This window comes from Monodon monoceros, unplaced genomic scaffold (genome assembly GCF_005190385.1).
Source record: "Monodon monoceros isolate NGI ecotype Baffin Bay Population unplaced genomic scaffold, NGI_Narwhal_1 Super_Scaffold_13, whole genome shotgun sequence".
Classification (NCBI taxonomy): Eukaryota; Metazoa; Chordata; class Mammalia; order Artiodactyla; family Monodontidae; genus Monodon; species Monodon monoceros.
Genome location: NW_021703769.1, coordinates 71236076 through 71306583, shown reverse-complemented (window position 1 = coordinate 71306583; position 70508 = coordinate 71236076). Strand labels below are relative to the sequence as shown.

General features: G+C 47.5%; 3 protein-coding genes and 1 pseudogene across 3 annotated transcripts in view; 2 read left to right on the top strand and 2 right to left on the bottom strand.

Moving 5' to 3' along the window:
* The window catches only part of ITGAM (integrin subunit alpha M), a 54993-nt gene extending 36298 nt beyond the window's left edge, over positions 1-18695 (bottom strand). The window contains exons 1-12 of the mRNA XM_029220860.1: positions 18630-18695; positions 17536-17641; positions 14650-14753; positions 14274-14344; positions 14010-14127; positions 8506-8636; positions 7917-8062; positions 7011-7164; positions 5626-5776; positions 4568-4641; positions 1818-1947; positions 1405-1547 (exon numbers count right to left, since the gene is read on the bottom strand). Of these exons, the coding sequence (XP_029076693.1) occupies positions 1405-1547; positions 1818-1947; positions 4568-4641; positions 5626-5776; positions 7011-7164; positions 7917-8062; positions 8506-8636; positions 14010-14127; positions 14274-14344; positions 14650-14753; positions 17536-17641; positions 18630-18657 (1356 nt within the window). The 5' untranslated portion in view covers positions 18658-18695. The remainder of the gene's footprint in view (positions 1-1404; positions 1548-1817; positions 1948-4567; positions 4642-5625; positions 5777-7010; positions 7165-7916; positions 8063-8505; positions 8637-14009; positions 14128-14273; positions 14345-14649; positions 14754-17535; positions 17642-18629) is intronic.
* Positions 18696-22606: 3911 nt separating this feature from the next.
* On the top strand, positions 22607-23252 carry LOC114894329 (annotated as a pseudogene).
* A 28159-nt stretch (positions 23253-51411) lies between these two features.
* TRIM72 (tripartite motif containing 72) lies at positions 51412-58280 on the bottom strand. The gene is made up of 6 exons (XM_029221971.1): positions 57884-58280; positions 55109-55204; positions 54790-55020; positions 53957-53979; positions 52939-53057; positions 51412-52025 (listed from the first exon to the last, which is right to left on the bottom strand). The coding sequence occupies exons 1-6, from the start codon at positions 58271-58273 to the stop codon at positions 51448-51450; spliced, it is 1437 nt and encodes a 478-aa protein (XP_029077804.1). The 5' UTR covers positions 58274-58280; the 3' UTR covers positions 51412-51447.
* A 7229-nt stretch (positions 58281-65509) lies between these two features.
* Positions 65510-67541, top strand: LOC114894870 (apoptosis-associated speck-like protein containing a CARD). The gene is made up of 3 exons (XM_029221972.1): positions 65510-66534; positions 66762-66818; positions 67181-67541. The coding sequence occupies exons 1-3, from the start codon at positions 66261-66263 to the stop codon at positions 67435-67437; spliced, it is 588 nt and encodes a 195-aa protein (XP_029077805.1). The 5' UTR covers positions 65510-66260; the 3' UTR covers positions 67438-67541.
* Positions 67542-70508: the final 2967 nt, after the last annotated feature.

Sequence of the window (70508 nt, the reverse complement as noted above, 5' to 3'; positions counted from 1 at the left end):
TATTGGTCATTTTTATATCTTATCTGGAGAAATATCTATTCAAATCCTTTGTCCATTTTTACATGAGGTTGGCTTTTTATTGTTGAATTGTAAAAGTTCTTTATATATTCTAAATACTAGACCTTTATCAGATATATGATTTGTAAATAGTTCCTCCCATTCTTTTCGTTTTCTTGATAGTGTCCTTTGCTGCTCAAAAGTTTTTAATTTAATGAAGTCCAACTAATCTATTTTATCTTTGGTTGCTTGTGCTTGTAGTGTCATATCTAAACAATCGTTGCCAAATCTAAAGTTACAAAAATTCACCTATGAATCCCTCTAAGAGGCTTATAGCTTTAGTTCTTACATTTAGGTCTTTGATATATTTTGAATTAATTTTTGCACATTGTGAGGTAAGGGTCCAAATTTATTCTTTTGCCTGTGGACATCCAGTTGTCCTAGTACCTTTTTTGAAAATCAATTGACCATAGATGTATGGGTTTGTTTCTAGACCCTCAGTTCTATTTCACTGGTCTATCCTTATGCTAGTACCACCCTGTCTTGATTACTGTCACTTGGTAGTAAGTTTCAAAATTGGGGTGTGAATCCTCCAACTTAGTTCTTCTTTTTCAAGATTATTTTGGCTATTCTGGGTCTCTTGCATTGTCATATGAACTTAAGAATCAGCTTGTCCATTTCTGCAACATTGTTGAACAAGCCCTGCATCAATATAAACCACAACTGGTCACGATGTACTATCCTTTTTATAGACTGCTGGATTCTGTTTGCTGATACTTTTTTGAGGGTGTTAAAAAACAGCTTTTGCAGGGGTGATATTCAAAATATTGAACTCCTGGGACTTCTCAGGCACCAACCATGGGCTTAGCTGGAGTGGGTCCTAGAGGTCCCCCCTAGAGGTCCCCACCCCCTGGAGTGGGTCCTAGAGGTCCTAGAGGTGTCTTCTCAGGCACCAACCATGGGCTAAGCTGGAGTGGTCACTGACTTCATAGTTGCTGGATCATGGGGAAGTTCAAAGAGTATTGGGGGGAGGGGTCAGAGTGTATGGCAGGTGCAGGGGGGAAGGATGTCTCAAGGAAACAGCTATTTATTGACAGATACAGAATTATTTCAATATTTTAATAACTAATATGGCTATACTGGTTATGGACTGGTCAAATGCCAGCTTTGTGTACAGGTAGACTTGTAGAGAGCTCTGTACAGGTCAAGTGTTGTTATTTACCGTTATTAGAAAAGTGAGGACACAACATTCTCAAATGCAAAGTTGGTCCCATGACTCTCCAGCTTAAAGCCCTCTGCTTTACAAGACTCTGCCACACTTGGAATCTGATGATGCCCATCCCAGAAGCCCTCAGCCCCCAGGGTGCCTCTGTTGGCACATCCATGCCCCACACACTCTGCACTCACCTGGCTGCCCTTGATTTCAGCGTTTTTCTCCCAAGCACCTGCGTCCTTTTTGAATATCACCACCAGGCCGATGTGCTGGTATCGAGGCGCCCCCAGAAGCAGGCTTTGCACCCGGTTCCGCAAGATGACTTCAGCAGCATAACCTGAAGATGATGAACTAAGAGGAAAAGCACTGCCCCCTCCAACAGGACTATCCCTTGAGCAGGGGCAGTGGGGCAGCCCCATGCTTGGGAACTTGGGGTAATTGGACCTTGCACTATATTCCACTTCGTTAACACAATTAAAATGAAGCTTTGAAATTTCTGCCTTTAAACCTATCCCAAGAGCTTATGAAAGATCCAAGGACATCTAAACTAGTTGAGTTATGCCATATCCTGACCCTTTCTTAAAGTAACCCTGCCCTCTCTACTTACCCAGGTAAGCATCATTCATGTCTGAATCTACCCTGGTTGTGTTGATGAAGGTGACTTTATCCTGTGGCGTATGCAGAAAGGCTCCACCAGCCCAGTCAAAGCTCCCCACAGCACCCAACAAGGGACCATCCTGGGCAAGAATGTAGAACAGGATTGAGAAATCTAGAGCTTCAGTGTTATCCCTATCAAAAATCCCAATGGCATTTTTTCACTGAAATAGAACAAACAATCTTAAAATTTGTATGGAACCACAAAAGACCCCAAATAATCAAAGCAATTTTGAGAAAGAACAAAGCTGGAGGCATCACACTTCCTGGTTTCAAACTATATTGCAAAACTATAGTTATCAAAACAGTATGGTATTGGCATAAAAACAGACACGTAGGTCGATGGAACAGAACAGAGACCCCTGCAATAAACCCATGCATATATGGTAAATCAATATACAACAAAGGAGAGAATAATATACAATGATGAAAGGACAGTCTCTTCAATAAATGGTGTTGGGAAAATTAGACAGCCATATGCAAAAGAATGAAACTGGACCACTATCTTACACTAGTCACAAAAATCAATTCAAAATGGATTAAAGACTTGGACATAAGACGTGAAACCATAAAACTCCAAGAAGAAAACATAGGTAGTAATCTCCTTGACATTTGTCTTGGCGATGATTTTTTAGATTTAACACCAAAAACAAAATAAGCAGTGGGACTACATCAACTAAAAAGCTTCTACATAGCAAAGGAAATCATCAACAAAATGAAAAGGTAACCTACAGAGCAGGAGAAAATATTTGCAAATCATATATCCAATAAGGGGTTAATATCCAAAATATATAAAGAACTCATACAACTCAAAAGTTTGTTTTAAAACCTGATTTTTAAATGGGTAGAGGATCCAAAAAGACATTTTTCCAAAGAAGACGTACAGATGGCCAACAGGTGCATGAAAAAAGTGCTCAACATCACTAATCATCAAGGAAATGCAAATCAAAACCACGATGAGGTATCACCTCACACCTGTCAGATGTCTGTCATTATAAGAGAAGAAATAAGTGTTGTTAAAGATGTGTAGAAAAGGGAACCCTTGTACACTGTTGGTGGAAATGTAATTGGTGAAGCCACTATGGAAAAGAGTATGGGGGTTCCACAAAACTTTAAAAATAAAACTACAGTATGATCCACCAATTACACTTCTGGGTAAATATCCAAAAGAAATGAAAACACTAACTTGAAAAGGTATATGCAACTCCATGATCATTGCAACATTTTTTACAATAGCCAAGACATGGAGGCAATGTAAGTGTTCATCAACGGATGAACAAATAAAGAAAATGCGGTGTATATGTACACAATGGAATACTATTCAGCAAGTAAAAAGAAGGAAATCCTGCCATTTGTGACGACATGGATGGGCCTGGAGGATTATGCTGAGTGAAATAAATCGGAGAAAGTCAAACACTGCATGATCTTACTTATATGTGAAGTTAAAAATAACAAAATTATACATACAGAGAACAGACTGGTGATTGCCAAAGGCAGCGGTGGGTGGTGTGCAAAATGGGTGAAAGTGGTCAAAAAGTACAAACTTCAAACAAAATTGAGTTATTTGTAGTGAGGTGGATGGACCTAGAGTCTGTCATACAGAGTGAAGTAAGAAAGAGAAAAACAAATACCGTATGCTAACACATATATATGGAATCTAAAAAAAAAAATTTTTGTTAATGGTTATGAAGAACCTAGGGGTAGGACAGGAATAAAGATGCAGAAGTAGAGAATGGACCTGAGGACACAGGGAGAGGGAAGGGTAAGCTGGGATGAAGTAAGAGAGTGGCATGGTCATATGTACACTACCAAATGTAAAACAGATAGCTAGTGGGAAGCAGCCGCACAGCACAGGGAGATCAGCTCGGTGCTTTGTGACCACCTAGAAGGGTGGGATAGGCAGGGTGGGAGGGAGGGAGATGCAAGAGGGAAGAGATATGGGGATATATGTATATGTATAACTGATTCACTGTGTTATAAAGCAGAAACTAACACACCATTGTAAAGCAATTATACTGTAATAAAGATGTTAAAAAAAAAAAAGTACAAACTTCCAGTCATAAAATAAATAAATCCTGGTGGTGTAATGTACAGCATGGTGACTACAGTTAATAATAGTGTATTAGGCTTCCCCGGTGGCGCAGTGGTTGAGAGTCCGCCTGCCGATGCAGGGGACACGGGTTCGTGCCCCGGTCCGGGAAGGTCCCACATGCCGCGGAGCGGCTGGGCCTGTGAGCCATGGCCGCTGAGCCTGCGCGTCCGGAGCCTGTGCTCCGCAATGGGAGAGGCCACAGCAGTGAGAGGCCCGCGTACCACAAATAATAATAATAATAGTGTATTGTATATTTGAAAGTTGCTAAGAGAATAAACCTTAAAGTTCTCATCACAAGAAAAAAAAATTGTGTAGCCGTGTAAGGTGATGGATGTTAACTAGACTTATTGTGGTGATCATTTTGCAATGCTATATACATATATTAAATCACTGTGTTGTGTACCTGAGGCTATTATCATGTTTATGTCCATTATATCTCAATTTTTTAAAAAAAAGAACAGGATTGACAAGGAAGAGAGAAGGGACCACTGCTGCCCATCAAAGAGGTGCCTCCCAACAAACACGTGTTACAGAGATGAGCCCCCAAACCTTTGAACCTCTTCTCCCTCTTTGTCTTGCCCCCAACCCCAATTAAACAAAAGAACACTTACGGAGGTGAAGACGGCACTGACGCCTTCCTGAGACATCTCATACTCAAAGGAGCTGGTACTTCCTGTGTGCGTACCTGTGAGGAGAAGATCATTTACATTAAAGAAAGTAGAGGAGCCTAGAACAGGGGTTGGAAACTCAGGGCTGTGGTGGCCAGACAAAAGGAGGCTCAGATGGAAGCCATGTGCACCCCCCTTTTTCTTACATGTCCTCTGTTATGCTTTCCTTTTTTTATTGAAGCATAGTTAATTTACAATATTAATGTTAGTTTCAGGTGTACAGCAGCGTGATTCAGTGTTTTTGCAGATTATACTCCATTATAGGTTGTTACAAGATAGTGCAGGGACTTCCCTGGTGGTCCAGTGGTTAAGACTCCGCACTTCCACTGCAGGGGGTACGGGTTTGGTCCCTGGTCGGGGAACTAAGATCCGCATGCCTCATGGCGTGGCCAAAAAAATAAATGAATAAATCGGAAAAAAGAAAAGATAATGGCTACAATTTATATGTTTGTTGCTTATCTAGCCATATGCCCCTTTTAAAGGGATGGTGGCTATTTGGCTCCAACCACTTTTTGCCAAGTGGGAATATGGTCCTAAAGGTGTCTAATCTTCCAAATTTTCAAGAGAAACCATAAATCCAGACTGTATATGAACCTTCCCCCAACTTTTAAATTCTTTTATTCAACAAACACTTATTGAGCACCCTTTATGTACCAGGCATTATTCTAGGCACTGGGGATACAGCAGTGAACCAAAGAGACAAATGTTGGCAACACATCCAAATTTTGGGGAAAATACTGTGAGGGATTTGACTCCCCTACCGTCTAATTTTTCAGCCTATAGCCAAGATTGCAAAATTAGAGAGAAAAGTCTAAATCTTTCCATTTCAAAGTAATTGAGCAAGAGAGGCCGGAGTTGCTGGGAAATGGAAGAAGAAAGGAGTTGATGCTGAGGCTCAGGGTTCCAAGGGCTAGGAGGTTCTTGTTTCTACAGGGAAGTACGTGTTTTGGGATAAGGAGCTGCCTTTGGAGCTGCTCCAGGACTACAAAACCTTAGCTCACCCTCAATCGCAAAGATCTTTTCCTGAAGCTGGTTCTGAATGGTCTTCAGAGCTTCAAAGTTATTCACCTGGAACACGTGATCACCACGCGGCTTGGATGCGATGGTATCGAGCTCTTTTAGAGATTTGTCACTGAAGAAGGCATCTCCCACCTGTTACAAAAAAACAGAAGCTGAATCAGACACTTTCTGGGGGTAGTACTCTCCTCCAGCAAAGAAAATTCTGCAGGAAAAGAATCTGAAACAATCTCTGTCCAAGGAAGGAATGCACCAGAAGGTCCCTGGGACAGAGCTGCCAGGTACGGTAGAGCAGGTTGTACACTCTACATTCTGTCAAGGGAGAAATTGGGGCTGAAATCCAGCCTTTAGTCCATTTGCAGCCCCTCCTGGTGTGGGGCTGACCTCTCTTCAGAACAAGGGGACGCTTTCTCCTTCATATGAAGGTGTTTCCTACTTGCCAAGCCAGAGACCCGTGATGATACCTCTTCCTATGTCATGCAAGATATTGTAGTATTTTGAGGACACTGATGTTCCCAACCCTTTGTCCCTTCCTGTAGCCAAGGCCTTTCTCCAAAGCTGTGCTCTACCCTCCTCCTCTTAGCAGAGTATTCTGTTCCGCTCATTGTCTCTGGGCTCAACCATGTGTACTGCTTTAGCCCACGCACATTATCATACGTGATAAAAACAGAGGCTGGGGCTTCCCTGGTGGTGCAGTGGTTGAGGGTCCGCCTGCCGATGGAGGGGACATGGGTTCGTGCCCCGGTCCGGGAAGATCCCACATGCCACAGAGCGGCTGGGCCCGTGAGCCATGGCCGCTGAGCCTGCGCGTCCGGAGCCTGTGCTCCGCAACGGGAGAGACCACAACAGTGAGAGGCCCGCGTACCGCCAAAAAAAAAACCAGAGGCTGGAAAAAGCGCTTGCAACATTTCCACTTGCTCTTTTGTTCCTCTGCCTTCACCATGAGGACACACCCAGGCTAGCCCACTGGAGGATGAGGCACAGGGAACAGAAGAGCCAAGTTACCCCTGTCGTTCCAGCCCGGCAAACAGATATCGATGGCAACCCTCAGAAATGGAGAGAGCCCAGCCAAGATCATCAGAGCTGCCAAGCAACCTGCAGCTGGTTACAGACGCAGGAGGGAGTCCAGCTAGGACCCGAAAAGTTGCCCAGCTGACGCACAGACGCACTTACTGTTTCAAGACACTGAATGTTGGGCTAGTTTGTTACATAGCATTATTACGACAATAGTTCACTATTGTGAACATATGGGCTAGCAGAGATGAGCCTTGCCCCACTTTGATTTTATTGATGTTTGCAAATTCAAAGGAGGGTGTATCCAAGTAGAACCCTCTACAGAAGCATCAGGCCGGAGAACCACATTTCCTACCCCAATGACGTAGCGAATGACCCCCTTTCTATCCGCTTCAGGGATGACATCCTTGTAGTCCAAAGGATCGCCAAACTTTTCTCCATCTGTGATGACAACCAGCATCTTAAGGGCATTCTCCCGGGCTCCGTTTCTGCTGTGAAACAGTTCTCTTCTGTCCAGGGTAGAGGAGGGAAAAGTCAAATTCGAGCCGACAGAGATACGCTTGATGCTAGGGAAGGAAAGTCAGCAGTGACAGATGCAACTGGGCTCTGTCTAGGAGGCACTTGGGTTCTCCTGGGACAAGCACTGAGATGTAGCTGCCCCAATATCTGGAAGGGCAGCAGGAGAGCAGGAAAGAGTGGAGGGAAAGGAAGCCTTCATTGCCGTTATATACTTTGGCATAGATCGATTTTTTTTTAACTGAGTATTATTCCTTCTAAATTAAAAAGAAATTAATAAGCTTAATTGTGCCTTCATCAAACCTCTCCTGATGTGAGGCAATGGTTCTCCAGCATATCATCCTGCACTTTTGTCCCAATCCCCAGCCTTGACTCTACACAGACACACACACACACACAGAGATCAGAGTGAACTTTCTAAAACAAGATATGGGTACGTGTCCCCACTGCTAAAACCTTCAATGGATCCACTGGCTTTTCAGTTGCCTTGATGATCTGGCCTCAACTGATCCTTCTAGCCTCTCTCTAGCCTTCCCTTCCCTCCCCGCCCCCTTAATCCCACCTTTACTCACAACTTGTATGTCATGACCATACCAGGCACAGTCCCTCCTCCACACGTTTACTCACCCCTCCACCGGAAATACCCTCTACCCCAGCCCTGTCTGAACAACTCCCCTCTTCCTGTAAAGCTCAACGAAAAATAAAACCTCCTCCTTCCATCCTAAGCAAAGAGGGAAGAGCTTACACAACTTTGCGGATCGCTGTGGCCGTGTGTGTCCTCCCCAACAGCTGTGTTATTGGCCTCACCAGCGATTCCGGGGAAGGGTTTCTCTTGAAATCGTTGAAGGTGAAATGAGTCTGAAATTCTTCAGAGTACTGCATCAAAGAGAACTGGGAACGGGCACCTGGTATTACACTGGAGAAGGTGTCCCTCCTCCCCCTTAACCATCTCAGCAAGCTCTCCATAAATCTTGAAACACTCTAGTCTCCAAATTCCTCCCAATTCTGCCCTGCCCCCAGTCCTTCCGCCTCACCAGGACAGAGATCGGCCATCAGCTCCCACTTCCCAGCACTAGAACTCAGCCAGAGATGACATGTGGGTTTCATGTCCCACGCCAACCCCTATCAATTAGTCTGCCTGCTTTACAGGGGGCTGGAGGAAAGCTGAGGCCACATCCAGACAGAGCAAGGAAGCAAATCATGAAAGAAAACGATGATCAACTGGCAAGTTGGCAACATCTCTAATAGAAGCAGGACAGGAACGTGGCAGCCTGGTTGCCACGTATTTTCCAGCCTTATGCAAGCTGTTCCCTAACCTACCCACTGACCCTTACCAAGGTTTTGGACTTTTGGAATTGACTCATCACAGTTGAGACAAAGTTCTTCATCCGCTGAAAGTCTGTCGGATTGATGCTACCAGAGCCATCAATCAAAAAAGCAATGTCACTCTCTTTCTGAGGGCACCCTGGGGAAAAAGGAAAAGGAATTGATTACAAGAGACTCAGCATTCATTTTCTGCATGTCAGCACTCTGCTGACATGAGAATGAAAGGTAAACAAGATGCAACCCATGTGCCTAGCTAAATAAAAACATGGGACAGAGTGGTATGGAAAAATATGGTTCATTCTGCTCAAGGCAGTCAGGAAAAGCAGTGCTATCACAGCTACCTCATGAAGAATAAGAAATAATTTGCCAAAAATACAAAGGGAGAAATAAGTTACAGGGGAAAAAAGGAATAGTGCATATAAACGTATGCTGGATGTCCTCCCTCCAGCCCCCCATTCTGCCCCAGCCCCACATCCACTTTCTACCATTCCCCACTTTGCCCGGAGCTCAGCCCACATGGGACATGTCAACAGGGCTCTTTCAACCTCTGGCTTGTTTGCCCAATTAGGAGCCTCAACAGGAGACTGGAGGGAGGGAAGAGGGTAAGAGCAGAGTATTTCCCTCAGCTCCCTTCCTGCAAGCCTGCTTTGGGCCAACTGTGTCCCTCAACAGATCAGTGCTCCTCTCAAGGAGGCCCACTCCCCATGACTCCCTGTCCTTCCAGATTCTGGGGACTTCTGCCTCTCTTTGTCCCATCAGCCTAGGGTAGCAACAGCTCCACTGTTGTTCACCCTGGGTTCCTGGACCATCCCTTGTAGCTTCTTTAGACCCTGCCACACCTTTATAATTAGTCCCTTTCTAAATACAGTTGACCCTTGAGCAACGCAAGGATGAGGGGCCCCCACCCTCCATGCAGTTAAAAATGCATGTATAACTTCACAGTCTGCCCTTCGTATCCGCAATTCCATATCCACAATTCTGCATCTGCGGATTCAACCAAACTCAGATCCAGTAGTACTGTAGCACGAATTTAGTGGGAAAAAAAAATCCACATATAGGTGGACCCACGCAGTTTAAACTGGCCATTTTTCAAGGATCCAGTGTAGAAAAGGGTAGCACAAAGGATTTTTTTTTTTTTTCCTGTACGTGGGCCTCTCACTGTTGTGGCCTCTCCCGTTGCGGGGCACAGGCTCCAGACGTGCAGGCTCAGCGGCCATGGCTCACGGGCCCAGCTGCTCCGCGGCATGTGGGATCTTCCCGGACCGGGGCACGAACCCGCGTCACCCTGCATCGGCAGGCGGACTCTCAACCACTGCGCCACCAGGGAAGCCCAGCACAAAGGATTTTTTAGGAGGTAAAAGAATTCTTTCGTATCCTGTTCATGTTGCTGTTTACACAAATCTAAGCATGTCTTAAAATTAATTGAATTGTACACCACAAGGGGAAAAAAGGTCAATTTTACTGTATCATCAGTGAAAAAATAAGATAAAAGTATTGGCTTTTAAAAAAATAGACAAGCAGATTCTAACATTTATATAGAAAATAAACAGGGAAGATAAGCCAGAAATTTTCTTGAAAATCTCAAAGGTACACTAAGTGAAAAGAATCAAGGTACAATCCAGTGTGTAGAGCACGCTACCTTTTGTGGCACAAAGTGAAGTATACAGACGCCTATGTCAGTAAATATTGATACGTGGAGTACCTCCAGAAGAAGCCATGAGACGCTGGTAACAGTAGCTGCCTCTCAGGAAGGAAAGAGGAGCTCCGAGACCCAAGAAGGAGAGGTTTTTATAGTATAACCCTTAGTGCCTTTTGAACTATGAACCGAGTGCATGTTTCATCTATTTTTAAGGAAATGAAAATGTTTTCAAAAAGAAGAGTCTGGAATGCTTAAGAGTGAGGACTGAAGAGAGAAACGTGGGGGTGGGAGCTGAAGCAACAGAATTGGATGCAGTCAGACACGAAGAGCACATGGGCAAGAACAGAAGCTGTAATCAGGTGGGCAGGGGAGGCAGAGGAAGACAGCTTGGAGCTGGAGCTTCGTAGGAGCCCTCAGTAGGGGCACAAGTAGGAGGAAGAGAAGAGAGGAGAGGAGAGATGTCTGAAGCCAAGATGCTGGGGGAAGGAAGAGGTGATCTGCAGGTCACATTGGAAAAGTCAGAGAACATGAGGACAGAATAGAGATTTGGCCTTTAGAGGGTCACAGATGCCACTGGCAACAGCAAGGTCTATATCATGGGTGGGCAGGAGCCAGATGTCAAAGGGTGAAGGATCACAGCATGGGGGCAATGGAGGCAAGGAGAGAGATCCCTTCCAAGAAGGTTGGTGATGAAGGGAAGGAGAGAGGGCAGAAGATGGAGAGGAGACCGGGGGAGGGAAGGTTATTTTCATTGCTATCAGTTTGAGTGGTTGATTCTTTTTAAGTTATGGGTAGCATGAGCAGGTTTACATTCAAAGGAGGGGTTGGGATTTAGGTTCCTGGAGAGAGCAAGTGATTAAAGATGTGAACCCCAGAGTTGGTGATGCGAGAGAGCCTCAAAAGCCCAGATGGAAAAATTACTCATGGAAAGGACAGGTCTTCCTCTAAAACCAGTGAGATGCTGCCAAGAGTGGTGCCATCGAGGAAATCTGGACAAGGAGAAGGAGGACGTGGAAGGAGTTTACACCTGGCAGCCTTGGTTTATTCTGTGAAGAAGGAGGGAAGGTTATTGGTTGAGAGTGAAGTTCAAAGGAGCTTGAGAAAAAAAAAAACTGTAAAAGGAAGACATATCTGCCCTTGGTTCCAGAACCAACTTGGAAACAAGCAAAAAGATGGCCAAGGAGTTGAAGAAATCGTTGTCAGAAATCAGCTGGATATGGGACTTCCCTGGTGGCGCAGTGGTTAAGAATCCTCCTGCCAATGCAGGGGACACGGGTTCAAGCCCTGGTCCAGGAAGATCCCACATGTCACAGAGCAACTAAGCTCATGTGCCACAACTACTGAGCCCGCGTGCAACAACTACTGAAGCCCGTGCGCCCTGGAACCCACGTGCCACAGATACTGAGCCTGCGTGCTTCAGCAACCACAGCCCATGCTCCGCAACAAAAGAAGCCACGGCACTGAGAAGCCCGCGCACTGCAACGAAGAGTAGCCCCCACTCGCCGCAACTAGAGAAAGCCCACGTGCAGCAACGAAGACCCAACACAGCCACACAAAAAAAAGAAAAAAAGAAAGAAATCAGCTGGATAAAAACATTCATTCACTTACTCTCTTTCAATCAACAGATGCTTGGGGAACAAGGGTAAGGAGCCACCAAGATGGTCCCCAAGATTCTCACCTCCTGATAGAGTTAACACCCTTGCATAATCTCCTCATGTTGATTGTGAGCTGGAGTTTTTATTTATTTATTTTTACTGAAGTATAGTTGATTGACAATATTGTGTTAGTTTCAGGTGTACAGTAAAGTGATTCAAGTATATTTTTCAGATTTTTCCATTTAAGGTTATTACAAGATATTGAATGTTGTCTGCTGTGTTATACAGTGAATCCTTGTTGCTTATCTATTTTATATGTAGTAGTGTGTATCTGTTAATCCCAGACTCCTAATTTATCCCTCCCACTTCCCTTTCCTCTTTGGTAACCATAAATTTGTTTTCTATGTCTGTGAGTCTGTTTTTGTTTTGCATGTAGGTTCATTTATATTATTTTTCAGATTCCACATAGAAGTGATACCATGTGATATTTGTCTTTCTCTGACTTACTTCACTTAGTGTGATATTCTCTAGGTCCGTCCAGGTTGCAGCAAATAACATTATTTCATTCTTTTCTGTGGTTGAGTAGTATTCTGTTGTTTCTGTTTATGTGTGTGTGTGTGTGTGTATATATATATATATATATATATATATCACATCTTCTTTATCCATTCTTCTGTTGGTGGACACTTAGGTTCTTCCATGTCTTGGCTATTATAAATAGTGCTGCTATGAACACTGGGGTCCATGTGTCTTTTTGAATTAGGGTTTTTGTCTTTTCCAGATATATGCCCAGGAGTGGGATTGCTGAATCATATGGTAGCTATATTTTTAGTTTTTTAAGGAACCTCCGTACTGTTCTCCATAGTAGCTGTACCAATTTACATTCCCACCAACAGTGTAGGAGGGTTCCCTTTTCTCTACATCCTCCCTGTGAGCTGGACTTTTTGACTCACCCCCAAAGAATACAACATGGCAGAAGTCTTCTGAGATTAGATTATAAAAGACTGTGACGTCCATCTTGGGTTCTTACTCTCTCTTGCTCTCTCACTGCCTTGTTCACTCACCCTGAGGGCAGCCAGCTGCCATGTTGTGAGCTGTTCTGTGGGGAAGCCCATGGGACAAGCAAGTGAGGGAAGCAGGAGCCAGCAGCCAGTGTGGACTGAGGCCCTCAGTCCAACCATCTTATAAGTGAGCTTGGATGTGGATCTTCCCCAGTCAAGCCTTCAGATGAGACCACACCCCTGGTTTGACAACTTCAAGCTCTTGAGAAACCATGAGACAGAGAACCCCAACTAGTCTGTGTCCAGATTCCTGATTCACAGAAACTGTGAGATAATTAATGTTTCTTGTTTTTGGCTGCTAAGTTCAGGAGCAATTTGTCAAGCAGCAAGTGAACAAGCTCGACAAAATCTCTGGCTATCACAGAGCCTACATCCCAGAAGAAAGGACATCTAAGAAATAAGTAAAGGGCTTCCCTGGTGGCGCAGTGGTTGAGAGTCCGCCTGCCGATGCAGGGGACACAGGTTCGTGCCCCGGTCTGGGAGGATCCCACGTGCCACGGAGCGGCTGGGCCCGTGAGCCATGGCCGCTGAGCCTGCACGTCTGGAGCCTGTGCTCCGCAACGGGAGAGGCCACAAAAGTGAGAGGCCCGCGTACCGCAAAAAAAAAAAAAAAAGAAAGAAAGAAGTAAAATATGGATATATAGGTATGAAGAGGGCAAAGCAGGGCAATGTGGTAGGAAGTGATGGTGGAAATGATTAGAAGAGCCACTCAGGGAAGGTCTCTCTGAAGAGTTAACATTTGAGCTGAGATGACAGTAATAGGTTGTCAGCTGAGATCTGGGGAAAGAGCATGCCAGGCTGAAGGAATAGTAAGTGCAAAGCCCCTGAGGCAGGGACAGCTTGGTGTGGTTCTTGGAGAAGAAAGGCAGCTGGAGCACAGTGACTAAGGTAGAAGGGTTGGGAAAGAAGTTGGAGAGGTGGACGAGGGCCACACCAGCTAGAGCCTCAAAGGCTATGGTCAGGCACTGTGGCCAGGCTGAGTCCAGGCACTAACTCTAAGGACAATGGTTGAGACATTGTCTCACAAAGATGGGTGGATATATCAGGACTTTCCTCAAAGTGCAAGATCCTAGAACCTCTCCAGAGCCCCTCTCTGCGTTGGAACCCAGTTCCCTCATGCTTCTGCACCAAGACTTTTAAATAAACCCCCAGACTATGAGCCCCTCAGCCCAGTACTGCCAACTCCCTCCAGTCTCATGCTACTTGTCTGTACCCACCTCTGAGGGCCTCTGGGAGCCTGCTGGGTTGCTGCAGTAGGCTGGATTGAAACAGGAAGCAGAAGCCGATCGCGTAGGTGTTGTCCTTGCAGATTCGGTGCCCAGTGGGGCCACAGGCCTAGGGCGCAGGGGACAGGTGGGAGGGGCTGTCCCTGCTTCCTGTCCTTTCACCCCAGCACCTCCACCCAGCAAGACCCCAGCCCCAACAGTCTTAGGCCCCCAACTCCTTCCCTTGGGACACTCCCATGACCCAACGCAACTCACCAGCAGTTGGAAAGGTTTGGTGGCGAACGCCAGAGACAGGCCCAGGGACATGTTCACAGCCTCCGGGGGTACTGAGGGGACAGATATATATATGGTCACCCTGGGGGATGGACGGGACTGTGTAAGAACTGGACAGGGGATGGACAGGAACCTCAACCAGGGAGACATGGAGGTGTGAGGGGTTCAAAGAGGCACGTAGGTCATGGAAAGGGACACAGAGGGGTGTCCAAGGGTGCCTGCATACAGCTCAGAGGTCAGGGAGCTGGCTCCCTGGGCCCCCATCACAGATCCCAAGACAAAGGCAACGTCTGGCAAGTCCAGGTGTGTACAGAGGTGGAACCCTAGCCCTGGGTCCCAGCGAGGGGCAGTGACTCACCCTGCAGGGGGATGGGTTCACACTTGCCCATACTGCAGTCGCACTGGTAGAGGCCGCCCGTTTGATTGGAAGCCTTTATCTCCTGGGGGGCTCCAACCACCAGCCTGGGGGGAGAGGTGGGAAAAGCTCACCACAGGGACAAGAGAGCGCTATGATATCTGGGGAGAGAAGGAGACCATGGAAGTTCCGCCACCCAAAATAAAAGCGGGGGAGTCAACCTCACAGGGATTCCCCAACTCCCAGAAATAGGAGGAAGATTCAGCAAAGAAAAACATGGGAATTTTTTTTAACCGCTGATTGTTTATTGTGAATATTCTCATAATCCAGTCATTTGAATTCCCAGAGGTCACTTCAGTAAATTCAAGAATTTCCAAATCCTGAAGGCCAAACAATGAAGGTAGACAGTCTACCTTCCCAACTTGGAATCACTTCCCCATTCAGGCAGGGATGCAATAGTGCATAGAGGACAGGAATAGAGGCCTTGGAGTTTTACTGCCCGAAATTAAAATTTAGTCCCACCCTTACTTCCTGTGTGACCTTGGGCAAGTCAACTAATGACCTTATTGTACTTCAATTTTCTCATCTCTAAAATATGGATAATAGCAGCACCTACCTCAAGGTTATTATCAGGATTAAATGAGTTAATCCATGTACAATCCAAAAATGGGAAAATGTTTAATCTTGGAGTGAGAAGGAACTCTCTGAGAATGACATAATACCCAGAGGTCATTTTAAAGTGAATACATTCAACTCCACAGTCATTTTAAATAAATTTCTGTATCTGATCAAGTACCAAAAGCGAAGTCAGAAAACAAATGATAAACCGGGGGAGGGAGATGAGCAACTCATACCCCAGACTACTTTCCTCAGTATAGTCAGAGCTCCCACAAACCAGTAAGGGAAAAAAAACAAACCAAGAGAAAAATGGGCAACAGATAAGAAAAAAAATGTTCACAGAAAAGGAAATAAATCTCTCCTTAAAAAAGAAATGCAGGGCTTCCCTGGTGGCGCAGTGGTTAAGAATCCGCCTGCCAATGCAGAAGACGTGGGTTCGAGCCCTGGTCTGGGAAGATCCCACATGCTGTGGAGCAACTAAGCCCGTGCGCCAAAACTACTGAGCCTACGCTCTAGAGGCTTCGAGCCACAGCTACGGAAGCCCACGTGCCTAGAGCCCGTGCTCCACAGCAAGAGAGGCCACCACAATGAGAAGACCCCATACGGTCATAAATTAATTAATTTTTTTAAAAAAAGAAATGCAGTTTAAAAGTAAATTGAGATACCGTTTCTCACCTGTTCAATTTACAAAGATCATAAGTTTGCTAACACTTTGGGTTGGCAAGTGGGTGGGGAAGTAGGTGTTTGCATAAACTTCTGGTGTGAGTGCAAATTGTTGCCACCCTCATAGAGGGTAATTTGGAAAAATCTATTAAAATTACATATGCACATGTACCCTTGGATCCAGCAATCCTAGTCCTAGGAATTTACTTCCAAAATATACTTGCACATGTACAAAATGCCAACATTGTTCATATAGCAAAAGTTTGGAAACAATCTAATGTCCATTAAGAAGAGATTTGGGGACTTCCTTGGTGGTCCAGTGGGTAAGACTCTGTGCTCCCAATTCAGGGGGCCCGGCTTCAATCCCTGGTAGGGGAACTAGATCCCACATGCTGCAACTAAGAGCCCACATGTTGCAATTAAAGATCCTGCATGCCGCAACTAAACATGCCGCAACAAAAATGCCGTGTGCCGCAACTAAGACCCAGGCAGCCTAAATAAATAAATAAATAAATAAATTTTAAAAAGAGATTTAAATGTAATATAAATGTAAATTACAATACTTCCAAATAATGGAATGTGATGCAAGCATTAAAAAGAACAAGTAAGCTCTTTTTTCATTTATTTGGTAAAATCAGCAAGCTCTATTAATTTAAAAAAAATGCAAAGGACAGTATGGAGCAGAGGCCAGCAAACTTTCTTCTAGAAAAGTAACATTATTTCCATAAATATTATTTCTGTAAAGGTAAATATTTTAGGCTTTGCAGGCCATAGAGTCTCTGTCCCAGACTCTCTGTTCTGCTACTATAGCTCCAAAACTGCCCTAAAAAATAAATGACTAGAGATTATCATACTAAGTGAAGTAAGTCACACAGAGAAAAATGATGTAAATGAACTTATTTACAAAACAGAAACAGACTCACAGATTTCAAAAACAAACTTATGGTTACCAAAGGGGAAACGTGAGGGGGAGAGATAAATTAGGAGCTTGGGATTAACATACACACACTGCTCTATGTAAAACAGATAACCAACAAGGACCTACTGTATAGCACAGGGAACTCTACTCGATTTTCTGTAATAACCTATATGGGAAAAGAATCTGAAAAAGAATGAATATATGTATATGTACAACTGAATCACTTTGCTGTACATCTGAAACTAATGCAACATTGTGAATCAACTATACTCCAGTAAAATTTTTATAAGTATTGGAAAATAATAAAAAATAATAATAATAAATGACAAGTGGGGAGTAGGGGTAGCCAAGTGTCAATAAAATGTATTTACAAAAATAGGCAGGAGGTTGTAGTTTGAGTATAATGTGTGCAATAAATTGTGTGTAGGATGATGTGGAGGTCTATGCACTGTAGAATCTCTCTGAAAGGACACACGAGAAACCATTCAACAGGGACCCTGCTAGGGAGGGAATTGGGGGAAGGGAGTGAGGAAGAGACTTTCTTACTATCACACTCTTTTGTATCTTTTGAATTTAGAGCTCTGATAAATTAAGGAAAAAACAAATCAAGGAAATTGTGATTTTTTTTTCAGGTATGTTAAGCCTTGGAGGGAAAGTGCGTGAGCAGGGAGTCCCCCTGTGGCCCTTACCGGGATCCCTCAAGCTGGACCACGCTCTGCCCGAAGCCCCTTGCATTGTTTTGGAAGATGACTGCTTTTTCCGTGTCCAGGTTGAACCCGTGACATAAGGCCAAGGCTGGAGGGAGAACAAGGGGGGCGGGAGTCAGGAGGACAGAAGGAGACAGTTAAGAAAGCAGCCTGGGAACTTCCCTGGTGGCGCAGTGATTAAGAATCCAGGGGACACGGGTTTGAGCCCTGGTCCAGGAAGATCCCACATGCCGCAGAGCAGCTAAGCCCGTGCGCCACAACTACGATCTGTTGTTTGTTTTGTTTTGTTTTTAACCTTGAAGGAACATATCCCTGACTTGTTTGATGTTCTTTGTTCTGACAAGATATAGAACTGTGCTGAAAACCATGCTTCTCCGGAGCAGTTCCTCAGAGTTCTCTGAGAGGCTGTCTCCTGGGCTATAGTCCTCAGTTTGCTCAAAGAAAACTCTTTTCTTGTTTATTGATTATTTCCATCAACAGGTGCATTCAGCCCCTCTCTGAGCCCCACCCTGGGTTCCCACCCCACTGATTTGCCCAACAATCAAGTTCCTAAAGACTCAGGTAATTTCCTTCCTATGCAACTTTCAAGCATTTCTTTCCCTTCTCTGGCTCTTAGTCCACAAAACACAGATACAAAGGGAAAAAACTTGAATCATTTTGATCAGTCAGTCATTCAACAAACATTTACACCTGAGTCCTTCGAAAAGAGGAGACAAATAGGAGGAGGTGAGGTGGAATCCAAGAAGAAACACTCCAAGAAGAGAAGCCAAGACCTGCTGTGCACACTTAGACGTGTCATTTCACCTCTCGGGGCCTCAGTTTCCTCCTCTGTGAAGAAGGGACCAGCCAAACCCCCTTGCATAGTCCGTGAATTGAGTCATTTATCCAAAGCTTCTCTGCTCATCGCATCTCGGTCTAGTTCTACTCTGCTGCTTGAATCCCTTAACCTTCCCCCAATCCCCTTTGTCTCTCCCAGCCTAACTCCTAAGTATTCTGTACCCTTTATCTCCACAAACTCACAAACCCAAAAACTGCCCCCCCTCCTCACTCTGAGGGCCCCCCAACTCCTGGCGCACCTGTTAGTAGAAGGACTCTGTGAGTCATCTCTGGAGACAGCAGGAGCCGTGAGGCTGCAGGCACCACTGAGCCACTTCAAGGAGGCCACCAAAGCCAGGAAGGACCGAAAAAGGGAAGTAAGAGGCAGAAGTCTGTCAGAGACTCAAAGGAAGAGGACGGAGGCTCAGTGAGCACACAGACCTGCCAGACCTACCCCCTCTACCCAGCCTCCCGGCCCAAACCATCAGGGTCGCCAACCCATAGGTGGCTTTGTTTGCCCACCTGCTTCTAGAAACATTATGAACAGCAAAGCACAGTCTTATGACCTGCCCCCCAGAACATGTCTCCCTGAAAGCACACTTTGCAAAATGTCCCTCCCTCCTGCCCAGGGAAGTGGGAATACCTGTCAGCCAGAGCTATCCTCCTGTGTGGCCATCAGTAAGGTCAACTCAGGTACAGAGAAACCTGGTGCTTTTTTTTTAATATAAATTTAGTTATTTATGTATTTATTTTTGGCTGCGTTGGGTCTTCGTTGCGGCACAAAGACTTCTCAGTGAGGTGGTTTCTCTTGTTGCGGAGCACAGGCTCTAGGCGCCCAGACTTCAGTAGTCGTGGCGCCGGGCTTAGTGGCTCCGCAGTATGTGTAATCTTCCTGGGCCAGGACTCAAACCCGTGTCACCTGCATTGTCAGGCGGATTCTTAACCACTGCACCACAAGCAAAGTCCTCAACGCGGTGCTTTTTTAATATTATTTTGCTTTAAAAAAAAAAAAAAAAAAACGGCCTCAGGACTTCCCTGCTGGCCTAGTGGTTAAGAAGCCACCTGACAATGCAGGCAACACGGCTTCGAGCCCTGGTCCAGGAAGATCCCTCATGCCGCGGAGCAACTAAGCCCGGCGCCACAACTACTGAGCCTGCGCTCTAGAGCCCGTGAGCCACAACTACTGAAGCCCATGGCCTAGAGCCCGTGCTCCGCAGCAAAAGAAGCCACCGCAATGAGAAGCCCACACACCGCAACAAAGAGTAGCCCCCACTTGCTGCAACCAGAGAAAGCCCGCACACAACAACAAAGACCCAACGCAGCCAAAAAACAAAAAGCCTCAAACTCTTTTGCCCTGGAATTTTCACTTCCAAGAATTTATCCTAAGAAATATCTGAGAAGTACAGTCAAAGATGTCTGCGCAAGCTGTTTTCAAAGACACAGGAGCATATCTTCATGAAATTACATAGAACACCAAACCATACTTGTGTGTGTCTGCTAATGTGATTCCACAAGCCAATCATTTTTCATTCTCTCTCCATCATATTTTCTCTTGCCCTTAGTTCGGCTTTCTTAATAACCAGAGCAAAGAAATGTGTGCGCTCTGAAAAAAATTCCATTAAAATTCTGAACATTTTGTTTTAAAATTACCTGTTTAAAAATACGTATGTGTTGGGCTTCCCTGGTGGCACAGTGGTTGAGGGTCCCCCTGCCAGTGCGGGGGACGCGGGTTCGTGCCCCAGTCCGGGAGGATCCCGCGTGCCGCGGAGCGGCTGGGCCCGTGAGCCATGGCCGCTGAGCCTGCGCGTCCGGAGCCTGTGCTCTGTGGCGGGAGAGGCCACGGCAGTGGGAGGCGCGCGTACTGCAAAAAAAAAAAGTATGTGTAGGAAAACCAAAATGTTAATAGTGGTTGTCACTGGATCATAGGACAATGGGTCTGTTCTACTCTATTGCTGCAGAGCAAACTACTCCAAATAAAACGGCAACTTCTTTTTTTAAAATTTATTTTACTGAAGTGTAGTTGATTTACAATGTTGTGTTAGTTGCTGGTGTACAACAAAGTAATTCAGTTATACATATACAGAATAGTTTGCATCTGCTAATCTCAAGTTCCCAGTTCATCCCTGCCCCATATCCCCTCTCCCTTGGCAACCACAAGTCTAAAACAGCAACTTCTCGTTGTGTCATGGTGCTGTGGATTGTCTAGCCTCAGCAGTTCTCACTAGGGAATCTTGATGGCTGCAGTCAGATGGTGACTGGGGCTGGAGTCCTTGAAGGCTCAGCTCGGCTGGACTTTCAAAACAGATCACTCCCATGGCTGGAAGTTGGTGCCATCAGCAGGCCAGGAGCTCGGTTGGAGCTGTCAGCTGGAGGACCTCCATGTGTCCTCTCTATGTGGCTTAGGCTGCTCACAGCATAGTGGTTAGACTTTAAGAGCAAGTATTCCAAGAGATAAGAATTGAAAGTTCCCAGTCTCTTAAGGTGTTGATCTGGAAACTGTCACAGAGTCACTTCCACTATATTCTAGTGGTCAAGCCGTCACAGAGCTCGACCACGTTCTAAGAGAGGGGAACAAAGATGTCACGTCTCAGTGGGAGGTGTGTCAAAGAATTTGTGATCAGCTTCAATCTGCCACAGGGTGATTTTAATTTTCTTCTATATATATTTGTGTACTTAAAACTTTTATACAAAAAAAAAGTGACACTTATAATCAGAAAAAAAAGAAAAACACCAATAAGTAATTTAAACAACAAAGGGCCCATTCTTGTTAGCAGGAAAGGAGGCTGAGGAAAAAGAAATAAGACCATTGGATCAGGATGAGAAGCTACCAACAAGGGTGTGGGGACATATTTTAATAAATAAGCTGGTGGGACTTCCCTGGTGGCACAGTGCTTAAGACTCCGCACTCCCAATGGAGGGGGCCTGGGTTCGATCCCTGGTCAGGGAACTAGATCCCACATGCATGCTGCAACTAAGAGTTTGCATGCCACAACTAAGGAGCCCATGTGCTGCAACTAAGACCCGGCGCAACCAAATAAATAAATAAATAATTTTTTAAAAAAAGAATGAATGCAAAAATAAATAAATAAATAAGCTGGGTTTATTTTTGATAAAAAAACTTTCACACTCTGATCACCACAGGAAGTTGCTCGGATATCACGGCCCCTCTGTGCCCTTAGCAGTGGCCAAGGGCCCACTTTAAAGGCATAGGCAATATCTCAGAAAGATTGTCCAATCCCCAGAGCCTTTCTTAATGACCCACCCTATGGTGTGCACCTGACCAGGTAACCACAAGGTGGGCACCTAGCTATAAGCTCCCATCCATCCCCTACCCCTACTCTTGACAAAAGCTTCGCTTGGGTTCCCCTGTACATGAACACTGAGACAAGGGGAAGTAATTTATTTGAGAGGTAATCCAGGAAACACTGGTGAGGAAGTGAGCCCATAAAAGCTGTGAGATGGAACAAGTTACTGCTGTGGATGATTGGAGCTCAATACACTGAGGAACTCTGAAATCCAGGGTAGAACATGCCTCAGAGTTATCCACCTGAGAGGAGAGGGGGCTAGATTTTTATCCACAACTCACATCAGCTATCAGTGGAGGGCTGCTCTCCGGGAAAGCCTTACTTCTCTGGTGCATCCAATTTGCCCTGCACCCAGGCAGAGAAGGCTCCAGGAGCCAGAGAGAGCCCTCAGGCAGGCAGGTACTGGCAGCTGGAAACCTGGCCAGCTTGCATGAGAATGATAAACACTGATGGGACGTGAATGGAGCAATTGCAGTGTCTGCTACAGATACTCAGATATTTTTTCATAGCACTCATTATTACGTGAAACTATATTGCATATTTATTTAGTTTATCTATTGTCTGACTCCCCAGCTAGAGTCTATAAGCTCCAGAGAGCAGAGATTCTTGTCTGTCTTGCTCATCACTCTATTTCCAGTGCACAGAAGAGTGTCTGGTTCATAAGAGAGATCCCCCCCGCCCCTCCCTCAGAGAGAGAATTCTGGAAAGAGGGCAGGGTAGCAAGCACCAAGAATCCTTCCTCCCCAACTAGATAGCGATTGTACCAGAAGAATCTCTCTGATGTAACTATTTAGGAGCTCTGAGTCTATAATGCACCAAAAAAAAAAAAAGACCTGTGGTTAATTTCAGTGTATTTCCACTCTTAGCACCGTAGCAGCTACCAACCCCTCACTAACTGCAATCCCATGGCAACCTTTGCAGGAGCAGGTTGCATGAAGCTTGTAGGAACCAAGGTGTCAAGAACCCATCCTTTTATGATGCCTATCATGGAATCTTAAATACAAAATCTTCAAAACTTGAAATAATTTGAGTGAACCAGTGTTCCTAACATCAAATCAATCTAAATAGAGCATAAGGCGCTTTGCTGGGTCAGGTTGAAAACAACCACCTCTCTCGCCTCCTCGCTTCCAAGACGACCAGGAAAAGAAGGAATAATGGTCGTGCCAAAAAGGGGCGCGGCCACGTGCAGCCTATTCGCTGCACCAGCTGTGCCCGATGCGTGCCCGAGGATAAGGCCATTAAGAAGTTCGTCATTTGGAACACCGTAGAGGCCGCAGCCGTCAGGGACATTTCCGAAGCGAGTGTTTTCGACGGTGAGTGAGCTCCTGGCGCGAACTGTCCTATGTGCTTCCCAAGCTGTATGTGAAACTACATTACTGCGTGAGTTGTGCCGTTCACAGCAAGGTAGTCAGGAGTCGTTCTCCGGAAGCCCGGAAGGACCGAACACCTCCACCCCGATTTAGGCCTGCGGGTGCTGCGCCACGACCTCCGCCAAAGCCTACGGAAGGAGCTAAGTCCTTAAAGGCTAAAGAAATACGGTCCCCTGGAAAGACAATAAAACGGAAATTATACTTTTAAAAAAACCCACCATTTGCTTAGTGATTTACGGGTCCCTTTCACAGGCATAATCTCTTCTGATATTCATGCTCAAGCTATGAGTTAGATGCTATTATTAATTCTAATTATCATCTTTCTTGTGCAGAAGTTCTTTTGTTTCATGTGGCCAAATTTATTATAAGGCTTTTCTGTAACTTGTTTAATAAATCTCCAGAGTTAGAAAATATTTTTCATCTATATATTCTTCTCAAATACTTCTTTTCCTTCCATTATTTAACTTCTTACTTTGTGTACTGTTGAATTTTGGGTGTGCAGTGTGAAACAGGGAATCCAGTTTCATTTTTGTCCATATGAACAAATAATTTTCCAGTTCCATTTACTGAAAAGAGTTTAAAATAAGCTTTTAGAAGGAAATTTTACTTTCCTATATTTGTCAAATTTTTTTTTACTACCCATCTGTTTTCTACCCAAGTCAGTGTAATGCAAGATTCCAGTGTTACGTATCACCCCGGTGCAATTATCTTCTTTCTGAGTCTGAGTAAATTAGGGTATCCAGAACCCACAGCCCAACTCTGTGGAAAACCACTTCAAAGAGAAGAAACTTTTGTTTCTTCCCCAAGGGCAAAAATGATGGGCAGCAGGAACCTCGAATCATAACCCTATTTCCTACTTGAGGCAGATTCAATGGGCAAAAAAGTCATCATTTGCAGAAAGTATGAAAACCCAAGACCATTAATTGATAACTTGTTAGAACTAATCTTATTCAGCAAGATCAACATATAAAAATCTAACCCATTTCTTGTTCAGCTAAGACTAATTTTCTGATTAGAAAGTATAATAGGAAAAACACCATTCGTAGCACCAAAAAGGTATAAAACATGTAAGCATAAATCTGACATGAAATATGTGTGAACTATTTATTTTTTAAGCTATTAGTCTTTCCTGAAGGACATAAAAGAATAGAGAGGGCTTCCCTGGTGGCTCAGTGGTTGAGAGTTCTCCTGCCGATGCAGGGGACACGGGTTCGTGCCCCGGTCCGGGAAGATCCCACATGCCGCAGAGTGGCTGGGCCCGTGAGTCATGGCTGCTGAGCCTGCGCGTCCGGAGCCTGTGCTCCGCAACGGGAGAGGCCACGACAGTGAGAGGCCCTCGTACCGCAAAAAAAAAAAAAAAAAAGAATAGAGAGAGATGCCATATTCATGGGTGACAAGGCTCAACATTATAAAGATATCAGTTCTCCGTCAGATTACTCAGTAATTCAGTGTAACCTCACCCAACAGGATTATTATCGAATTTGACAAGCTGATTCTAAAAATCACCTGGAGCAGAAAACACACAAGAATAGCCTAGAAAACTATGAAGCATACCTTATTACATAACTCCATTCCATAGCCAGACATGCCATATCACAGCACTACCTTAAAGTCAGATAAGAAAAGGTAAAGTGTTGGTTCTGGAATAAATACATAAAACCAAATACATAAAACCAATACTGGTGTATATACAAAAATCTGATATTCCCACCAGAATTAATATATTTCTTTTAATGAAAAAACAAACTTTATCTGATCCCATTTCCCCCACCAACCACTGCCCCATTTTTTTGTGTCCCTTTTGCAAAGCAAATTCCAGATCAGTTGTCTGTATTTGCTGTGCCCAGGTCTGCCCTTCCCACTCTCCCTTGAACCCATTCCATTCCAGCCTTTGCCCCACCCCAGCCTCCACTTTGCCAAAACTTTTTCCATCACTGTCACCAAGGATAAGTGGTTAACTCCAAGAACTGGTTTGCAATCTTCATCTTAAGGGATTCCGCGGCAGCTTTTCACATTTGCCCACTCCTTCCAGGGATTAATTTGTATATTGGCTTCCAAGGACCCTCAGTCACCTGTTTCTCCTTCACCTCCATCTCTCCTTCCAGGTTCTTTGGCCAATCCCTCCTTTTCTCCCCAACCTGGTAAGGAGGATTCCAGAGCTCAGTCCTTGGGCCTCTTTTTTTATCTACTCCTGTCCTTAGGTGGGCTCAGGGCTATAAACATCACCCATATGTTGATAATCCTCGGTTTCTGTCTCCAACCCAGACCTCTCCTGAGCTCCAGACTCGGATAGCCAAAGGCTCACCCCATGTCTGACAAGCTCCGCAAACCAAGTATGTCTAGACCTGAACTCCTGATCACTCCCAATCATGCTCCCTGCATCTGGGCCCATCTCAGCCTCAAGCGCATGAGACAAGGCTAGGCCAAGGCACGACTGATTCCACCGGTAAAGTTACAATGAGCCACTGTTAGGTCCATACAGTTTATTACTTACATAGACAGCAAAACCAACACTTCCATAGTCGTCCTACACATCAAAAAGGACGATACCAAAAAAGGGAGGCTATATCCTAGACTAAGAGACAAAGCAGTTTTAATCTGGAGCTCTGTTGGGGGGCAGGGGGCGGTGGGTGAGGCAGAAAGCCTCATACATAGTCAGAACCTGGGACATGAGTCATGACTCCTGAGACCCTCCTAAGGGACATAGGAGGTGAGCAGGGGGTGGCCCCCGAGCAGCTCCTCATCCTCTGTTCCAGGAAGATCACAGACGTTCTGCTGAAACTCAGACAAGCTGTGGTTCAAGCCTTTGCCTGTGTGGCCCGTGTGGTAGTGCCAGGTGGCTGGGGGCACCATGGCAGCGCTATTCCCCCACTTTCAATCAGTGGCAGTAGTGTCCTTGTGAGACAGGCTGGTGCCTGGGACTCTTTGCTGCAGTGCTGTAATGCTTGCACCCGGACAAATGTCTCCTTTAGCAACAAAATACAAAGAAACTGTAAGGGGCTATAACTGCATGCATGCGCAGTTGGGGCAAATTCTGGACAAAAGATACAAAAAGACCAAAAAAAAAAAACAAACGCAACTGCCACTTCTGAAGAAAAGGGACCTAAAACAGGGTACTGCACATTACCCCTGCAGTCAACACCACCTAAGGGGTGGGCAAACCACCTAAGCCACGCCTCCAACCCCACCCCCGGACACACCCCTACCCTCGCCCCATATAAGGAGCTGGCTCATCCCCGCCCCCTTCGGGGAACGAGCAAGGAAACCTGTTACTTGTTTTTACCCCCTCCTACAGCTGCAGGAACCCCAATACAGACTTGCCTGAAGTTCCTCACTGGCCTCTTCTCAATTTCAGTTGATTGGGGAAGGCCAAAAACCCTGGTCAGTAACACAGTCACTCAGACTGAAAGTCATAAGGAAATCCTACGGCTCTACCTTCAAATATGTCCAAAAATATAACCCCTCCTTACCAACTCCACTGTTACCAAAATTGTGGAGGCCACCATTGTCCCACCTGGAATGGAGCCTTAGACCTTGTCTGTGCCCCACTGCTTCTCTATTTCCCCCCAACAACACAAAGTCAGTTTTCAACATCGTAGCTAGAGGGAGCCTTTCAAAACACAAGGCATATATTATTCCTCTGCTCCAAAGCTTACAAAGTCTCCTCACCTCGCTGAGAGTCCAAGCCAGTCTTTCCATAACCTACCAGGCCCTGCGTGATCTGTCGTCCCAGCCTCCACCCTTGCCCCTCCTTCTCTTTGAGCCCTTGCTCCCCCCACTCCAGCCACATTGGCCTCCTTGCAGTTCTTCAAGGCCAGCACATCGGCTCTTCCCTCTGATTGGAGTATTTTCCCCCCAGATCTTTGCATGGGTCACTCCCTCACCTCCTTCAAACAAGTGGGTTTGCTATCAAATGATTCTCCACGCTCAGCCTTACAAATCCTCTCTGCCGTGTTTCTTCTCCCAAACTTTTCTGGCTTTGCTCTCAAGAGAAAGAAGATAGCAGGGTCTCCATCTCCTGTTGTCCCGTGCAGCACCCAGGATCAAGGCTCCTCTCTCCCCACCACAATCTCTCAGACCCATCTCTCCAAATCTCTTTTCCCTCACCTAGCCAGACAACTTACCTCTGTCTAAACCCCTCCAATTTGCCTGACATACCACATTCAAAGGCAATTGCCTCACAGGATCAACCCTCCTAAGAAGGTTCCGGGAAGTACCAACAACGAAATATTGTTTTTCCATTACACTGAATTGCCAAGGAAAGTTCCACTTGAATGTTATCCTCAACAATCTGGTTAAGCCTTTGATGCCTGGGGCCAGACTTGGGGGTTTAAAATCCTAGCTCTATAAGCCTGGGACCTTGAGCAAGTTACTCTCTGGACCCCGTTGTCCTCAACTGGGAAATGATGGTAATAATAGTACTCACCCCTTGGGGTTGTTGTGATGATTAAATGAGATAATAGATGTCAGAGTGCACGTAGTGAATATTCGGTCAACATTAGCTATAATTATTTGACCCACTGTGTCTTGGGCTGACCATGATATGGCTGGCATGGCCCCAATGGCACATAAATGGTATATTGGCATCAGAGTTGCCTGTCACTCAGTTGGAAGCATTCTAGACTTTTCCACCTGCTCCCTCAGTTGTCCAAGCAGGGAGCCAAACGTCAGGCAGATCAGAGAAAAATTCCTACCACAGGCTTGATGGGCGTCTTGGGCGTTTCCACCAAAATCACACTAAGAACATGGTTGGTCAGAGGTCAGTCACAGGGCAGGGTCAGACGTGCACTGCCACCACCCCTGAAATACTTCCTCCTGCTTCCCATCCTTGAAAGCAGAAGTAGCTCAGGATCTGACCTGAGCAGAACAGAGGAGAAAACTACTAATTCCTGGAATAGGACGGGGAGGAAGTTGTGCTTCTGTCAGGGGAGGAGAAGAACCAGAAGCTCTTTTGAGCAGATTATTTTGCTTCTGGGGTGAGGGGGGTAGACGCAAATGTAAAAGGGCAACTGCCTCTCCCCAACCCCACAAGGCAGGTTCTTCTGGAGCGTGAGTCTGATGTGTCCTAAGATATCTGACTGTTCAACCCCTAAGAAGTTGGGGCAGGCCTAGGAAGCCACTGTAATTGTATTTCTTTCTCCCAATTGTATGAGCTATGCAAACAGTATTATGACAATACTAAAGAAAACAAGAAAAAACAACACAGAGTCCCACGACCATAATATATCAGCTTTTCTGCACAGATACTATTTACAAACTTGTCATGATAGGATAGGTTTGATTCTGTACTATGGTTTTTGGGGGGTTTTTTTGCGATACGCGGGCCTCTCACTGTTGTGGCCTCTCCCGTTGCGGAGCACAGGCTCCAGACGCGCAGGCTCAGCGGCCATGGCTCACGGGCCCAGCCGCTCCGCGGCATGTGGGATCTTCCCGCACCGGGGCACGAACCCGTGTCCCCTGCATCGGCAGGCGGACTCTCAACCACTGCGCCACCAGGGAAGCCCTGTACTATGGTTTTGTCATATAACGTTTTAGCACAAATATTTCATGTAGCTTTCCAAGACTTTATTTTTAAAATTTTATTAGGGTATAGTTGATTTACAATGTTGTGTTAGTTTCAGGTGTACAGCAAAGTGATTCAGTTATACATATATTCATTCTTTTTTAGATTCTTTTCTCATATAGGTAGGTTATCACAGAATATTGATAGAGTTCCCTGTGCTATACAGTAGGTCCTTGTTGGTTTTCTATCTTATATACAGTAGTGTGTGTGTGTTCACCACAAGCTCTACAGGGCTTATTCTAATGGTATAAAATATTCCATTAAGTTGAGAAATTTTAGTGTTTGACTATTTTAGGCAATACTGCATTAAACAACTTTCTACACACAGCTCTTTGCAATTCTTTTCTTCAGATATAATTTTTTAAAACATTTTATATTTATTTTGGCTGTGCTGGGTCTTAGTTGCGGCACACAGGATCTTCATTGTGGCATATGGGATCTTTGTCGCAGCATGCGGGCTCTTAGTTGCGGCATGCGGACTCTTAGTGGCGGCATACGGACTCCTAGTTGCAGCATGCATGTGGGATCTAGTTCCCCCACCAGGGATCGAACCTGGGCCCCCTGCATCGGGAGCGCAGAGTCTTACCCACTGGGCCACCAGGGAAGTCCCCAGATAGAATTTTTAAGATGAAATGACTGGGGCTAAAATGATGCACACTTTGGGACCCTTCCTACTCACTGCCAAATGACTCGCCAAATGGGTGGTACTACAGGCATTCTATTTTGAAGCCAATGCTTGCAGAAAGCTTTATAGGTTCAAGCCATTTTATAAATTTTTGTCTCAACACCCCCGGGCAGGTTGGTCTGACTTCCACCTCCACTCACTATTCTGTCTGTCTCTCCAATAGGAACTGGAAAAGCTGTTTACAGGTTTTCCCAACCTGTCTCAGAGCAAGGAGTGGTCATGTGACCCCATTCTGACCAATGAGATGTAAAGGAAAGCCTTGATGGACAGAGGGCTGACACCGCCCCTCCTTGACCATCGATGTTCCCTTCTCCCCCCTCCCCCCTTCCAGAATGTGGAAGTGATGCTTTGGGCAAACTAAATTTCGAAGGAGTAGAGGTAACAAAAAGGGAATTGGAGTCTATTCACAGAGAGGAGCAGAGATGTGAGGGAGCGGCACAGCCTCTGAGAGAGGGGTGAAGAGCAACCTGGTTCTGGGGGTGCTTAGTCCCCCAGAACACACATCCTCACACCTGAGCCCCATGTATCCTCACACCAAGCCCCCATTTTCTTGCAGAAATTTAGGCGGGTCTCTATCCCTTGCAGATAATCAACCCTGCAGGCATTACAGCAGTTCTTCTCACGATTAATATGTGAGAAGTGGGTGGATTTAAAGGATCCAGGCAATTAGGGGTTTGTTCTTCCCGAAGCACAAGAAGAGAGGAAGGTGTTCATACACCAGAGGCCCACTGATAGCTGTCTGAACCATTTGCAACCTGTGGGCGGTGTGGAGGGTGAAGCAGGTTGTAGGAGTGACAACCAGGTGTCCGTGATTTTCCAACAATCCCAACTTCAAGTTTTCTAAACTTGAAGTCAAAGCGTGCCCCCAATTTGTGGCCAAATAAGTCCAAGAATCAACAGGGAAAAGGGATCCCATTAGATCCATCTTTATACCCTCTTCAAAGCAGCATCAGTCAGCAGAAAGCCAACTGGGCACAGAAGTTCTCTGTGGAAAGTGAAACATAAAGATTGGTCATAAACATAAACATTGGTCAGAGTCAATCACTGGAAGCTACATGGCGTCATGGTTAAGAGTATGGCAGTTGACCTTGGTTCAGTTACTAGCTCTGCTTTCTTCTAGCTGTATGACTTTGGGCAAGTTAACTCACTTCTCTGAGCCTCATTTTCCTTATAATATAATTAGAGATCATGTTACTTAACAATAGTGGACGTTGGTTGTTTTTAGGCCACTCAGCATTCATTCCCCCCTTCTTTTACTAATAACAGTCAATTTCCTGTTGGCCAACTACCTCCCCACCATTGTATACAGTCCTGGTGAGACAATAAATCAAGGTAAGTTAAGGTGCCTTACCTTTTCTTAAATAAATGAGTAGCCTCTTGCCCAAAGCTAGGCAAAGTGGACTCTACATCTAATTTGAATTTTGAGCACAGTGATGCAAGAGTAGAAAACTAATATTTGGTTTATTTCTCTCTTGGCAGGACCTCCAAAGCCATGGTTTCTGTCCTCTCTGTGTCTTTCAACCCTCTCTTCCATTCTTTAAGCCACTCTATTTCCTTCCAGTAAATTCCATTTTTTACTTGTTAGCTAGAGTCTGTTTCTGTTATTTTTGCCCAGAATGCCCTACCTGATGCACTACTTAACAACAATCAAAAACTTGTAAGGATTAAGTTAAATAATGTATGTGGAAAAGCTTAGCACAGTGGCTGGCATATAGGATGTGCCCAACAAATGGTAATTTGTATTAGTCGAGGGTGAGGTTCAACTGCTGTCATAGGACCCAAAATCTTAGAGGCTTAAGCTAGACTGTCCTGCTGACAGTCCAGGGAGGTAGAGAGGCTCCACAGTGTTGGAAAGCCTGACTCCTAGCAAGTCTCTCTGTCTTCCCAAGGTACTGTTCTCTTCCAGCCCATCACAGATGGCCCGCCGCCATGTCCACCCTCCAGCTGGCAGGGAAAATAAAGAATGCGGATGTGACTCTTTCCTTTAAGAGTGTGACCCAAAAGTTACACATATCATTTCCACTCCCATCTCATTGGCCAGAACTTAGTCACATGACCACACACAGCGGCAAAGAAGCCTGGGAAACGTAGTCTTTATTCTAAGTAGCCATGTGCATGGCTAAAATTTGGAGTTGAATTAGTAAAGAAAAAAGAGGAAGACAGATACTAGGAGACAACTAGCTCTCTCTGCCACGTTATCATTGCCACGACACTGAACATCCTCTGGATGAAACGTCTCCAGTTTGACAAAGTAACCTTGATCCTTGATCTGATGCTGTATCATTATTGTCACATCCAGCTTCAGGGCCTCCATATTCAGGGCTTTACAGGCCTTGGGGTTCAAAGAAAGGCTGCATGTATAAGAGCTTTCCTCCAGAAAAGTTTTGTGTGGCTTAAATAAGATCAAGAAACAGGGAGAAACAGGGACTTAGTGGTTCTAAAGGAAGGAACGAGGGTTAGAGAATGGGTACGCCTGGAGAGGCCGAGGAAGGCAGGCATTACCCACTCCAAGGGGCTCCTCAGCAGAGAAAGGGGCCATGGTAAAGCTAAATATCACCCCCAGGAACACCTTGAACCTCAGATCCTGAGGACCACGAGCAGGAGATGGACCCAGCCGCACACGAGTCAGATTAGGGGCACCTCCAACAGCCAGTAGGCAGCCAGGCACATGAGGAGCCCTCTGTTCTCTCTCCAGTTCTTTCCTCCCAGTCTCTCACCCTGGAGGAGCTACAATCAGAAGAGCGAAGAGGAAAGCAGGAAGAGTAAGACAGTAGATCACAGCCCCATCCTCTCGAAGTCCCTAGAGCCAGAAGTGGACCTTATATTGTATGGTGAATTACATATACATCTATCTTTCCCCCAGACTATTCATTCAACAGATATTTACTGAATGCCTATTAGGTGCCAGGAGCTGTTCTGGGCTCTAAAGATATACATGTGAACAAGAAAGGAAAAAAATTCCCACCCTCAGAGAGTTTATGTTCTCAGGGAATAATAGACTCTGCTTCACTAGAGAGCTGGGATTGTGTCAAATTCATGGCTCTATCCCAGGGCCCAATATTATCTTTGACTGAGGCTCAGTGACTGTTGTTTAGATGAACCACATCACAATTTTGATTTTGTGTTAAACACTTGCGGTTTCCTCCCTGCGTCCAATTTCCCTCTTCTCAGCAACTTTCAATTCCCATTTGAAGGACTATGTCTGAGGGTGGAGCTTGTGGACTAAACTAAGACAATTTGTATATTCCAGACCCTTGACTTCAGTGATGGGTTTAAGTATGGGCATGTGATCTAAACCAGACCAATCACAGTGGATCTGAGGAAAAAGACGCTTTTGCTCTTTCCAGTGTAATATAAAACTTGGACTCAACTGGAGCCATTTTTGCATTTGTGGAGAAAGTCCACCTGAGGATGAACCAACACATCACAGAAATAGAGCCAGATCCCACTTGAAAATGTGAAACTCTGGATCAAACCACAGCTGAAATCCTCTCTACCTCTGGACTTTCCAGCTATATGAGTCAATGAATTCTTTTCATTGCTTAAGTCATTTTGAGTTGAATTTTTTATTTGCAACCAAAAGCATCCCAACTGATTCAGAGATTTTGTTTTACAAAGTGGAAGAATATCCAAGTAGATATATGACACAGACAGTTTCTAAAAGGGAGTCCAACACAAAACTGAAAGACAGAGTGTGTGTAAATCTACATGAGTATCAAACAGCCCAGAGACAAAGCAGAGAGCATCAGGGGGTTTATTTGGACATATTGGAAAGCTCTTGCCGTATAATATGGATAAGAAGAGAGAGTTCAAACTTCTAGGTGCCTTCTTCAAAACCTTTCAATAATTTCTTATCACCAACAGTTAAAAGCCAAACTCATTAGGCCCTGACAATTTAGTCCATAAATACCTTTGATTCATTTCAAATCATTTATAGCCCAAGCACAATATATCAGTTACACTTAGCGTGCCCTGTATGGAAGCCAGCATCCAAGATGACCCCTAACAATCTTCCTATCCTAATATTCATACCCTTGTGTAGCCCCCTTCCACGCTGAATCATGGCTGACCTATGTGACCAAGAGAATAGAGCAGAAGTGAAGGTTTGTGGCTCCCAAGGCATTTCAGCTTCTGTCTTGCTCCCTTGGATGGTTCTGTCTCTGGAGGCTGGAGGAAGCCACCCACCATGCTGTGAGGACACTCAAGCTACCCTGTAGAGAGACCCTGGTGGAAAAGAACTACTGAGGGGAAGGTATGAAGATTTCCCATATACCTCTTACCCCCATGTGTGCATAGCCTCCCCAATCATCAACATGCTCCACCAGTGACATTTTTACTGTCTCCATAGTTTTACCTTTTCCAGAATGTCATATAGTTGGAATGATACAGCATGCAGCCTTTTCAGACTGGCTTCTCTCACTGAATAATATGAATTTAAGGTTTCTTCTTGTCTTTTCATGGTTTGGTAGCTCATTTCTTGCTCGTGATGAATAACGTTCGGTTGTCTGGATGTACCACAGTTTATTTATCCATTCATCTCCTGAAAAATATCTTGGTTGCTTCCAAGTTTGGGCAATTATGAATAAAACTGCTGTAAATGTCCACGTGCAGGGTTTTGTGTGGACGTAAGTTTTCAGCTCCTTTGGGTGAACACCAAGGTGCATGGTTGCTGGATTCATGCAGTAAGAGTATGTTTGGTTTCGTAAGAAATTACCAAACTGTCTTACAAAGTGACTGCACCATTTTGCATTTCCACCAACAATGATCATTGTTATTTTAAGCCACTAAGTCTGGGGTCATTTGTTATGAAGCTTTAGATAACTAGTTCAACCTACCATGGAACATGTCTAGAATGCCTTTCTTCTGCTTCTCTTTGTCATCCTTAGAAACTCCTGCCTGCTTTGATTTTCCTACTAAGACCCAGGCTGTCTTCCATACAGCTCTATTAAGAGTCCTCACATTGGGATCTCATTAAGTGTTTAAGAGGTTATTTTTTCCACTATTGTTTATTGAAGGCAATTTTTTAATTTTTATTTTTTATACAATCTTTAAAGGTTACACTCCATTTACAGTCACTACAAAATGCTGGCTATATTCCCTGTGTTGTACATTTCATCCTTAGAGCCTGTCTCACACCCAGTAGTTTGTACCTCCCACTCCCCTGCCCTTATATCGCCCCTCCCCCTTCTCCCCACTGGTAACCACTAGTTTGTTCTCTATATCTGTGAGTCTGTGAAGGCAACAATTTTGAATTACCCAATTTATATTCTCAGGACTGAGCATGGTACATGCCATGTTAAAGGAGCTTAGCAAATACCAATTGAATAAATAAGTAACGAAAAGTTCAGCTCTGGGCAAGACAAAAAATGACTTCCACTGGTCTGGGGAGCAAAGAAGGAAAGAGTGGAGAGACGAACCAAAGATAATTATTGCAGGACGGGTCTCGCTCCCAGCTCCTTAGTTCACATTGAAAAACTCCTTTTCCTGGTCATAAATATGCCAACGAAGCCTAGGTAAGCTATAGTAGGTGGTTCCACAGTGGTTTTCACTCTCAAAAAATTACGCTGCTGATAGAAAAGTGTAAGAACCATTGCAACAGAAAACTGGAGCAATCATGTGGCCAAATCTGAGTGTCATGGCCATGGTCAGGGGAGGGAAAGAGGCTGGATTTGACAGTGTCCAGAAAAGAGGAACATCTGGTTTCAGACACTTCCTGCTCACAGACAGAGCAAGAGGAAGTGGGGTTTAAAAGGGGGCCCATCAGTGGGGTTAGAAAAGCCACGGACTGGGTTTATTTTTGCAGAATCTCTATAATGAAGGTTATTTTGAGGGTAGAGAGTAGAAAGGTCTCAGAGTTAAAGCACTGAGTCTAGAAACAAACTGGAATTTGAGAAAAGGCTGGAATCATGTCCAGTTAGAACACAGGAGGGAGAGGTGCATCTTGGAAACATTAGAAAGTAGAAATGGAGAACAAATTCAGATTCAGTTCTAGATATAGGATTTAAGTGATGGATCTGAACAAAACAACTAATAAGGTAGCATTAATAGATATATGTGGAAGATTAACTTTCAGAAATAGGATATAGGGCTTCCCTGGTGGCGCAGTGGTTGAGAGTCCGCCTGCCGATGCAGGGGACGCGGGTTCGTGCCCCAGTCCAGGAAGATCCCACATGCCGCGGAGTGGCTGGGCCCATGAGCCATGGCCGCCGAGCCTGGGCTCCACAACGGGAGAGGCCACAACAGTGAGAGGCCCAGGTACCGCAAAAAAAAAAAAAAAAAAAAGAAAGAAATAGGATATAGTTTTTTAAGCACTAAAGCACATTTTGCGAAAACCATTCCAATTTTATGCCACATGAGGGCAGAAATGGGGAATTTCCTGGTGGTCCAGTCAGCGGTTAGGACTTGGTGCTTTCATTGCCATGGCCCAGGTTCAATCCCTGGTTGGGGAACTAAAATCCCACAAGCCTTGAGGCATGGCAAAAAAAAAAAGAAAGGCAGAAATGATACATGCCATCTTCTCTGATCATGTTACATTAAGGTGAAAAATAGAAAATATCAAAAATACAACTAAAAATGCCTAATTTTGAAAATTGAATATGGTAAGAACTTAGAACAAATAGTTAATGCACAGTAATAATAACATATTATATTTTAAAGTAATAATAATAAAACACTAACAACAATTGACATTGTATGAGCATTTGCCCTGTGCCAGGCACAGCCCTAAGTGCTTTGCATGTGTTAACTCATCTAATCTTCATAGAAATACTACGAAGATATTATTATCCCCGTCTTGCAGATGAAGAAACTGAGGCACATAAAAGTCACGTAATTATATACCAAGTTTTTACAACAGAGTTTATGTCTGTTGGGATGCTTTGGGTTACAAATTAATAGAGATCCCAACTCAAGCAATAGTCAATGTATCATATCACAGAACAAAACCAGAGGGTGTCTCCAAAGCTGAGTATCCAGCTGCTCGGTGGCATTATTAAGGACCCAGTGATTTCGTGTCATTTCATTTGAATTCCATGATTTTGCTAAACTAAATTGTTCTCAAGTTTGTCTTAACTACTATCAGGGTACTTCTCGCTTTCCCTTTTCCATACAAAATGAGGCTCGTTTACCTGAAGCATTTAGCTTCCACAGTACCTACTACTGTAGTTTGCTTAGTCTCTTGCTAGACCCGTGCAATTGAATCCATGAATTCTTCACTCATTCATTTAGTCATCAAAATACTATGTATTAAGCAACTATTATGTGCCAGGCCTTGAAGATCTAGAAATAAGCAAAACACATGAAGCTCTTGCCCTCATGGACCTTACATTCTATTTGGGGAGTGTAGCAGACACTGTCAGCATCCTGCCCTCAAATCCCTCAGATCCTAACACCCTCAGACCCTGCTGGTCAACTTCCAGATGGCTGGTAGGCCCACACCCCATAAGCTAGAAGTGCAGAAAGATCAATACCCACCCCATCTCCAAAGCAGCTTTCAACAATTACTTTCAGAAGTTGGTATATCAGTATCCCATCTCCCTCACACCTTAGGTGGGATAATTGTGAGGTATGTGTTTTTCATCATTTCCCAGAATTTTCCCTCTGGATTAAGGTCCAGTCACTCACTAAGGTGACTGGCTTAATAATGTACTGCCCTTTGTAGAAAGTTTCAATTATGCAAGATAACTAAGTGCTGGAGATTTTGTGTACAGTGTGGTAATTGCAGCTAATAAAACGATCTTGTATACTTGAAATTTGCTAAGAGAGTAGATCTTAAACGTTCTCACCACAAAAAAAAAAAAAGATGACTATATGAGATGATGGATGTGTTAGTTACCTTGAATCTGGTTAATCATTTCACAATGTATACATATATCAAAGCACCACATTGTACCCTGTAAACATATATAATTTTTATTTATCAATTATACCTCAATAAAACTGGGGGAAAAAATGAAAAAAAATGCACCTGGAACTTCTCTGGTGGCAGAGTGGTTAAGAATCTGCCTGCCAATTCAGGAGACACAGGTTCGAGCCCTGGTCTGGGAAGATCCCACATGCCGTGGAGCAACTAAGCCCGTGCACCACAAAGACTGAGCCTGCTCTCTAGAGCCCACGAGCCACAACTACTGAAGCCTGCGCGCCGAGAGCCCGTGCTCTGCAACAAAGAGAAGCCACCACAATGAGGAGCCCGCGCACCTCAGCAAAGAGCAGCCCCCGCTCGCCGCAACTAGAGAAAGTTGCGCAGCAACTTTGTGCACAGCAGCAAAGACCCATCGCAGCCAAAAAATTTTCTTCTTAATTTTTTTAAAAATGTACCTTTTCTGGAATCTAAAAAATAAAACAAAGTAGTGGATATAACAGAAAAGAAATAGACTCGGGAATATGGAGAACAAACTAGTGGTTACCATTGTGGAGAGGGAAGGAGTAGGGGCAAAATACAGGGTAGGGGATTAAGAGGTATAAATTATATAAATTACTATGTATAAAATAAACAAGCTACAAGGATATATTGTACAGCACAGGGGAAATAACCAATTATAATGACTATAAATGGAGTATAACCTGTAAAAATTTTGAAGCACTATGTTGTACACCTGTAACGAATATAATATTGTAAATCAACTGTACCTCAATAAAAAAATAAGGTAAAATTAATTAAAATAAAATAGGGAATTCCCTGGTGGTCCAGTGGTTAGGATTCCGTGTTTTCATTGCCAGGGCCTGGGTTTGATCCCTGGTCGGGGAACTAAGATCTGGCAAGCCAGCATGGCACAGCCAAAAAATAAAATAAAATAAAATAAAAATTCTAAATGCACTCTTTATTGGCTTCCTTCCCTCCCCACCCCTCTGCCAGTGATCCCTGCACCTCCCTCATACTCGGAGTCTTTGTCTCAGGATCTGCTTCTGGGAGAACTAAAACCAAGGCAGAGACAGATGATAATCAAGAGTGAGGACATTGCTTCAAGGAAGTCAGACGTCCGCCACGTGAAAGGCTGCTGAGGCGTAAAGATGAAAACAGAAGATTGTCCATTGGGTTTAGCAACACAAACACAAAAAGGCCGTTGCAGAAGCATGGGGCATGTGGAAACCAAGCTGCTGCAGCTTGAAGAGTGAGTTCAAAACAAAAAAACAGAAAAAATATAGGTGTGGTCTCCATACCAGGAAGAGGGAGGGGTGATGGCCTTGGGGACTGTGGCCACAGAAGACAGGGTGATAGGAGGTGAGATGGACAGATAAGGAACTGGATGGAACCCGTGGTGTGTCTGGACATACCTAGAGCAGACTTAGACACCTGGCAGAGAGGCTGGTGACTGAATTAGGGATAACCACGAAGAGAACCAAGAAAAAGACAAGTATTCATTATAGAGAAAACAAAAAGCTATGCAAGAGAGAAAAAGAGGGACTTCCCTGGTCGTCCAGTGGCTGACTCCGTGCTCCCAGCGCAGGGGGCCCCGGTTCCATCCCTGGTCAGAGAACTAGATCCCACATGCGCTGTAAGAGTTTGAAGGCTGCAATGAAGATCCTGTGTGGGAGCAGACAAATAAATAAATATATTTTTTAAAAAGAGAGAGAGGGCTTCCCTGGTGGCGCAGTGGTTGAGAGTCCGCCTGCCAATGCAGGGGACACGGGTTCGTACCCCTGTCCGGGAAGATCCCACATGCCGCGGAGCGGCTGGGCCCGTGAGCCATGGCCGCTGAGCCTGCGCGTCCGGAGCCTGTGCTCCGCAACGGGAGAGGCCACAATAGTGAGAGGCCCACGTACCGCAAAGAAAAAAAAAAAAGAGAGAGAGAGAAAAAGAAATCAAAGTACATTACATGGTTCTGCCATGAATAGCATATACATAGTCATCATAATATAAAGCCAGAATATTGATTTAATCAAAAATAAAGATTTAACTATATTGGGAGGATGGAGGAAAAAGAGAAGGAGATTAAAAAAAGAATCTTCCGTAGTAGGAAGGCCTAATAAATAATGCCTGAAAATTAAGAAGTAGCATTAGAAGCAAGTTACTTCGAGTTATGGAGATGAATACCAAAATTAAGGAAAGTGAATGCCAGCAGCGGGGAAGGGGGCAGGGGCAAGGGGAGAAAGACAAAGGAACGGCAGGCTTTTTGTAACAAACATTGTATAACTATTTGACTCTTTAAACCAAGGTTGTTCAAACTTTTCTGAATGTCACCACAGTAAAAAACTGAATTTTACTTTACAACCCAGTACAGACATCCAAGTATTAGAGAGGTCCACGGAATCTCCAATCACTGCCAGTTACTGTGAAAATTGGAGAACCCATGTTTCCACTTACCCAGAAATTCCACTTTTAGGTATTTTTCAAAACAAATTTAGCACATGTATGACAGGAGATGCATGCAAGAATATTCACACCCATACTAGTCACAATGACTAAAAACTGGAAATGAGCCAACTCCCAACAGTAAGAGAATGGACAGATACAATGGATAACTAGAATATTTTACAGCCAGTGGAACACCCTGGATGAATCCTAGCAAAGTAATGTAAAGTCAAATTAGCAGGTCCCTGGTATTACATGGCAATAAGGAATCATTGTTGATTTTTGTTAGGTGTGATAATAGTAATATAGTTATGTAAGAAAATGTCAACAGTTTTTAGAAACGAGTATTGACATATGTACAAGTGATTAAATGCACAAGTACAATTTTTTGACACCCAAATTGTAGTTTTTATTCAAGTTATTTTTACAAATTTATGTCTCCTAATGTGAAAAGGTGGCTTTTTACTTCGTGCTCTGCAAATTTATATCAGCAGTAAGAAGGGCTTCAGTGAAATGATAAGATGTCTAAGATTTGCAGGAAAAGAGAAAGAAAAACATGATAGATGAAGCAAGTGTGGCAAAACCTTGATAATGGTTGAAGGTGGCTGCTGGGTATATAGAGGTCCATGATATTCTGCTTCTCTCCATTTTGTGGGTTTGAAATCTCCATAACAAGAAAATTTTTAATAAACAAGCCAGCCCCAGAAAACAAAATATTTTCATGCTTCTTTTATACAGTTCAGAAGCAAGTAAAATGAAGCTAAAGACATCTGTGATAATTAAAAGAAGGAAAAGCAGAAAAATGAAAACACAAATCCAGGCTAGTGGTCCCTTCTGAGAAGCAGGCTGGGGCTGGGACAGGGCAGAAGCCTGTCTGTGAGGAAGTCCTTAGAAATAATCTATGCGTTGGGTTAGGCACTGGATTCACAGGTGCTCAGATTTTTTAATAAATAGATAACAGAAGACAAAAGGGGTATGCATAGACCATTTGATGATAGCGGACCCATGAAGTGTTATGCATAATCCAATTTTGTGCACCTGAGGTTAAAAAAAGTATATGGGACTCTCAGACACAAAGAACAAACTAGTGGTTACCAATAGAGAGAGGGAAGTGGGGAGGGGCAAGATAGGGGTACAGGATTAAGAAATATAAACTGCTATGTATAAAATAGATAAGCAACAAGGGTATATTGTACAGCACAAGGAAATATAGCCATTATTTTGTAATAACTTTAAATGGAGCATAATCTATAAAAATATGGACTCACTATGTTGTACACCTAAAGCTAATATAATATTGTAAATCAATATACTTCAATTTAAAAAAGTAAAATATATATTTTTTAAAATATATGATTTCAGGGAATTCCTTGGCGGTCCAGTGGTTAGGACTCTGCACTTCCATTGCAGGGCGCATGGGTTTGATGCCTGGTCAGAGAACTGAGATCCTGCAACCCACATGGCATGGCCAAAAATTAATTAATTATTTATTTATTTAATTAAATAGATGGTTTCTCTACTGGGGATCTTACACTTCCAAAGTGAGAGTGCTGTCTCAAAAAGGTTTCTGAAGTAGGAGTGGGGAAAGAGATCTCCTGTCTTCGTTCTGCTAGTTCCTGTGACTAATTCCTGTGGCTGGCTCAGTTTCCTCACCCGTAAAATTAGCAATATGGCCAAATCATTGCTGAAGCTCCTATTAAGAAAGGAAGGCTGACTGAGTACTGGGCGGAGAGGCAAAACACGACAGGTGTCTCTGGCAACAGGCTTCCAGCACCCCCGGAACAGCAGAGAAATCTCACCCCATCACAACCTCCCCCAGGGCCCCGCCTCCCTGTCCCCACCCCTCCCTCTTCCAGGACCCCGGGCTGGCCTCCGTTCTTCCCACTTCCTCAGTCTTGGATAACCAGTGCTGAGCCCATTCCCCACGTCCCCACACCCAGCATCTGCCCCTCAGTCTCCCTTCCCCTCCCAGAAACCCAGTCATCCGGGCCTAGCCCCTAGTCATTCTTGGGAAACCCATTCTGCCTTCAGTACATGAAGATCCAGTGCCAGATCTAGTGGTGCATGAAGCCACCTCCACACTCCCTTCTCCAGGCCTGGATGTTGCTCCTGGGCCCCGAGGAGCAGGCAGGGCCAGAGAGGATGACTAGGTCCTCACAGCAGGGGTGACTCAGCCCCAAGGAACAGCCAGGGGGCCTGCTTTGCTGCTGTGTCCCTCCCAGGTCAGTTCCACTTGTCCCCCTGCCACTCCCCTTCTCTCTTGCCCACATCCAGGAACTGAGGATCCTCTAGAAGCCCTCCCGCTGCCTCCACATTTACCTCAGGAAGCCATCTGAGATCAGAGACTCTAAGCCAGTCAGAGGGTGTGACTGACACCGGCTGGTGGCTGGTCCCTCGGGCCTCACACCTCTCTGTGCTTCAGGCCTTCCCCCCACTGCAGCTGCTTCTCCCCGCCTGAGGACTTTCTCTGAAGCCTCAGAAAGTGACCTTGCCCTTGTGAAAGCAGGCTAGAAGTGCAGGGGAATGAACCCCCCACACACACCTTGGAGCCACCCTCTACCTGTGACTGACAAAAGCCAGTCGTGTCTAGTGTCCAGATCTTCCCCCACAGGTGGGGTGAGGCGACTGCTTCTCAGGGGAGGAAGCTCCACTCGCCACAGTGCAGACCTGCTTCAGAACCCACCTTCCCTACCTCACTTCCCCACACCCTGGAGGGGGCCGGTTCCTGCACCTCGTAAATAACCCCGCTTTCCCTGGGATCTTTGTCTTAAGGTCTGCTTCTGGGGGAACCCAAACTAAGACCGTGGGATCTCAGAGAATTCTTTAGAGCAGTCCCTTCCCACTACAGATGAGGAAACTGAGACCCAGAGAGGAGACACCCTGCCCACCCCACCCCCAGCCTCCTGACGCCTGGTCATCACCACGGACATGGCCTCCTCCACTTGAAAGAGAACTTGCCAAAATACCTCAAATCCTTTAAGGACTGTTTCCCAGGCTTCATTCATTCACATATCGCCTTTACAATTTTTGCCAAAAGCCACATGACCTTTTCATATTTGTCACATTGCCACCTGTAGTATTTACTTCACATATTTTAATAGACTCTCTTTTTCACTTAAATTTTCTTTTTCCATTGTTAGTTTCTATTTTAAAAATAAAAATTATATTTTAATAGATAATACATTCATATTGTTCAAAATTCAAAAGGTTCAATAACGTACACAGTGAAGTTTCCCTCCCAGCCCTGCCCCCAACCTCCCAGAGCCACAGGACCAGTTTCTTGTATGTCTTTCCCGAGATAATCTAGGACTATACAAGCGTGTGTGTGCACGTGTGTGTGTTTTCTCTAATACATGTATTTTTTCAATTTTTTATTGAGGCATAGTTGATGTACAATCTCATGTAAGTTTCAAGCGTACAACAATTTTTAAAGATTATACTCCATTTATAGTTATTATACAATATTGGCTATATTTCCTATGCTGTACTAATACATGTATTTCTTTTTTCATTTATTTATTTATTTTTATTTTTGCCTGTGTTGGGTCTTCGTTGCTATGCACGGGCTTTCTCTAGTTGTGGCAAGCAGGGGCTACTCTTCGTTGTGGTGCGTGGGCTTCTCATTGCGGTGGCTTCTCTTGTTGTGGAGCACAGGCTCTAGGCACGCGGGCTTCAGTAGTTGTGGCACGTGGGCTCAGTAGTTGTGGCTCACGGGCTCTAGAGTGCAGGCTCAGTAGTTGTGGCGCCCGGGCTTAGTTACTCCGTGGCATGTGGGATCTTCCCAGACCAGGGCTCGAACCCGTGTCCCCTCCATTGGCAGGCAGATTCTCAACCACTGCGCCCCAGGGAAGTCCCAATACATGTATTTTTAAAGTTAACGTTATATATCAAAACCATAGATAGAAGCCAGTATTACTTGCTTATAAATAGAAGGTAATGGTAAAAATAAATATAATGAATACAAAAGAAAATTAAATTCCTGCAAGATTTTGCTTATTATAGGGTCTGAACCTGAGACAAACATCTTTCTCTGTTACAAAGATGAGGAAGTGTCCAAAAGGTGCTAAGAGTCCCAAATGCAGACCTTCTCCTGGACTGAATCAGCAGGATTATAGGTGTATCAAAAAGAGAATAACGTTCTCGTGTGTGAGTCACTGATGAATGACTGTTCCAGTAAAACCATCAAGTTATTGTTGGAGAACATCCCTTCCAGAGACAAAATTTACTTCATGGCCTTGACGTGTAAACTAGTTGTGAGTTAGACCGAGCCAGCTTTGCCACTCCTACTTTTGTTACCTCCTCTAAGCATCAGTATCCTCACTGGTTTGAAGAAGAAAATAACACTGATGGTCCCCACCTAACTGCACACTTGAGTGTGGTCCCATGAGACATCTCTCTCTGAGTCCTCATCCCTCCATCTTGTGGACATCTATGATGGCACCCACTCACTGCCAAAGACGGGGAGACAGCAGAGAAATAGAAGAAAAGTTAAATCACCGAGAATCCCATGGGTGACATGTTTCAGCATTGCTTTTGTCTTTGTTTCAGAGAAATTTTTTCTCATAATTACAACCATCGTGGATATATAGTTTGATATGACACTTGTTTGTTGTCTCTCACTTAAATCATGAGTAAGTCCCATTTCATTAAAAACTCTTTGACATTATATAGTACACTATTTGGTTCACAAAGTTTCACGATGGTTTGAAGGAAAAGAACATGCGTTTACACAGAGGAAGCTGTTTCTATCCATTCAGCCAGGCCTTGGGCAACTGAACAGGGGGTTTCCTGGCTCTCGAGTCCTTTCCTGAAACCCCCAGCTCCACCCAGCCTTTTGAAATTCTTTGCTCAGGCTCTATTCTCAGGAAAAAGCCTGAAAATCAGTAACAACTTAGGTTGGCTATGATTACCTTCAATTTCACTAACACAGCATTCCTTCTGAGGATCTCAAGGTACCTGTCATACCCCCCCCCAGCAACTTCTTCAGATCTCTTTTAAGCTGAGGATTAAATAATGACTGTGTGGAATACAAAGTCAAGAAAGGTCAAGATTTGGAGAGAAACAGACTTGGGCTCCAAGCCTGGCACCATCAGTCAGTTGTCATGAGAAACACAGTTTTCTCCAATAAGATGGAAACATAATTTCCATTCTCCCCCAACCCTCCAAGAGGATCAGATAAGATTATAGATTCGAAAGCGCTTACAATCCTAAAGCACTACCTATGTAAGGTGTGGTTGCTTTGAAATTGGGAGGTTCTGAAGACATTAGGGTTTAAGGTTCAAACTCCACTTAGGGACAAGGGATTTTCCTACCAGGCAGAGCAGTGGGGGTGTTGATACAAAGAGCACATGCTCAAGAGTTAGAAGCCCTCTCCTGCTGGAAGGAACTCACAGTTTAAAGAGAAGTACCTATCCTTGTTCAGGTACCCTGAGGGCACAAAAATACCCATGCAAAAGACACTTGGGCCTGAGCTTTTCAAAAACTTTTTCTCTAAAACCCACAAGGCATAGAATTCCAAAAGCAAAAGACAAACTGTGTGATTAGGAGAAAAAACTTGCAACATATATATGTAGTAGGCAAAAGATATGTATGCAGAATTTATAAAGAACCACTATAACTCATTAGGAAAAAGGAGCAAGTGATATGCACAGGTAATTTTTAGAAGAGGAAAAATAACTGGTCTATAAATACATGTAATGAAAAACATATAAATTAAAATAACAGTGGGACACCTGAAGCTAACAACTTTGTAAATCAAGTCTACTCCAATAAAAATTTTTAAAAAAAGAACAGTAGGATACTATTTATTTATTTCTTACCACATTGGCAAAAAGAAAAAAGAATTTGAGTTTGGTAATATTGAGTGCTGGAGAAGCTCTAGGGAAACTATATTCTCGTATTGGCGCTGTTTGGAGTATAAACTGATAGAGACAATTTTTGTTTAAAGTCCCAAAGCTGAGGACAGTACATGATCACGATAAATACACTGCCCCATATTCTAAAGAGAGCTGCGGACATACCCTTTGGGACTTCCTAGTGAGAGATCAGGTCCAGCCCCACAAATTCCAGCCACATCACCCACCTGGATGGACTAGAGAGCTGTGAGGTTTCCCCTCCTGTTCCCCAAAGAGGGTTCCTCACACCCGGAAGCAAGTGACAGGGTTTCCCAAAAGAAGCCTTCATGGAGATTGGAGGTAGCTCTCCCGCCCTGGGCTGCAGGAACTGGAAAGATGAAGGCTGGCCAGAAGTTCTTTTTTTTTTTTTTTTTTTTTTACTTTATGACAAAGTGAATCAGTTATACATATACATATGTTCCCATATCTCTTCCCTCTTGCTTCTCCCTCCCTCCCAGCCTCCCTATCCCACCCCTCCAGGCGGTCACAAAGCATCGAGCTGATCTCCCTGTGCTACACGGCTGCTTCCCACTAGCTATCTATTTTACGTTTGGTAGCGTATATATCTCCATGCCTCTCTCTCACTTTGTCACAGCTCACCCTTCCCCCTCCCCATGTCCTCAAGTCCATTCTCTAGTAGGTCTGTGTCTTTATTCCTGTCTTACCCCTAGGTTCTTCATGACATTTTTTTTTCCTTAAATTCCATATATATGTGTTAGCATACGGTATTTGTCTTTCTCTTTCTGACTTACTTTAGGAGAACCTGACACATGTCGCCTGGGCTTGGAGACTGACGCTGGCTTCCCATCTGGAGGACTGTAAAGGAGGGACAGAGTATACAGGAGCAGCCCAAGATGGTGAGGCAAGGAGAGAGATAGGATCACGCCCTTATCTTTAGGTGGGAAGCCCTAGGCCAAGTGAATGCGGACAAAAGTAACTGGGCTCAAGGTGTGATAGGTCCCTGCCTGGGGCAGCCGCCCACCTGCCTTGGCAAAGGGACCCAGGAGTAGTGTAACCACTGCAGGTGTGTGGCGCGGGGACGCAGGGCAGGAGCTGAGGGGTTGTCACAGGAGGGGCCGAGATTGTCTGCCTACATCACCTCTGAAGAACCCAACAATGCCTCCCATGAAAGCAGCAGTATTTGGGTGCCTGTCATGACAGGGGTCCCAGATTAGAGCCACTACCAATCATATGTCACTCTGCCTCTTTTTCCTCTAAGTAACCTGAACCTTGAAGGAGCCAGCAGAGCAGGGGTGGGGAGGGTTTGGGGGAAGGAAGGGGATTGAGAGGAGAGTGAAATACTCGATCCCCACCCCCTTTTCCACTGAAGTGGAAAGTGGAGGCTTTAAATTGACAGCGATGTTGAAATTTTGAATTATGCTGGACTGGACATTCTCATACCCGAAAATGACATCAGAATGACTGTTCTGATAGCTGAGAATGACCCAAAAGCTATACAGTCCTCCAGAGCATGGCTGAACCCAATGATAAAAGATAGTTTCCTGATGTAATCCTTCAAGTCCAACAGCTTTGAAGTTTTAACCACTTCACGTCCATGTAATCCTTCCACTCCACCACTTTTTCTTCAAGTCCACGATTTTATGGTGACACCATTAAAATTTTTAAGATGCTCATGCTGGGACTCAGAAACTCTACCACTCAGTACCTACCCTAGAGAAGAAACCCTTGCACATGTGCACACAGAGGCACATCCACAGATGTTAACTGCAGCATTGTTTGTAATAACAAAGGTGAGAAACAAATACCAATCAATCAGGGAATGATAACGTAAGCTATGACACATTCACACAGTGGAGTACTACACCACAATCAAAAAGGAGAAGGTACGTTCTATATAGTAACATGGACAGATCGCCTGTCTGTATGACTGAATTGAAAAAAGGATGTTGCAGAATACGTAGAATAGTATGTCATACTCATATAGAGTATGACATCACTTATACAGAAAGAAAAACACTGTATTATATATCAATATTATCTGTGGGACACATATATGTACAGAAAATCCTGGAAAACTACTCACCAAACTGACAATGGGGATCATTTCTGATGAGGAAGGAAGAGAAGAAATTAGGATTTGAAAGCATGGGCAGAGAACTTTCCCCTTGTAAAATATTATTAAGTATATTCATGCATTATTTATATATTTTTTAATTTTTAAAATAATTTTAAGAACTCATATCCTTGAGGGTCTGAAAGTCTAGATCCAAACAGCCAGCACCAGGGCAAAACTTTGTGGACATCTCTTGTTTAATCTCAAAAGTCTGTGCAAATTCTGTACTCCATAATGTTTCTTTTGATACGAACATGATGTTTTCGATGTTTACGTATTGGTTGAATAACGCAACTTTCCCACCACCACCGCCGTTATCAAGAAAAAGAAGAAGGATCTTGGCGTAAAGGTGAGGCTCCAGGACATACCATGCACCTGTGGTACATCCTTCAGGGTCAGACCATCATGTTCCCAGCGATACTCGAACCCCGGGAAAGAGGCAACCGAACCTGGCAGCCTAGTGAGATGCTAGTGGTCGTGAGGCCTAGGGTTATGAGGATAAATGAAATATTGAATACAAAGTTATTGACACAAAACAAGCTCTCAATAAATGTTTTTGCCTGCTGTTTAGCATGACCGTTTGTTCTTGGACACACAGAAGTCAGGAGGCATAGCAAACCTCTCTGCAGCCAGTTGCAATGGGTTCCCAGAGTGTCCACAAAGGGGGAAATATTAATACTAAAAGAGGAGATTCTGATCCTTTGCTGGAGGGATCCACGTCTCTGTTCCCATTTCCCCTTCCTCCAGCCCCAGGGAGATTCTGACTGAACCAGGTGACCTCCATCCAACAAGGATCACGCAGAGTTTCCCACACACTCGTCCCATCACGACTGCCTTTGGCTCAGGGACTCCATCTCTCACTCAGTCAGCCATGGGGAAGGTCACCGGGTCATTTCTCTCAATGCACACAGCCAAGCCAGGCTAACTTTACACACAAAGAACCTGTGAAGGCTGTGAAAAGGGAGTTTCCCACTGTAATTCCAACAAAAGAAAATTGCCCGCTGTAACTCCAACTCGTGGAGCAAATGTCTGAGGGCAGCCGCTGAAGAGCCATGAGACCTATCCCCGCAGTCTGCTCCCTCAAGCAAGGCAGGGACACCCATGGCCCCTCACGGGGGCAGCTCCCTGGAGGAGTCCCCACCACAGTCAAGGACACATCCACCCAAACTTCCCTCTCTCCTTCACTAGGGGGCAGTCGGGCATCACAATCTGACGGCCCCATTTTCTCTCTCACAGGCGCCTTCCCTCAGAAAAAAATCCTTGCACATTTAATCCTGTCTTGGCCTCTGTGTCTCAGAGTACCCATTTCCTAGAAAAGGGCTGGAGGCTCTTGGGCCCAAGAGCCTCCAGCCCTCCCCAGGCACCCATGATGGGGATTCAGTGCAGTGGTTGCACATTGTAAAGAGGTGCTGGGATCAAGAGAAGCTAAGAAATGTGTTTCTGGAGAAACCTGTAGGATGAGTGGGGGAAGGAAAAGCCATTCCTAGTGGAGACTTGCATAATATGGGGTGTACAGGGACCCCAAGAGTTCAGTAGGGCCAGAGTGTAGGCGTATGTGTACACGAGGCACAAGATGAGGCTGGAGGGGGGATTCCCTGTGCAGAGGTTAGGACTCCACTTTCACTGCCGAGGGCTCGGGTTCAATCCCTGGTCAGGGAACTAAGATCGCACAAGCCGAGCGGCGCACGTGGGCGGCCAAGCCAAAGACTGGGGGCTTCTTCCTGCAGGAAACTAGGAGTCCTTGAAAGTTTTGAGCAACTGAATCACATGACCACAGTTGTGTTTTTAAAAAGATTTGATGAGTCAAGACTGAAGGCTGGGCTGGCCATGAGAGGATACTGCCTAGCAATAGGTCATTCATCTCTTCACACAGATTCAATGAGGAAGGAGTCGGAATATAATCGCGTTTATTCATGCTGCTGGATTCGACAACCAAAGAATCCCTTTACTTTATGGTTTTATTTTCTAGCATGAAAGAGCTTCTCAAATGAATCCTCTCTTCTGTGTCCCAGAGCCAGGGTCCAAGAGGCCCTCCTCTGTGAGACGCAGCCAGGAGTGCACCCCCAGCCAGGTCTTGAGGCCTTTCTTACCCTGCCCACCTTCCTCTCCCCCCACCCCCAGAAAATCCCCACAGTTGCCAGGGGGCCCCAGGCCTTTTCACACAGCAGCAGCAGGCCCACTGGTGACAATGCATGGCTGCAGGCCTTCACCCTCCCTTAGGATGAGAGAGGCAGCAGCCACCTGTCCCACCTGCCTGAGTCCCCAAAAACCTCTCCCTCCAGGGAAGAGGGACTCCCACTCTTGGCTTCAGTGGTTACTCCAAAACCCAAGAAACAGGGCTTTGAGTTAAAAAAAAAAAAAAAAGTTGGCTTTTGAGGAGGCAACTGGGGGGTGGGGGATGTGATGAGGTGGGAGCTTCTATCCTCCACAAGCAGCAGGGCCCAGGGCAGGGCTAGCTTCAGGCTCTTTCTCTTCGTTGGCAACTTGGGGGATTTCCTCCATGTCCTAGACACTCAGTGAACATATTCCAGAGACAAAGGGCAAAAAATTGGGGGTCAGTTTATTCACCCAGCATAGGCTCTGGCAGTTTTTATTTTTATTTTTTTTAATTTATTTATTTATTTGTTTGTTTTTTACTTTAGGCTGCTTTGGGTCTTCATTGCTGAGCGCGGGCTTTCTCTAGTTGCAGCGAGCAGGGGCTACTCTACGTTGCGGTGCGTGGGCTTCTCATTGCAGTGGCTTCTCTTGTGGCAGAGCACAGGCTCTAGGCGTGCGGGCTCAGTAGTTCTGACTCACAGGCTCTAGAGCACAGGCTCAGTAGTTGTGGCGGACAGGCTTAGTTGCTCCACGGCATGTGGGATCTTCCCGGACCAGGGCTCGAACCCGTGTGCCCTGCATTGGCAGGTGGATTCTTAACCACTGTTAAGGTCTTCCACAGGGAAGCCCTCTTGCAGTTTTCAAACAGCTGTTGCATGGAGGAATATGTTTTGGGTCTTCCATGCCTCATAGCTGATAGCTGTGTGATAACTGACTCTCTATAACAGAGAGCTGACTGAACAGAAGGAGGGCTACCTAAATCAGCAATGCTTCAGGTGTGATCCTGCTTGTGACCTGTAGCATCAGCACCCCCTGCAGACTTGTTAGAAAGGCACATTTCTGACCTGCCCTGGTGTACTGAACCAGAACTGTTAGGTGCCTTGAAAGGGTGATATTGATGCATGCTCCAGTTGGGGAATCACCAAGTGGAAGGCCTCTTGCTACAGTGAGTCTGGACCCTGGCAGTGGAGGCCCCCAAGGGGGAGCGGAGTGTGAGCCTGCAGGGGCTCCTTACTCTACATCAGGGCTCCCCAACCCCCAGGGCCACAGACCAGTGGCAGTCTGTGGCCCGTTAGGAACCGGGGCCGCACAGCAGGAGGTGGGCTGCACGCAAGCCAGCCGCAGCTTCATCTGCGCTCCCCATCGCTGGCATTAACCGCCTGAACCATCCCCCACACCCCCGCCCCCAACCCCCATCCGTGGAAAAATTGTCTTCCACGAAACCGGTCCCTGGTGCCAAAAAGGTTGCGGACCGCTGCTCTACAGAGTTCTCCAGCTCCTCCCCGCAATTCTCCCCAAGCCCCCTGACCCTTCCCCAGTCTGTTTCTTCCCGGAACCCTTGGGCTTTCCTGGTTCCCCAAGTGGAGTTCCCCCACTGACCTGACTTCAGATCTCCCTTTCCCACCACCACCCCAACCCCTGGCTGGCAGTCCCCTGTTCATGCCAACCCCAAAGTTCTCACAACGCTTGGAGTCCCCGGTCCCCAACCCCCTCCGCCCTGCCTTCAAGCCCGGCAACCCAACCCGTCTCTCCTTCCAGGCCGGCAGGGCCCCGCACCCTCCCCAAACCCGGCGGGTGGCTCAGGCGTCGCCACCGCCGTCGGGCCCCACGAGCAGCAGCGGCTGAGTGTTCTTGCCCTTGTCGTGCCAGCACACGTCGAAGAAGGGGTACACAGGCCCGGGCAGGCGCTCGTGGAAGGCGAAGAGCAGCTCGAGTGCGTCGGGGTCGCTGGCATCGTAGAAGGAGAGGACGCCATCGCAGAAGCTCAGGTAGATCCCGATGCGCGTCGGCCGCCTCTCGGGGGTGCGCAGGGCACGGGGCTCCTTAGCCTCGACGTGAGCCTCCAGGATCTTGCCTTCGCGCAGCCCGAGCAGCCAGAGCCCCTGCGAGGGCACCGCTTGCAGCCGGCCGCGGCGACCAGCCTGGGCCGAGATCACGCCCAGCGCCCAGCGCGGCTTGTCGCCCACCTCCACCTCCCAGTAATGCTCGCCCTCGGAGAGCAGCTGGTGCGCCACTACCGCCACGGCCTTGTCAAACTGGCGCGGGTCCTCTCCAGCCGGCGGCGCCTTCTGCTCCGAGCACTCCACACGGCGGCCCGAGGCACACAGCACCAGGCTTGGGTGGGCCGTGCTCGGGTCAAAGGTCAGCTCCTGCAGCGCTGCCACCGGAGGGAGGAGGGTCAGGCCCTGCGGGTGTGGCTCCCGCGAGCCTTCTGCCCACCCACCTGTGGGCCAGCTTGGTCTCCTCTAATCCTCCCGGCATCTCTGGGAAGTGAGCCCCTCTCTGCTTACTGGTGGGGGCCAAAGACCACACCTCTCAGGGCTTCAGACAGTTCAGCTGTAAAACGAGGCCGTAATTGCCTCCTTCCAGGGTTGTGGGCAGGCGTAAGTTGATACAAGGCATGTCACTCGCTGTCTAAGGCCCCAGAGCAGGAGATGGTAAGGAAGCCCGGTCCTAGGCAAGTCCCTACCTCGCCCCACAGTGTGACCTCAGCCTTGATCCAGTCTCTGGGCCTTAGTCTTCTCTTGGATAAAATGGAGGTCCCTCCATTCCCACAAGTGAGGGCTGCACCAGCCTTGTGTACGTGTCCTGGAGCCTATAACCTGCAGCACCCCAATGTGCTTTAGCTATTGGGGAGAGGAGGCTGAGCCCTTGGGCCTCCCCAGCCACAGGCCAGAGTCAGTGTCTGACCGCAGGATTCCATTGCTGCAGGTCCTCAGCCCCCAGTTAGCAGGGATCATCATCTCCACTGGCCAACAGGGGCAGGGATGGGCCAAGGATCACGCAGGGCTCAAACCCGGGCCCCAGCCTCCCCTGCTGCCGGCAGCAACATCCTTTCAGTAAGCAGTGTCCTCACCATGTCAGTCACCCACCTGAAAACCCCATGCCCTCTCAGATCCCTCTCTGAGCACAGGTTATGAAGGTGCAGGGAAACCCCAAGGGAAAGGGGCAGTGGGCCCTTCTTGGATGACCTCCCCATTTGGGATTGGGAGGCCTCTCTGCATGTGGCCGGAGCCTCCCATCAACCACACAGTTACAAATGCAAACCCAGAGCAAGACCCTCCCAGTACCTGGCATCAGAGCTCGGAACATCTTCCTCCACACCTGGAATTTGAAGTCATCTGAGATGACGGGCAGCTGGATGTCCAGACGGGCAGGTGGTGGTGACTCTGCCAGGATCTTCTGCAGCCTGGTGGGGGAGGGGGGGGGAGGTGTGTGCGAAGGGACTTCCTGGAGGAGGCACGGGGTTGGGGGAGGGCAAGCGGGAGTACCCAGAAGAGAGGAGGATGCGTGCTGCGGTGGAGTTCCAGGGTCCCCCCCACACCAGCCCCACCACATCACATCCTGGCTTAAAACTCCTCTGTTGGTGTTTCAGTTGGGGAAGATGAAAAAGTTGTGGAGATGGATGGCGGTGATGGTTACACAACAACATGAATGTACTTAATGCCACTGAACTTAAAATGTACACTAAAAAAAAATGGTTAAAATGGGGGAATTCCCTGGTGATCCAGTAGTTAGGATTCTGTGCTTTCACTGTGGATCCCTGGTCAGGAAACTAAGATCTCACAAGCCGCACCAAAAACAAAAAAAAAGGTTAAAATGGTAAATTTTATGTTATGAATATTTTACTAGAATTTTTTTAAAGCCTTCTGTTAGGATAAGGTCCAGCTCCTCCGCCCTTCACAGTTGGGCCCCTCCTGCCTCACCAGCTTCATCTTCCCTCCCTCTTAGCGGTTTGCACTGCTGTTCCCCCTGCCTGCAATGCTCTTCCACCAACTCTTTAACCTAGCCAACTCCTGTTCACTCCTTCAGCATCCAACTCTACAATGCACACCTCCGGAAAACCTGCCCTGGCCACCCCCTCCCCTCCACAGCAGCACTGAGTGATCCCTGTGTGCTGTGTCCCTGTCTGTCTCCAGGACCAGTCTGGGAGGTCCCCGAGGAGAAGGACGGGTTGGGTTCTTTTCTACATCCACACAAAGTGCAGGGGAATCGCAGTGGACTGAATGCGAGTAGAGGGTGAGCCAGCCAGTGTCCCTGGCAGACAAGGGCAAAGTGGGAAAGGGGGCAGGGCCAGGCTGATCTCACCTGCTGGTCACCAGGCAGTATTTCTGGAAAGAGAGAAAAAGAGAATGGAGCTGAGCAGGCAGTGGGGACACTGGGGACTTCTGAGGGTGGGGTGGACCACAGAAATGCTAAGTGTGGGACCAGGAAGAATCAGAGAAGACAAAAGAAACCCAGAATTCAAGGTCGCCCTTAGCCTTTTACCTCTGTGTGAATTCGAAAAAAGTACCCTCCTGGGACTTCCCTGATGTCCCAGTGGTTAAGAATCTGCCTGCCAATGCAGGGGACACGGGTTCAAGCCCTGGTCCGGGAAGATCCCACATGCCGCGGAGCACCTAAGCCCGTGCGCCACAACCACTAAGCCTGAGCTCTAGAGCCTGCGAGCTACAACTACTGAGCCCACATGCCTAGAGCAACAAGAGAAGCCACCGCAATGAGAAGGCCGCGCACCATAACGAACAGTAGCCCCCGCTCGCCACAAGTAGAGAAAGCAGCAACGAAGACCCAATCCAGCCAAAAATAAAATAAATACAAATAATTTTTTTAATTTAAAAAATGAATAAAGTACCCCCTTCCTCAAGAAACTAATTCCACCTGGTAAAAACATTGTCCTAATAAATATGCAGACCTACAATATCTATGATATGAATGGTGCCCACTTAGATATAGCGTCCTTGTGCAGTGCCCAACTTAAACAACCATAATGGCCATCTTGGGGTGCACCCCTCCTCAGTGTGTGACACTGGCTCTCCCCTGCCCCTCTCTGGACCTCAGGGGTCCCTTCCTGACAATGGAATGAGGTCTCTGAGACCTGAACCCTGGCTGAGGGGCAGAGAGGAAAGCCACCCAGCGCTCACCATGAGGAACTCAGTCTGTGGCTTGTCTGCCACCTCCTCCAGCACCTTCTCCATCTGCCGCAGCTGCTCCAGGTAAGAGTTCAGGCTCCCCAGCTCCCGTCGCAAGGCCACCCCTGCCTCACCCCGTACACGTTCAGCTTCGCGGTCCAAGGAGCCCTCCAGTGCAGCCAGGAACAACCGCATCTTGCCCAGCTGCTCTCCCACGGCCCCCCGGAACTGACGCACTGTCTCCTGTGGGGACAGACAGACAAAAACATTTAGCCGGGAACCCCCAGCCTAGACCCCCAGTCCCCGAGCTCTGCTGTGCGGAGCCCCTCACCTCCACCTCCACCAGCTGATGCTCCAGCACAGCCACACTCTTCTCCTTCCGCATACATGCCTCCTGCAGCTGCAGCTTCTGCTGTGGGAGCTGCGTCTGGGCGGTGAGACATAAAGAAGTGATGTTGCTGCCCACCTCCCCCACTTAACCTGCTCCCTCTGGCTCAGCCTCAGCGCCAGCTTCTCTTCCAGCCAGGCTGGCATCTTACCATACACGCTCGCTGGTCTCAAGCCCTCGCCGGTACTGGTTCTGAGGTCTAGAATGCTTCACCCTCCTGTGGTCTGGCTAGGTAAGTCCTCCCTAGCCTTGCCTTCCTTCCCTGATTCCATCCCCTCAGCAGACAGCCCCCCAGCACAGGTCTCTGTGAGGATGATAATCACAAATGTGGTTTGGTCTCCTCCACTGGAGGGGCAGGGGCTTTGCACACAGCAGGTTTCAGTGGTGAGCAGAGGATGTGAAAAGAAGAAATGCAGCCTCCTCCTATTCCTGGCCTTCACCCTATACTTAAAAGCTGAACCTTAGCAAAAGGCCCTAATCAGCCTCCCTGCACACCGGTGGGCTCTTGGGGTAGACATTTTAATAAAAATGTCTTCTGCATGAATGAACCAAACATATCTGTGGGTCAGCTCCTACTGTAGGTCTGTCAGTTTGTGATTCCTGAAATGCAGGTGTAGGGGAGTTCCTATACCTCCAGCCAAAGCCACTGTTTGCTGGGAGGTGCACGGCCCTGGAATCAGACCCATGGCCCTGGAATCAGCCATGCCTCCATGGCTTCCAACCTCAGTTTGGTCTTCTGCAGAATGGGAACAGTCATCCCCACCTCACCTCTGGTTGTGACAAATTGGCAGCCTCCTTCCCACCTCCCCCTAAAGGAAGCCGGGAGACCCTCTAAGCACTGTTTGCTGATGAATCCCCACTGGAATTGTACCATGGGCTCCCGTGGCCAGCCGCCAGGTCAGTCTCCTGCCCCAGACGTCCTGCAGGACAGGGTGGGCCTGGTGGCTCTCAGCCATCCGAGGTTCATGGGCAGAAGGGCTGAGCCATGGGGACCAAGCACAATGCCACCCTAGAAGCTGGGGGCTGCACAGAGACTTTCGGAACATCCCGCAGTGAGGAGGTGTGGGGAGCAGTGCTCCACGATGTGGCGTGTGGTGAATCTTACCGACAGGCTTGTCTCCTACTCCGAGGCGTGCAGGAGGAGGCAGCACGGCTTCAGGGGGGTGTGAGTGTCCCCCTCACCCGGCAGATCCCATTCAACCATACTTGGGTCTGGCACATGGTCTCTGGACCCAGCCCCTCTTCCTCCCCAAGGACCCAGGTTTTCAGTCCCACCCCAGGCTTCCTGCCCCGCTTCTCCTTCAGGCTCCTTCCAGGGATCCCCATTTCAGGCCTAAAGCCAGCCCCTCTCTGCGGCTTAGGGTTGGGCTGGTACAGGCCCTGGCAGACTGTATCCCACCCCACCTGCCCCCTGGAGGCTCCTGGGCTGCCTGCTGCCCTGTCCCATTTCACAGACTCTGTTCTCTCTTCACAGATAAAGATGGATAAGGATGGGAGTTCTGTGGTTATCAGCAGAGGTGAGCCTGGGTAGGGAGGGCTCCTGGGTGGAGGAGGCTCCTGCACTGGGTTAGGGACCACCAGCCAGCACCGAGCTGGACTGTGCTAGGCTGAAGCCGGAGGTACGGTGAACTTGGGCCCCTGGGAGAGAATGGGGCCCTCGAATACCAGCCTCAGGGCGGGGTCTACCCCCTCTAGGAGTCTGGAGCCAAGGAGAAGTGCATTGCAACGCTGATGTTTGTGGGCAAAGATTACCCACCCCCCCACCCCCCCAAACAGCAGCGCGAGAAGACGCTAGCAGTTTCTGCACCGCGGAGACGGCGACGGAGCACCGCTCCACGCCTCCAGACCCCGCCTCCTCCCGCCCCTGCACCTGTCGTTTATTCTTCCAACGACCCTATAAATGCTTCATGACAGACCTCCTCGGGCCTGTGTATACCTAAAACCCTCCCGTAGCTGCATGCGTGTGATTTGCCATACGTATGACAGCTGAGCCAGCGTGTGCCTGTGTCCCCATTTGCCAATGTCTGGGTGTCTTTGCTGGGCTTCCATGGAGATCGCCAACCTCGGGGCGCACAACTGTGTGTGGGCTCTGGAAGCGTTCGGAACTTCCAGCTCCAATCACAATAACAGCCTGGACTTGGGTCTCGGTGCCAACCTGGGCCTGTGCACAGAGGTGCGTACCCAGGCGTGCCTTGGCCTCCCGGGTCCCCTTGGATTAGGCCACATCTGATGACGGTCAGGCCCGCACAAGCTCTGCTGCTCCAGGGGCGCAGGGGGGGGGCCACCGCCCAGCAGCTGTGTGCCCGCCCCGCCCAGCACCACGCCCCCCCGGCCAGCCCCCCCCCTCTTACCCGGGCCTGTGCCCAGCAGCAGAGCCTGCGCGCCTGGGCCGCGGGCACCGACTCAGTCCTCGCTCAGCCCCCGGCTCCGCAGACTCCGCCCTATGGCTGAGTCCCCCGCATCTCCGGCGCGCTCCAGCTGGCGCGCCTATCTCGCCGAGGCCGGTCTCCGAGCGCCTCTTCAAGGCTCGGGTCTCCGCCAAGCTCCGCCTTGAGCTCATCAGCAGCCCCATTCCCTAGCCGCCCCGCCCTGCCCGCGTACCTGGCAACTCCAGGCGCCCCGGGCCCTGAAGCTCAAGAGGCCCGATCGGCCCGGCCCCGACCCGTCCAACAACCCCATCCGCCCCCGCCCCCCACCGGAGGCCGCCCGGCCCCGCACCTTGAGGCGCGCATGGGCTTCGGCGGCGGGCAGCAGGCGGTGGCCGCGATGCGAACCGAGCGAGGCGCACACGCCGCACACGAGCACGCGGTCCTGCTCGCAGTAGATGCTCAGCGGGTCTAGGTGCTCTTCGCAGTGGCCCTGCGGCACCTGCGCCAGCCCCTCCACCAGGCGCGCCAGCTGCAGGTTGATGCTGAGCGCCTGCGGCCGCGTGGGTGCCTGGCAGCTCGGGCAGAGCACCGTGCCGTCCGCGGCCGGCTCCCCTGCCACGCGGCCCAGGCAGGCGCGGCAGAAGCTGTGGCCGCACTCGGCTGTCACGGGCGCGTCGAACAGCTGCAGGCACAGCGGGCAGGACAGCTCCTGGTGCAGGAGGCCGGGTGCAGCCGACATTGCGGGCCTGGGTAAGGAGGTGTCGGTCAGGGAGGCTCAGCGGAGCCACAATCCCGGGCCAGCCCCAGCCCCAGGCCGGGTTGGCAGCCCCGCGCCGGGTTGGCAGCCCCGCAGGGAGGAGCCCCAGCCTATAGAAGCCTCTCATCTCAAACAGGAAGGGACTCTGGTGCCGGCCAAGGGAGGGAAGGGGACTCCCTCTCAGTCCCAAAGGCAGCCTCAACTGCGGTTCTCAGCCCCGGCCCCCCAAATAGCCCCTATCAGGGACCCGGTCTCAATCCCAGTTCCTAAACACGAGGCTGGGTTGCAAATACGGTCTTACCCACTATCCTTCCCCCGACTTAGCCCCAGGCCTCAGCCCCAACCCCAGATTCTCCAGCGCCCCTCCCCCCTCCCCTCCTCTCACCTCTCCAGGGCCCGCAGCCCTCCCCTCCTCCATATCCCCAGGCCGGCAGGACCCGCAGGACTCACAGGTCTGGTTGGAGATCTTGGACAGAAAGAGACTTGCAAGAGGCCCAGTCAAGGTCAGGCCTAACTGTAGGTGGGTCAGATCTGTGTCTGAAGACAGGTGAGAAGGAAGCACCGAGCTCAGACCGAGGACAAGGGACACCACGGGTGATGGGCCCGCATTGAATAGCAGACAGACCCTCCCAGACTGAGCTCTGGCCCCAGGACTATATTTAGCTGCCCTGCCCATCCCCTTCCATCACTTCTGGAAACGGTTCTAAAAGTGAGGACTGAGCTGTCAGCGGACAAGCATCACATGTCAAGGCCACCTGTCCTGGCCCATCCCACTGTCCTCTCCCCTGCCCAGCCTGGAGCCAGAGCTCAGAGCCAGCAGAGACAGGGCCTCTCATACCACGGAAAAGACAGAAACATGATTGAAGGGAGTCTCCTCTTTCTCCCTCACCCCAGCCTCCGCACTCTCCAGCCTCCCCCGTTCCCTGCCTGTGGCCCCCTCCCCAGCTTGTCACCCACTTATTCCCCAGGGTTAAGGCTCTCCAAAGTCACACCGGCAGTATTATTTCCACATTCGGGAGAATAGAACCTCCCCCAACCCTGAAAGTTTTTATTCCTGCAGGGCTGAGGGGAGAGCCTTTTCCCTGTTGGTGTCTCCAATGCTCAGCACAAGCTGTGGGGCAAAGTGGGCCTCCCTAAGTGCTTGGAAAATGAGTGATAGAGGGACAGCTGAATAAATGAATGAACTAGATCCAGAGCCTGCAGCCGAGAGCCTCAAGGCTTATCCTTCAAATCTCAATTTAAAAACCAAAGTCCTAGGGGCTTCCCTGGTGGCGCAGTGGTTGAGAGTCCGCCTGCTGATGCAGGGGACACGGGTTCGTGCAAGATCCCACATGCCGCAGAGCGGCTGGGCCTGTGAGCCATGGCCGCTGAGCCTGCGCGTCTGGAGTCTGTGCTCCGCAGCGGGAGAGGCCACAACAGTGAAAGGCCCACGTACCGAAAAAAAAAACAAAAAACAAAAAACCAAAGTCCTCACACCCTAGTCATCACTCACCTCTCCCTCTGCTCACTCCCGCCTCGGCCTTTGCATTTCTCTCCCCTCTGCCTGGAACACTCTTTCAAACCCCAGTTATTTCGTGGCTGCCTCCCCCTCCTCCCTCAGATCTTTACCCCATGTCACTTTTTCAGTGGGGCTTTTCCTACCTCCCTGATTTTAAATCTCACATCTCCCTTCCCCTTTTTATCTTTCTCCATAACATTTATCACGATCTGACACATGATATATTTTACTTGTTGGTTTCTTGTCTGTCTCCTCCTACCAGAATATAAATTTTGTTCACTGCTCATCTCCAACTTTGAACAAAGTCTGTGGCACACAGCAGGTGCTCAGTAAATACTTAGTGAATGAATAAACACAGAGACTCACTCTGTCCTCTTCTGGCCTCTCAGCCTTTTCCTGGATTTGTTCATTTCTCCCTCAACCACTCTCCATCTCTGTTAGTCTGAGCTTCGACAAGAGCCAGGTCAATTGTCCCATGAGAGTAGCCAGACACCCCGTAGGTGAGAATCAAGGAAGAATTATTTTCCCTGCTTATAAAGGAGAAGGAAGCAGCTGTCCCCCTTCCCTCCTTAAAAGTCTTCTTTTTTTTGGCCACGCCTTGCAACATGAGGAATCTTAGCTCCTGACCAGGAATCGAACCCATGGCCCCTGCAATGGAAGTGTGGAGTCTTAACCACTGGACCACCAGGGAAGCCCCCCTTAAAGATCTTCTTACTCCAACTTTTTGGCAAGTAAACAAATCTCCCCAGGAGTCAGATAGCTCCTAGCACACCTCTGCTTTTATGACTTGTCTCTGAGTTCTGGGGCTCATTCCTTCTTGAACCGTTGAAGTTCTTGCATGTTTCATGCTGGCCCGCTGAGGGAGCTGCTCCAGGCTCCCTGGCACCTTGGGGTCTTAACCTAGGAACTTTGTTCAGGCTGTAATGATTTGGGCCTCTCAGGAAGAGATAAGTGAGGTTTTATCATTCTTTTGGATTAGAGCAATTAATCCTGGTTATATGAAGGATTCTGGTTATATGAAGAGTCTCAGGAAGATAGGGCTTTTTACCAGAACCCTGAGAAATCCAGAGAAGTTCCACTTCCCCAAACAGGAGGCAGGTGGGGATGAGAGCACATCTGGAGCTGGTCTCTGAAACCACTAGCCACTTCATTTCAGTTCAAAAAGTCAACATCCTGAATATAGATCTCACCTGGAGTTTCCACCCCTACCAGTCTAGGGCTGAAGGTTTTGGTCACTAGGAGTGGGTGCCCAGGAAAGGGAGGTGACACTCAACTCAATCCTTTTCTGTAGATGGGCCAGATCTGACCTCTGACCCATGAAAGGGACATAGATCAACTACAGCAGGGTGGGGGACAAGAAGGGGCCCAAAACCATGTCCAGGGGAGGAGGAGGTGAGGACTAGTATTGCTGAGGCCCAGAACTCAGAGGGGTCAGATTTCAGCTTGTCCTAAGGGAGAGCTTCCCAACGGCTGGAGTGATAAGTGCCATGGGAGGTGAGAACTCCTTGTATTAGATAAATGCAAAGAGAAGCCAGAAATCCCCCGATCAGGGCCCCTGCAGATGCAGGATCTGAATGCTGGTGTCACAAACTCATGCTGGGTGTCCCCAGAAAGATCACCTACCCTTTTGGGCTGCAGCGTCTTCAGCTACAATATAAGGATAAGTAGGATAATAATACCATCCCTGTAGGGTTGTTATGAGGATGAAACTAGATAATATACTAAATAAACAGCAAGGACAGCATGCTGGCACCCAAGGACTTCGGAAGCAGTGACTGCCACCACTAGGCTCAGATCTTGACTGCTCTTTCCTCATCGTGTGACCTTGATCAACCTGATTTTCTCATCTGGAAAATGGGGATCATGTCAGGATTATTATCGAGACTATTGGATCATTAGGAAGATTCAACAAGCTAATTCATAGAAAGCTTTTAGAACAATGCCAGGCCCATAGAAAATGTTCAATAAATGTTGATATTGATATTATTACAATTATTACTACTAATTGTTCCAACGAACCTTCCCTACAGCCCCATAAGGTCAATAACATCATCCCCACTTCACAGATTCGGAAACTGAAGAATGTTAAGAAACTTTAACAATGACAAAAGCACCTACTCTGTGCCAGGCCTGTTCCAAGCACTTCACACTTCTCAATCCAGTTATAGCCTCATAACCTCATTTATAACCTCATAACAACCCCATCATTTTCCCTATCTTAACAGGAAGTCATGAGGCATAAAGAGATTAAATGACTTGCCCAATGTCCTGGAAGTCTATGGTCTTCTGACCCCAGGAGGTGCAATCTGGCTCCAGCAATCAGTTACTCTTGTTGGGGGGTAGAGGTGTCGGATCACACCCAGGAAGCATCTTACCACCAACAACTGGTCTGGCCTAGTCCAGGGGGCAAGAAGGTGGGCCTGAGGGGAGACCCGGAGGTTTTTTCCTGCCAGGAGTCAAAGCTCAGAGCTCGGAGTACTTCCCCCAGAAAAGGGGGGCCCAGGGAGAAGGGATTACCACAGCTTCCCAGAGAGTTGCCCAGGGCTCCTATTCCCCACCTCTGCAGGGGGAAACCTCCCTGCAGTCTCCAACAACGAGCTGGCTCTGAGTCTACCTCCCTAGGGTACCCTAGAGAAGCCACTGTCCTTCTCAGAGCATTCATTTCCTATGCGCTGGCGAGTGCAGACCCCGGAAGAGGGCTGTGACCACCCTGAGTCACACAGCTAAGAGGTAGAGGGTCTGGGAATCAAACCTGAGTGGGTCTGATACCCCTCATCTCCTGTTTTTCCCACTATTCCACAGTCTTCTGAATGTGCTTTGTAAGTTTCTTGAGCATTCTGCAAAGAGGAGGAAGTTAACCGTTATCATTCTAGTATTGCAACATCTGCCCTCCTAAGGGAGTATTCCGACAGTCTGGAGGAGGCATACATTTCCATGTACATTATCTCTCCAAGCAATTTGTCAATTTCTGAAGCCAGAGAGTGGGACTTTGAGGACGTAGGTTGGAATTTGGGCCCAGGAGTCAGGTGGCTCCGTCTGTATTTCCTCATGTACTACCAGTGCAGTCTTCCAGAGGAATTTTTGAAAACTTCAGTTTCCTCCTCTGTGAGGTAGGATAGACACACTTACCTCATGGGGTTGTTGGGAGAATTAAGTGAGATTATGCATGTTAAGTGCTTAACACAGTGCCTGGAACAGTAAATTTGAAAAAGGGAAGCTGTCATTACTATTATTAGTCTCCCACATCACTTATCATGAGGTTGGGCATCTAGTAGGTTCTTAGGACATCTTTTTTCTAATTTGTAAATTTTTATTTTTTATTGAAGTGTAGTTGATTTACAATGTTTCAGGTGTACAGCAAAGCGATTCAGTTATACATGTGTGTGTGTGTGTATATATATTCTTTTTCCAATTCTTTTCCATTATAGGTATTACAAGATATTGAATATAGTTCCCTGTGCTATACAGTAGGTCCTTGTTTATCTATTTTATATATAGTTAATACATCTTTTTAGAATCAAATAGATTCTCCTTCTGAGTTGAGAGTCTACAGTGGGCTCAATAGAGCATGTCCACCTGACAAGGTGTCACTTGTGCTCTCTGACCTCCAGCCTGAAATCACTGCAGGAGTGAGGCTTCCACTGCTAGTAGAGGATGCTCCTGCACTTCCAGCCCCTTGTCCCTTAGCTCCCTGTGACATCACACCAAAGTGCTAGCGTGTGCTCTGAGGCATGTCAGGCGAAAAATCACAGCTGGATCTTCTGTGTCTCCGTATGAATGTGTGTGAGCAGGAATGAGACTGAGTCAGGTGCCAGGGGCCAAGCTGGGTCCAAGAGGAAGGGCCCTGGGTGGTGATAAGCAGGAACAAGGGAAGGGGCACTGTGGAACCCAGGTGTGAGGAGGAGACCTCCTAGTCATGACACACACTCCCCAGTGTGCAATTTCCTGCAGCCCCAAAAGTTCCATTGAGATGTGTTACGTTGGTTTTACGTAAAGCCAAGGCCACCCCATCCAAACAAGAATTCAAGAGATGCAGTCAAATGGCCATATGTACGGCCAAGGGGATCCCTGCTCTTTTGGGGAGGTGCGGTTTGAATCAGGCAATCGCTTTTTAAATTCCATGGATCAAACACCCACAGCTTCTAAGATTCCAACAAACGTGAAAAGAGCAGGTTTCTATGATTCTAGATTCTAGGATTCTTTTGTCATTTCATGAAAGCTTATCAAGGCTGGATCTGTGCCAAGCCCTGTGCTGGGTGCTGTGGACCTGAAAGGGTCCTCAGTCTGGTGAGGAAAGCAGAGTGACCAGACACACTGTGTGGTAAACACTGTGAGAAAGGCATCATAGGGGCATCCAGCCGACATGGCCAAGGAATAATTCATTTTGCACAGAGGACAGTAAAGCCAACTGGTAAGAGTAGACAGCGGCCAGACTCAGAAGCTAACCAGACAACCTGCATGATCCCTCAGCTATATGACCTTGGGCAAGTCCTTCAACCTCTCTGAGCCTCAATCTTCTCACTTGTACAACAGGGCTACTATTCCCTATCCCAAAGGGACTGTTGTAAGGGTTAGAAATAACGCATGTGAAGGATCACAGCCTACACATAGGGGCTCAGTTTTTCTATTTCTTAGAAAAAGTGACTCCTGATGCATGTTGGAGGACAGGCAGGAATTCATCAAGCAGACCAGGAGGGAAGAGAGGCCAAGTAGAGAGCAGGTGCTGCACGTGCAGAGGTCCAGAGGCCCACAGGGTAGAAGGTGCTGCCGAGGAAGCTGGCAAGGGACTTAAAGGCCAAGCCAAGGAGCTTAGACTTGATTCTGGGGGCACTGAGGGGTCATAGGAGGTTTTCAAGCAGGGGAGGGACAGCATCAATGTGTGGGCTAGGAAGATGTAGCCTTCTGGCCACAGTGCACAAAATGACATGGAGAATCTGCAAGGACGAAGACCAGTGAAGAGGCACAATAATAAACAGCCATGAGCCAGGGAACACTAGCCGCTGGGCCACAAGTGCCACCCATGGTAAGGATGTTGGCACACAGTACTACCCAGCCTGTGTGGGGCAACACGCACACGGATGGGGAGCAGGGCCCTGCTACTCTGCTGGAAGCTTTTGGAACACATGTTGCAGGTAACACAGCCTCAGTCATTCCTTCATTCAGCAAATCTTCACTGAGTACCTACTATGTCCCAGGCACTCTTGATGCTGGAGATTCAGCAATGAACCAGACAAGGTCCCTGCCCTCATAGAGCTCATGTTTTAGTGGGGAGGTGGGTGCCTAAACATACTCACAGTTACAATTTAGTCACAATTGCTATAAGAGCTACAAATCAGTAGCAAGTGTTTTGAACTGGAGGGATTCTAAACCTGGTCTCCCAGAGGAAGTAGCATTTAACTTAAGACCTAAAGTCTTGAGAGTTTGTCAGGCAAAGAGTGAGGGAAGAGAGCTCCAGGCTGAGGGAACAGCATGTGCAAAGGCTTGGAGAAGCAAAGGAGCCTGGCGCATTTGAAGAACTGAGAGGCCAGTGTGGTTGGAACTCAGAGATGGAGTGTGGTCAGGGTGTGGTGCAAGACAAGGCTGGCGAGGTGCACAGGGGCAGACCAGCAGGGCCTTCCCAGCCATGTTAAGGGCAAATTAAGGATTCTGGGCACAGCTTAGCCTCCAAAGCCAACCCACGCCATCCCACTCCAACCTACACCAACCCAAGCCACCTTTCATCTGCTCTTCTGGGTCAAGCCCCCTGACCCCAGAATAGCTCTCTTCCCATGACCTTCCCTCCAGTCAAGAATTTTCTCAACCATTCCAAGTGTCTCTTGTCATCACTTCCCAAGAAATTCAGTTCCTGGGGGACCAAATCCTGGCTCTCCCAGGAAGCATTTGGCAAGGTTTCAGGCACCATCAGGTAGCCCATGTTATGCTGGAATATTTACTAAGTGAATGAGTGTTATTATCCCCATTTCATGGATAAGGAAACTGAGGCTTGGAGAGAGAAAGCACACACAGTAATCTCTACCCGTGGAATTCGGGGAGCTACGTGGCTGCTAGGATTCTATGATTCTGACCCTATGACAGGGAGAGAGGATGCTAAGGTTTAAGGAAACATGGAGATTTCAGGGTTCCAAAATTCCACGATTCTAAGCCTTAGCGCTCCAATAAACCAGGTTCCTGATCTGTGCTACCTAGTCCAAGCCTGGAGAGGCAGGCACCACCCACGAGCCCTTTTCCACCGGGTCTCCTGGGTCCCACCTCTTAGACCAGCCAAAGGATGCAATCTGGGCGCCCCCCGGTGGCCAGGAGAGAAAGGGAAGGAACGCGGTAGTCAGGAGCCTAACACCCAAGGGCAAAGCTCTGAGGCAGGGACAGGAGTGAAGGCGGGGAGTTCCAGGCCCCGCCCCAGAGCAGACTTCCTGCTTGACAGGCTGCCTGAGCGAGCTGAAGCGGCGGCTGCGGCAGGGGACCCCAGGAGCCATGGGGTGCACGCGTGATGCCATCCTGGATGCGCTGGAAAACCTGACCACTGACGAGTTCAAGAAGTTCAAGATGAAGCTGCTTTCAGTGCCGCTGCGCGAAGGCTACGGACGCATCCCACGGGGGACGCTGCTGCCCATGGATGCTGTGGACCTCACCGACAAGCTCGTCAGCTACTATATGGAGGCGTACAGTGCCGAGCTCACGGTACTCGTGCTGTGCAACATCGGCATGCAGGAGGTGGCGGAGCAGCTGAAGGAGACCTTGCGCGAGGGTGAGTGCGCCCCCTCCACACAGGTCCAGACCAGTATCCCCTCTACACCCTCCTCCCAACCCAAAAGTTCGCCTCTCTCGGAGCTTCCGCTTCCCGTTTCTCCTACCCTTTAATAAAATCCTCCTGCTGGGATGGCTTCCCGCGCTTGGTACTGACCTTGGCTTCCGGACCAAGAGACCCCCGAACCCAGAAACACTTGGGAGACACCACTTAACATTTTCTTACAGGCCCCGGAACCACGCCAGCCGGGATCAAGGCCCCTCCCCAGACAGCAGCCAAGCCAGGTAAAGCCTTCAACGCCCAACCTCACCTACCTGGGCACCTCACCAGCCCCGCCCCACCGTACCCCTGCACAGCCTATCTCTTGTCCCAAGGCCAGGAGCACCTAAAGAGCACAAAGCTAGGCCAACCCTTCCCACCCACCTACTCACACACCTCCTGGGGCTGAGCCTGGCTGGGAGGAAAAAGGGAGACAAAGTTAAACTCATCCCACTATAGGTAGAGTCCTGGTGGCATGCCCACCTTGAACCCCACCGCTTAGGGTTGCATTCAGGGCAATTTCTAAAGAAAGCCTAGTGTTCAAGAGGGACAGGCTCCAGCACCCACCCTGGTCCCAGCTCATCCCCTCTCCTCCCTCCCGCCCCAGCACTGCACTTTGTGGAGCAGCATCGGGCAGCCCTCATTGCGCGGGTCACAGACGTGGATGGGGTGCTGGATGCCCTGTACGGGAAGGTCCTGACAGAGGACCAGTACCAGGCAGTGCGGGCGGAGCGCACCAATCCTACCAAGATGAGGAAGCTCTTCAGCTTTGCTCCAGCCTGGAACCTGACCTGCAAGGATCTGCTCCTCCAGGCCCTGAGGGACACCCAGCCCTACCTGGTGGTCGACCTGGAGCAGAGCTGAGGCATCTTCCCCAGCAGCGGTCCCACAGACAACCCCTGGCAGTTCCAGCCATCTTACCTGGAGTCTCTGATTTTTTTAATATACATATGAAAATCCAGCTTGTACTTGGTGTGTCTTCCTACTTCCAGCCTGGAAGCTCATGCGGAGCTGAGCTACATATCCAAGTGCCGCAGTGGCTCAGATGACGCTCTAGCCTCCGCCGGTTCCTGGGGCAGCAGACTCCCCAAACACTTCATCCTTCCTGCCTCAGTCACCAAGGAATGGTCCCTCACTCATCATTTGGTGGCTCCCTTAATGCCACCCCACAGGGTCTGCCCTTGAGACCTGTGAACACAAGTTAGTCTTGTGGCCAAGGTCTAAAAATTAAAATAGAAATATGTACAAAGGGCCTGGAACTGTGGGGGGCCAGACTTGACATGCATTTAGAAAGACTCGTCTGCCAAGCTTCTCTTTCGCTTTTTCATAGGAAAAAAAATTGCAAAATGAGAGCAATTTTCAGGGGAAGTGACAAGAGTACCATCTAAGCAGGAAACAGCACAAGCCACCGAGTGTCCCTAGGGCTCCTTCTGGCACAGACACCAGCAGGCGTCACTCCCTCTGCTCCCTCCCACCCGCTCCAAGAGGTTATAGGTTACACCCTGCCCAGAAAACATGCCAACCACAAAAGCAACTTCAGGAAATGAGTTCTAGTAGCTGTTCCCTCTCTTGATGAAATTGTGCCCACAAAAGAAAATAGGAGTATTTATTTCCACAAAACAGCACTTAGGGAGCCTTTCCAGAGGCAGTTAGGGAACCAGATTCTAGGACCACATCCTGAGTACACTTGGCACCCAAATTCTTTCTGGCCTGCAGGGGGTAGATGCAAAGCAACAGGCAGGCCCCAAGGAGGCCAGATATCCTATCCTTAGGAGTCAGATCATCAGACTCGGCGATCCAGATACGAGGGTACAAAGTGTGCTGTTCACAACGATAGACCAGCACAGAATGGAAAAGCTGTATGAAGGCTTCACTTGGAACACCCTCCCTAGACACAAGAATTGACAGATGCAGTGTTTATCCCCCTCCCCCCACCCCACACAGTCTAACACTTCCCTGTTCTCATGACCAGATCACCAGAGCAACAGGAGAAAACAAGTTGTTCACTGCAGGAGGAAGCTACCAAAAAGCTAAGCTAATGACCACTGTCAAGGCTACAGTGACATGGGACTGCTCCTAATGCCATTTAGGACTCCAGGAGGAAAGCTGAGCCTCCCCAAAAGTGGGAATCAGCCCAAATACTCAGGATCCCGTGGGCTCATCTTCTTTGGCCAAATACCCCATAAAATAAGTGATGCTCCCCATTCTACCCTCAGCCCTTTTCTACCAAGACTTATTAAATCTTATAAACCAAGCCTCATTCAATCCCCGAGATGTGTTTGCTCACTTATGTTCTGAAGGACCTTGCCATTTCCCAAACTGAAGTTGTCTTCCTTTTACTATCCCTGTATCTCGACATATGGCAACAGCAGCAGCCTAACCAGAAAACAAGAAACACCAGCATGTTCCATAAAGTTTAGTCAGTCTTCCAACTTACATCCAAACACCTTCCTTTTCAACTTCACTGCCCCCATCTGGCGTATGCCTTCATGTCTTACCACAACAGGCCTCCTGATCTCCCTGCTTCTCGTCAACCACCTTAAAGGGCCTGAGTACTGAAAACTGATGATGGAAAAGGACTCCCTTCTAACACTAGCACACCTAAGCCCCGCTTCCAACCTGACCCTGAATAACCCCATCCAACCTCTCCTACCTTCCTCTTCACATACCACCAGATCTCAACACTACTTATACACCCTGCCCTACCACACGCTGATCCCGACTCTGGATACCTTGAAACCCACCTGTCCTAGCATGCCCAGAGAGGGCCTTCCTCTGGGCTCCAGTGGCATTTTCACCTAGGTTCCCTGTGGTAGAGCAAACCATATTGTCACATCTACTTTCACACAGGACTCTCCCATTAGATCCCCACAAAAAGACATCTTTTCAACCTCTGTACAGTGCCTTGCATGTGAAAAATAACATCAGTTACTGTGTATGTCTACTGTCTTAACAGAGGATTTTTTTTTACACTTCATAGGAACCTAATGCTTCTCATGATATGGAGCCATAACACTTCCTTGCACAGCAGATGTTCAAACAGAGCAGCTACAAAAACTAGTGCAAGCCTGAGGCAAAAGACAGTTCTAAGAAACAGCTCCCCGAAGTTGAAAGATTTCTTGGGGGTTTTCTTTTTCCTTTTTATTTGGTGGGGGAGGCGGGGAGAAGGGTGAGGCTCAGAGTTCTACCAGCCACAGCATACTGGTTAAGGACACACTTCTGCAGCCAAAGGACAGATTCAAATCCCTGCTCTACCTCACTCACCAGTTACAAGACTTAAGGCCAGCTTGTACCTCAGCATCCCATCTATAAAGTAGGGATAACAGGACACAGCTCATCACCTAAAATCAACTGGCTCACAGTGAGCACACACTGGTGTCAACAGTGATCTCCAGGATGTTTCTGTTCCTAGCTGCTCAATGGCTTAGGCTCCTCAGTCTGAAACATTTTCTGCTCAAACCTCTAAGCATCACAAGACTGAAAAAAAAACAAAACAAGCAGATCAACAGGTAATGTCCACTGGGCCTGTGCTAATAAGAACAAAAACCCACATCCAGGACCCAGCCTTCCACGAGTGACCTTTTTCTTAGCTCCTGGCTTAAACTGTCTACATGAACAGTTTTGTACAAAACTGAGTTCCCCTTTCCAGACATGACGGGGGGAATTAGCAGAAAAGGAGTCTCTGCAGAACTTCAGAGCATCGCCAGAGGTGGCAGCACCCCACCAGGACCTATACACACTGAGTTAGAACCGACGTGCTAACCACATTGCCAAGCAATTCAGGTACGTATTCAACTTACACACTGCTATAGAGAGAATGTGGCTCTGCCACCTCAGTCAGCCTGTGACAGGTTTGCAGAAGCCTTCTCACAGAGGGATCTGCCTTTTCACTCAGGGAAAGAGTATACAGGATGGGCCCGCTTCCCCTCAAATTC

Excerpts from the sequence above, each read along its gene's own strand:
- TRIM72 (XM_029221971.1), bottom strand. The coding sequence starts at position 58,273 with ATGTCGGCTGCACCCGGCCTCCTGCACCAGGAGCTGTCCTGCCCGCTG. Across the intron at positions 53,980-54,789 it reads CACAGACTGAGTTCCTCATG|AAATACTGCCTGGTGACCAG; the intron begins GTGAGCGCTGGG and ends CTCTCTTTCCAG. Across the intron at positions 53,058-53,956 it reads TACTGCCTGGTGACCAGCAG|GCTGCAGAAGATCCTGGCAG; the intron begins GTGAGATCAGCC and ends CTCCCCCACCAG.
- LOC114894870 (XM_029221972.1), top strand. The coding sequence starts at position 66,261 with ATGGGGTGCACGCGTGATGCCATCCTGGATGCGCTGGAAAACCTGACC. Across the intron at positions 66,535-66,761 it reads GAAGGAGACCTTGCGCGAGG|GCCCCGGAACCACGCCAGCC; the intron begins GTGAGTGCGCCC and ends ATTTTCTTACAG. Across the intron at positions 66,819-67,180 it reads CCAGACAGCAGCCAAGCCAG|CACTGCACTTTGTGGAGCAG; the intron begins GTAAAGCCTTCA and ends CTCCCGCCCCAG.